At 34.8% G+C, this 60,948-nt stretch overlaps 2 protein-coding genes and 1 long non-coding RNA gene across 5 annotated transcripts; 1 reads left to right on the forward strand and 2 right to left on the reverse strand.

Annotated features, from left to right (window-relative positions):
* The first annotated feature begins 12,681 nt into the window (after nt 1-12,681).
* LOC121407113 (bactericidal permeability-increasing protein-like) lies at nt 12,682-33,836 on the forward strand. The gene is made up of 16 exons (XM_041598044.1): nt 12,682-12,927; nt 14,131-14,230; nt 18,866-18,982; nt 21,311-21,384; nt 22,236-22,329; nt 23,989-24,040; nt 24,856-24,919; nt 25,620-25,708; nt 26,849-27,028; nt 27,390-27,455; nt 28,670-28,837; nt 30,396-30,463; nt 31,449-31,491; nt 32,205-32,268; nt 33,056-33,132; nt 33,684-33,836. The coding sequence occupies exons 1-16, from the start codon at nt 12,753-12,755 to the stop codon at nt 33,741-33,743; spliced, it is 1,491 nt and encodes a 496-aa protein (XP_041453978.1). The 5' UTR covers nt 12,682-12,752; the 3' UTR covers nt 33,744-33,836.
* Nucleotides 33,837-42,469: 8,633 nt separating this feature from the next.
* Nucleotides 42,470-46,869, reverse strand: LOC121407114. Its single transcript, XR_005968870.1, has 3 exons — nt 46,785-46,869; nt 43,414-43,558; nt 42,470-42,578 (listed from the first exon to the last, which is right to left on the reverse strand). It is a non-coding gene; the product is annotated as an uncharacterized LOC121407114 (long non-coding RNA).
* Nucleotides 46,870-55,445: 8,576 nt separating this feature from the next.
* Nucleotides 55,446-59,497, reverse strand: LOC121407115 (LYR motif-containing protein 4-like). 3 transcript variants are annotated; one of them, XR_005968872.1, is made up of 4 exons: nt 59,303-59,497; nt 58,368-58,488; nt 57,022-57,143; nt 55,446-55,831 (listed from the first exon to the last, which is right to left on the reverse strand). XR_005968872.1 is itself a non-coding variant. In XM_041598045.1 (3 exons), the coding sequence occupies exons 1-3, from the start codon at nt 59,392-59,394 to the stop codon at nt 57,075-57,077; spliced, it is 282 nt and encodes a 93-aa protein (XP_041453979.1). In that variant the 5' UTR covers nt 59,395-59,496; the 3' UTR covers nt 56,516-57,074. The 3 variants fall into 3 exon arrangements, 1 of the variants encoding a protein (XP_041453979.1); XR_005968871.1 differs by lacking the exon at nt 55,446-55,831 and adding an exon at nt 55,915-56,337 and having other exon boundaries at nt 56,580-57,143; nt 59,303-59,496; XM_041598045.1 differs by lacking the exon at nt 55,446-55,831 and having other exon boundaries at nt 56,516-57,143; nt 59,303-59,496.
* Between the last annotated feature and the right edge of the window lie 1,451 nt (nt 59,498-60,948).

Raw genomic sequence — 60,948 nt, forward strand, 5'->3', positions numbered from 1 at the left:
TTACACTATATATATATATATATATATATATATATATATATATATATATATATATATATATATATATATATATATTACATTCAGTTTAAATGGGAAAAGGTGCATGCGACTGACGAAAAAGGTCTAAACAGTACTAAGTTGTCCGCGATACGGAAAATAGACACACGGAATAGGCATCTTAAAAAAATGAGATCTCTAGACTAGAATAATGCAAAAGGGTACAATTTTCTGGATGAATAGTAAGCCAAATTATTTTATCTTGATTATTTTTTTGTATCATTGTCTTATTGTCTCATTTAGATCTAGTTGACTTGTAGAATTTTGTAGGGAAGTTGATTGGCAAAATAATTCAGCCAACATTCAAGGGAAATTAAGTATATAGCTAATAGGTTACACATCTAATATCACATATTAACAAAATTTAGAACTTATGTGGTTTATTTTATATTTCAAATCACCGCTTCGTCACCGACGAGTCAAACTAAAAAGACAGGATATTGTCAAGATCCGCCACTTTGTCTTACCAACACCCTGTACAATGATTGAAAAATTCCTTTTCCAAATATTTTTTTAGATAGTTAAATAACTTATTACCGTATTCCATCATGATTAACCTGCATCGACGAAAATGAGTTAAAGGGAAATTATACATGGTACACAACTTGTTTCACAATCCAATTTCGCGACTACGCCCTCTCCTGATGATAAGAAGAAATACAAAATTTTGCTTGTTTTATAAAGAAATTGCGATTTCATTGATTTTACTTTATTTATGTGGGCGTCGTGGTCTAGTTGTTACAACTCTCGTTTTTCAACCAGAGGGACGTGGGTTCGGATCCAAGCCATGACGTGTTTTGCCCACACTGTGCTGCACTCAACCCTGGTGAGGTGAATGGGTACCCGGCAGGATTATTTTTTTTTAATGCACCAAGCGCCTTTTGCAGCTGGAGCTAAAGCCGGGCTAGTAATAGTGCGCCATTGAATAGGCAACAATTACAATATTGTACGTTACAACAATCATGTCATTATGTATCGGGTGAATTAAATACCGAGAAAAAGGTGAAATATTTCATATTTCATAGAACAGATTGCAATACAAAAGAAATGTGAGTGGGTGCATGCAGTTCCCCCATTTTGTGATGTGCATAATATAACTATTTTGTAATATTCAGCAAAAAATTTAAACGTTCATCACTTTCTTATTCCACACCCGGTTTTGATGACACTTTCAGCGTTATCTTTAGTATTCAAATCCAGTTATTGTTAAGATGTGCCTTGCATATATTATGCATTGTGGCTTACCAGTAAAGTAGCACAAAGAGGCAGGCGCGGATCAAGGATTTCGTAGGGAGGGGGGCCCAAATTTGACCTTATTTTGGCGCCCCTGTGTACTTTTCGGAAAAATGGCGGCCCTTCCCTCCCCCAGGCAACCATAAGTGTCTTAAATGCATGTTAAATTATCTTATTTCATAGGCACATGAATAAGGGGCGGATCCAGCCTTCGCCAATAAAGGGGCCCGGAATTTTTTCAGCCATATTTTCCCCGATCGGCAGCTCGAAGGTGTTTTTTTTTTTCGTTTGTTTCTTTGAACGGGGTAGTCCGAGAAGTCACTTCTTAGCTTTATTCTTTAAATCAACATAAATGTATAATATCATAATCCTTATTTTGTAATGTCTGCGCGAAGCGCGAGCAATTTTTTTTTAATTGTATGTATTTTTTCCTAAAATTTAAACATTCTGAAAAAAAGATGTGCCTGCAATAATTACTGCGAACGCGAAGCGCGAGTAGAAATTTTTTATAAACGTTGTGAACTGATCGGAAAGGTAGGCCTACCAGTCCTGTTAAAGACTGCATACAGATAGCCATGAAGACGTTATATTTTTCAACAATCAAATAATGCGAGCGCGAAGCGCGAGCTGAAATATTTTGACATTTCTACATAAATAATGGAAAAATTTTAATCAGTTTTTGTAATCATGAACAGGATAGCTATACAGTCCCAGGGGTAGGTAGGGGTGTGCCGCGGAGGAGACAAAAACGGGGGCCTTGGAGCGGGCTTATTGTAAAAAGGAGGGTCCTCGGAACTACAATTTTGTGAAAACGGGGGTCCTTGGAACGGATCGCCAGCGTGTGAGTACGTGCGTATGCACCCCTATCAGGAACGGGTATGCGTGCATGATGCAGCTCGCGCGGCCTCCGCCGGGTGCGCTCGCCCAGAGACGATGGTCGGACAGCGCTCGGCGGCCGCTTTTCACCAAAATTGCAGCAGATCAATCCGACCGGAGCGGCGTAACGAAAAATATGCGAAGCTTTGGAGCGGATTTCTTTCTTCTTTTTTCTCGATAAGAACAAAATGCTATGCCTTGGAGCGGCTTTCTTTTTTTTTCTCAATAAGACAAAAATGCTATGCCTTAGAACGGAAATTTGGGTGTAAAAATGGGGGTCCCCTCCGCGGCACATACCCACTATGCATTATATACTGAGCCCCCCCCCCCCCGGGTATACAGTATAACTAAACAATTGATGCGAGCGCGAAGTGCGAGCGGAAAATTCTAGTTTTAGACCTAGAACGGGACACTCTATTCATGTTTCCTAAATCATGAAAAAGATGAGTAAGAGGAGATCTTCCTACATGAATAATGCGAGTGACCAAGCATTCAGGGTGAACCAGCTGTTCGACGCAAAGTGAAGGCCCGCAACCAATCCAAAAGCATATCAGGAAGGCGAGCCGTTACAGAGGATCCCCGGGGGGCCACTTCCATTCACGAGTGGATACCATGCGCGACCATGGGGTCTCGAAAAGCACCCTAAACACGTAATTTCCATATTCTGAAAATGCACCCCTTAACAAGTATTGGCGTGTGAAACCCTACCCTTAAGTATTGGAAACAAAACGACACTCTTGGCAAATATTCCCTGAAATGAACCCCTAAACAAGTACAGGAATGTTTTATTGTTACGGGTCCTTCGGTCGTCGGCTTTTACCTTCTTTGGTTTAGTATTAGACCCCACCTTCTATACCTCACACAAATCGGACTCTAAACACGTAGTGTTGGGGCAAAAAGGACATCCTTTATAAAACATTTAATTTTGTTTTATCATCCCCGCAAATTCGACCCTAAACACGTAATTTTCCTAGCGAAATAGATACCCTTTTTTCATTATTTTTGTGTTTTTGACACCCTTATCACGTTACGTACGTAACGTGCCCTATCGTAAAAAAGACATCCTTTTTACGTGTTTTTTTGGTCGCGCATGGTATCCACTCGTCAATGTAAGTGCCCCCCCCCCCCCCCGGGAGAGGATCGTCGCACCAACCTTCCCAATGTCGAGCACGATATGAAGTCGCAGTCCAAAATCACAGGGTTCTTCGAGAAAGCCGTAAATTCTGAAGGAGAGGAAACATCCGAAGAAGAGAGAGAGAGCGGAAACGACTGTTCAGAGGAGAGAGATATCAGCACAAAAGTAGCGATAGCGAATTAGAAGTTATGCCGGAATCCCCGGAAATCGCAGCATCTTCTATCGCTAATGAAAGCAGAGAAAGCAGAAAAAGGAAAGAGAAAGTAAAGAACAAGCAGAAAAAGAAAAAGTAAAGATTCAGGACTATCTGGACTGGAAGTTGATGAATTCATCCCGCTTCCATGACTAAGAACATTAGACTACTGAGTTTAAATGTGCGTGGAATTAGAGAGTATACTTTTATAAAAGAAAAAAAGTTTTCAAGTTTTTGCATGATAAGAATGTCGATATTATATATTTACAAGAGACACATAGCACAGCTAATATAGAAGTGTTCTGGAAACAGCAAGTAAAAGGCAATCTCTTTTTTAGTCACGGAACGAATAACAGCCGTGGAGTACTGATATATTTCAAGGAAGGATTAGAGTATACAATTCAGAAAGAAATAATCGACAAAGATGGTAGATATATCATGATGGTAGTAGAAATAAATGGTAAGATGTTTTTATTAACGAATATTTATGCTCCAAACAACTTTCAGGAGCAAGTAACTTTTTGGTTAGAATTAAGAAATATCTGGGAAAATAATGCCGAACCCCAATATACATTATTAACAGGAGGAGATTTTAACGTGGTTATGAATCCAAAATTAGATAGGATGAATCAGTCAAAAAGTATATCCTACTCATATGTAAGTCATGTCAGCAGAGATAGTCTGGTATCGTTACTAAATGATTTCAACTTGTGTGATATAATATGGCGTTTAATATACCCAGATGAAAAACAATACTCTTGGAGAAAACTAGATTGTTCTTATCAGAGTAGATTAGATCATAGGTTTGTTCCTTTTGATCTTCAAGGTAATGTATCTAAGATAGCTTATGTACCATCGGTAGCAACTGATCATTCACCGATTTTATTAGAGCTAAAGTTCACCGAGTTAATTCCAGGAAAAGGTTATTGGAAATTCAATACATCTTTGTGTCAAGATGACGAATACTGTATCCGTACGGAGTTCAAAGTATGGTTGGAAGATTCTAAGGAATTTTCAGATCCCAGAGTTAGGTGAATTATATTAAATATCAAATTCTAAGATATACACAAAAGTATAGTAAAAATAAAGTTAGAGGATTAAAAGAAGAAAGAATACAATTAGAAAAAAAGGTACAAATTTTGCAATCGAAGTTATATTTGAATTCTGAACAAGTTATTAATTATCAACAAGCTAAACAGGAATTAGAAAAGTATTATGATAAAATTACACAAGGTATTATTATTCGCTCCAAGGCAAATTGGATCGAATACGGAGAAAAAAGTAATAAATATTTTCTTACACTAGAAAAACAACGTAAAGTTAATTCCACTATACGAAAACTTTCAAAAGAAGATGATATTATTGAAGACGAAAAAGAAATTCTACAAAACATTAAACACTTTTACAGACAACTGTATACAAAACAAAACGTTAACATAACAGATGAGAATGCAAATAATTTTTTGAAAATAAGAGGACACAAACTCTCTGAATTTTCCTCCAAATCACGTAAAGGACTCCTCACTGAACATGAGTGTAAGAAAGTATTGACGGATATGAAATGTGGAAAGTCCCCGGGGAATGATGGACTCTCCAAGGAATTTTATATTACTTTTTGGGACATTGTCAAGGATCCCTTACTTATTTCTTTAAATTTTTCTTTTCAAGAAAATGAATTATCAGCAAGTCAAAAGCAAAGTGTCATATCTTTAATTTGTAAACCAAATAAAGACAAACGTCTACTAAAGAGTTACAGACCTATATCGTTGATAAATGTGGACGCAAAAATATGTTCAAAAGCATTAGCCAATAGGATAATTAATGTTATAGATGAAATAATTGACAAATTGATAAATTGATAATTAATGTTTTAGATGAAATAATTGGCAAAATCATAAATCAATTTGCATTCCTACGTGGAAGAGCAATAGGGGAAGCTATCCGAAACGTACATGACGTATATCATTTTCTTAGGGCAGAACAGAAAGCAGGATTCATTGCTTCAGTAGATTTTTAAGACCACGACTATTTATTTGAATGTTTAGATTCGTTCGGTTTCGGCGCATTGTTTATTAAGTGGGTTAAAACCCTTTATAAAAATTTAGAAGGTTGTGTTCTGAAAAATGGTAAATCTACTGGATACTTTCAAATTACGAGAGGGGTAAGACAGGGGGATCCCCTCTCCCCCTATTTATTTATAATATCTCTAGAAACACTTGCTATACGTATTAGAAATTCAGTTGATATAAGAGGTATATCAGTTGGTACCAGTGAATTAAAACTGTCTTTATACGCAGACGATTTTTGCTCATTTTGTTCAGATGTAAATTCTCTTAACTCATTATTTGACATTATGCAACAGTTTGAGAAGTGTTCAAGTTTAACAGTTAATTTAAATAAGACAGAAATTTTAAAGATTGGTAATGTGTCGAATGCAGTTTTCAGACATAATTTCAATTTTGTAGATACTGTTAATGTGCTTGGTACTTTTGTGGGTACTGGATCAGATACTGCGCAAGTTAAAAAAGCAGAAGAAATACTATCATCAATGCAAGTTACTTTAAACATGAGGAAAATGAGAAGCCTAACTTTATTCGGTAAAATTCAAATAATTAAATCATTTGGAATATCCAAATTCATTTATTTAATTTCATCCACTCTTTTACCCGATTGGTTTCTTAAAAAGTTAGAGAGGGTGTTTTTCAGTTTTATTTGGAATGGACCCGACAAAATTAGAAGAAACGTCATGATCCAGGATCTATCAAACGGAGGAATTAAGATGGTAGATGTGTATTCGGCTGTTGAAGCCCAGCAGTTATTTTGGATAGAGAGAATTAAACATGCGGATAAACAAGGATGGTTTCAAATTCTTCAATATTACCTTAAAAATAACGGGGGATTGTTTGTATTCAAATGTAACTATGGTCTTAAAATGTTGAACTTTGATATTCCTCAGTTTTATAAAAATATTTTACAATGTTGGGATTCTCTTAATGTGAGAAACAGAGAGGATAATACGAAGTTCCAGATCATCTGGAATAATAAACAACTGAAAGTTACTCGAGATATAATCTTCTTTCGAAAATTGTTTTTAAAAAGAATTGTGTTTTTAATGACATCCTTACTGAAGGATGTACTTTAAGACGATTGGATGAAATGAAAAGGTTATTTGATTTAGATGCCAACGACTACTTTCGATTACAAGGAGTGTCATTATTCTGCTTTTTTAAAGACAAAATTTTCTAAAATATCATATACGGACTCATTTAAGAATGCAACTATATCAAATATCATCCTTCCTGTTGAGTTGGTACAGCTAAACAAAATAAAAAGTAAACATTTTTATGATCTATTAGTAGCAGAAAAATATGAGCGTCCTGTAAGTACGTTTAGACTTCAAAACAGATATCATGTTTTAGACAAAGAATTGGCATTAGCTCGTTCATCTCTTTTATTGAACACTATTGATGTGAATTACAGAGAATTTCAGTTCAAAGTATTGAACGATATTTTAAACTTGAACTATAAGTTGTATAAAATGAAAGTCATTGCTTCACATTTATGTTCTTTCTGTAATGCAGTAATTGAAACGATCGAACATTTATTTTGGAATTGCCCATTTACACAGTTATTTTGGAATCAGCTAGGAAAAGAACTCACTATGTTTGATTTTTCATTATTAACGGAAAAAAGTGTAATACTCGGTATTTTATCAAGAAAATGTCTTCTTTTTAATCATGTTTTAGTTATTGCAAAGAAATCAATTTATCTTAGTAGATGTAAATCATGTAAACCAACAGTTTCTGATTGCTTTGATTTGTTAACTAGATCATATAAATAGGAAAAGAATAACAAAAGGAGTGTCCACGAGACATGGTACAGTGGTTATCCACTTATGTTATGTAACTGTTATGTAATTTCTTATAATGTATCATTCGTATTTGTTCAACTGTATTGAATGAATGTACCTTGAAGTGACCAATAAAACATCATTTAAATACAAAAAAAAGTAATGCGAGCGCAAAGCGCGAGCAGAAAATGTTTATATACGTTTTGAACTGATCGAAAAGTGCCTTATAAGGACTGCTTGCATTTAGCCATGAAGACATTACATATTTCACAATCAAATTATGCGGGCGCGAAGCGCGAGCGTAAAAAATCGAGATTTCGACCTTGAACGGGATACTCTATTCATTTTTTGTAAATCATGAAAGGGATCTTCCTACAATAATAATACGAGCACAAAGGGCGAGCAGAATTTTTTGATATTGTGATCTGAAACTGGATAACTGAATGAAAATGCGCTCGCGTGTTCCAGATTCAGACCTAGAATCTAGGCATTCTAAACAATCTTTTATCATGAAAATAAAAGCGAGCGCGAAACGCGAGCTTAAAATATTTGATATTCCGATCTGATATTTCAAACACTTTGTAGGAAACTTGTAAGGGGGATATAAATCGCACTTGATAAAGAGCTGATATGTTTCATTATTACTTTAATTTTGAGACATAGGACCTTGACATCCTTAGGACATGTTATCATATGAATATGATGACTATATATCTTCCTATTCATCTTGCTAAGCGCGAGATAAAACAAAAGTGACAATATAATTATTAAATTGATATCTTAGTATTAATGCATAATGAGGGCACGGAATATGATGATATTATGGCCTGAACACTGAACATTTCAAGCACCTTTTATTATGAAAAGGATGCATCATTAATTAGTTGATATATTTTTAACCATTAAAGCGAGCGCAAATCGCGAGCCGAAATATTTGATAAACTGTCATGAAAAGGGGATTTTAAGTAGTTTGTTATACAATCAATATTGAGACATACATAACCCGCCAATCAAAAATGCAAGCATAGCAGCGCTAGCTGATGCGTTTTGACAATCAGACCTGAAAAGGGATATTTTGAAAACTTTATGGAATACATGAAAATAATAAGTACCTGATAAATCAAAATTCGCGAACGCACATCGCAATTGGAAAATGTTAATATTCAGACCATAAACTGACATTTTTACAGAGCACTTTTTAAAAATCAATATGTAAATCACAAAAATTAATGAAAGTTCGATTTCCAAGGAGAAATATGTTTTGTATACTGACTTCCAAACTTGATATTTAAGCTCCGTGTTGAACAAGATATGTGGATCACTTAACAGGTAGTGCAATTTTATATAATGACATAAAATATTTTTTCCAAGTCTTGCTCTCATCTTATTTTATTCATTCGTCTTCCTCCTTTTCTTTTTTCTCTTTTCTTTTCCTTCCTTTTTCTTTCTTTCCCCCTTTTTTGCTCTACCAATAGGGGGGTCCGGGCACCTCGGGTCCCAACCTGGATCCGCCTATGCATGAAGAAGAGGCAATTGAATAATGGTTTTATAATGATGTGTTCATGAATAAATGTAATATCACTTTAAAAAATAATCAATGCGAGCGGGAAACTCGAGCGATTTCTATTTTAACCATTTGATGCTTTCAATTTCGTTTAACTTCTCTTCAGAGTAGGCCCTGCTAGAATTATGTGAGCGGGAGCCAGGCGCGGATCCAGGATTTCTAGGGGGCCCTAATTTCAAGTCAAGTAATATTCGTGCCGAAATATTGACTCCCATTGCCGAATGGGTAATGTCTAGTTCAGTTACTTCTCACAGAAACCTCTCTTGCATTGTAGGCATTCTTCGTTCTTGTGGGTACTCCCATTATTTTTTCTTTTCTACTTTTTGCTTCAGGGGTTGAAAAATCTTACGGGGATGACGCCCCTGTATCGCCGCGTATGAAAACTGGTTGTGCAATAACTAAATTGCATATTCTGCATGAAAGAAAATTAATATTTTATTTTGGGTAAGATATTATTGAAAAGATATAAATTTACATGCTTTTTATCATATAGTTGAGGTAGACTCAGTAGTCAGCACTCAGCATTTACTAATTGGGAGTGCACTGCCTTCTTAGATCTTTTAGTTATTATATAATCTTTTGTTATTCGCTTGAAATCCATTCCAAACAATGAGTTGTCTTGTCAATCCTAATCAACAAACATTGGCTCTTCCGCTCTTGCAACAATCATATAAAGTATCAAGAGGTTATGTATCTTATAATCTTGCTCAAATTTTATATACTCCAAATAGATTTTCAAAATAAACAGAATACGTGTAAACGGTGTATATAAAAAGAATACAAGATAATACAGATAAATATACTGTAAAAATATACTTGATTGTCAGTGTCTTTATAAATATGAAAACAATGCTCTTAAGTTCGCATCATTTTGGACGATAAGTTCTTATCTCTCTCTTTCATACAATACTAGTGAAACATGAATTCCAAGGTCCCATGTATCTTGTATACATCAACTATTTCAAGATGTAACAATAAATGAAAAATGATAGCAACTGCAGTTTAGGCCTGAGTAAATCCACGTAATAGTTTCAGTGGAATTCATTTTTAAAAAATAAAACGTGATTTCCCACTGTAGATTGGAAACGAAAAGGTGTCGTATCATCAACTGTATATAGCTGTCTTTTACGCATTACTACATGAAACAAAAATATAGGAACGATGTAAACCATAGAGTTATTCCAGTTATTTGAGTATTTGATGATTCGTCAAAAAATAAAAGACGCATCCGAAACTTTCACCATTACAATGAAAGTTTCACTTAATCTTTTACATATTGCACACTAAGAAATAAAGATTCAAAATTGAACCCCGAAAGATTGATGCAAAGTCAGCACCCTATGGGTTAAAAATTGAACCCTGCGGTTGGGGTTCAATTTTTTAACCCATAGGGTGCTGATTTTGCATCAACCTTTCGGGGTTCAATTCTGATCATTTATTTCTTAGTGTGTGCAAGTAAACTTCAAAATTTCTGTAAATAATATATATCAATATACCCATCAGTGTTGTAGTCAAGGCTCAAACCTCCAAGGCCAAGGCTTTAATACCCGAGACCAAGGCTTCAATCCCCAAGGCCAAGGCATGGAAACCCAAGGCCTAAAAACCTCAAGGCCAAGGCATTTCAAACTTTCAATATATGGAACAATGAGCCAACAACAAGGCGGCAGTTCGAATATCAGTTCGGCGCCCCTACATGTATATAGGTCGATCATCAATTTGCCCCCCCCCGTTCGAACATTAATTCGGCCCCAGTTTGAACATTATTTTGGCATCCCTTCGAACTCAATTTGCCTTCCCTAGTTCGAATATCATTTCGCCCCCTAACTCGAGTATCAATTTTGCACCCCCCCCCAGTTTGAACATCAATTCGGCGCCCCCTAGTTTGAGTATCAATTTGGCGCCCCCCCTACCTCGAACATCGATTCGCCCCCCCCCCCCTCCCTAGTTCGAGTATAACTTTGACGCCCCCACTTCGAACATCATTTCGGCGCCTTCCTAGTTCGAATATTAATTTGGCGCCCCTACATGTAGGTCGATCATCAATTCGCCCCCCCCCCCTCCCCGTTCGAACATAAATTCGGCCCCCAGTTCTAACATCATTTTGGCATCCCTTCGAACTCAATTTGCCTTCCCTAGTTCGAATATCGTTCCCCCACCACCCCCCCCCCCCCCTAGCTCGAGTATCAATTTTGCGGCCCCCTAGCTCGAACATCGATTCAGTCCCCTCCCCAGTTCGAGTATTAATTTGGCGCCCCCAGTTCGAACATCATTTTAACATCCCTTCGAACATCATTTCGGCGCCCTCCTAGTTCGAATATCAATTCGGCGCCCCTACATGTAGGTCCAACATCAATTTGGCGCCCCTAGTTCGAATATCAATTCGGCGCCCCTACATGTAGGTCTCCCCTTTCTTTTCTTCTCTTCCTCCTTTTCTTTCCTCTTTCTCTCTCTCTCTCTCTTTCTTCTCTTCCTTTTCCCTTACCTTTTTCTTCTTTTCTTTCCCCCTTTCCTCTCTCTTTTTTCCCTCTTCTTCCTTCCCCCTCTTCCTCTCTCTTTTCTTCTCTTCTTTTCCCCCTCTCCTCTCTCTCTTTTCCTATTTTCTTTCCCCCCTTTTCCTCTCTTTTTTCTTCCCTTCTTCCTTTCTTCTTTTTCTTCTTTTCTTTCCCCTCTTCCCCTCTTTTTCTCTTTCTTTCCCCTCTCTTTTTTTAGCAGAAGGGGGGGGGCAAGACCCCCATGGATCCGCGCCTGCAAAGAGGAAAAGTTTTGATACAATTTGTCTCTCAACATTATTAGTAGCAAATTTATTTTGTTCTTACCACAAAACTAACCCGATATTTAAGATTTATTATAGATAATAACGAATCAAACTTGAAATAATTTACAACATTTTAAGCCTGATTAGCTAAATTCTAGAGTTGACTTATATAAGTTTTGGACTTCATATTAGTAGGTATTCTGTAATGGACCTATATATGTACTGAATTTCATATTGTTTAACTCCTATAAAATAAACTGAAGTTAGTTTCGGTTACAGTGTAAATCTTTTAAGAACAGCTGCAGTGACGCAATATGCGGTATCATAAAATTAATTTGAACTCTTATACTTAAGTTAGTTCCGCTTATAGTCTAAATTTTTATATTGAGACTCTTCATTTTTTTAAGGTAAGATAAAAATTAAATTAAATAAATGGACATGGTTTCATCTTCGATAAGGAGCTCTTGATTCAATAAAATGCAATGACGAAGGCCTAATGAGTTTTGAAATACGATCAATCAATCTTCGAATGCATCACCACGCCCCCAACTCCCACCCTCGCTCTTCTATCTTGTTCACCCTTCTTTTCCCAACCTTTTCTCTCACCGCCTTGTCTGTATGTATCTCTCCCCCTCTCTCTCTCCCTCTCTCTTTTTTCTCTCTCTCTTTCACTCATCTCTCTTCATAATATATCGGTCTCTCTAGCTGTCCGTTTTTCATTCACCCGTTACAAAAGGATAATAAAATATTTATTCTATGGGGATATATAATGTTTGCCCTGTTTTATGTTCAGATCCAATATTTTGCGTGCTAATTTTGTTATAGAGACTCACCAAATCCCCCACTCCCTCCTTCCACGCCTGGATTTGTCTTTTATTGAATCTTCCCAGGTTGATCATTGACTATGAAACTTTGACATAATCAATAATATGTCTTTCAATGCAAATCATGTTAGTTGCGAAACTGAAGTGTTGTATCTCAAAAGTCGAGAGCATTGCTTTTCCTTCCTCATTTGGTTCTTGAATCGGAGCAAGAGAGTCAGACGATTAATATTCTCCAAACTCCATCAAAATTAATCCTAAATTCGTTATGTCGACGACGAAGAAAATCGGTTCGAGGATCTTGATGGTCCTTGTAATGGGTTGGTCCCTCTTCCAGGTGACGGAGGGGTCCAAGGAAAGGTATTACCCGAAATGGAAGCTGGCTGGCTGGAACAAGCTCCCAGGATTCAAGGCAAGAATAACTCAGAAGGGTCTCGACTTCTGTGAGTATGCTAGTTGGGTATGACGTTTGAAATTTAAGTAAGGCAAGAAGAATAACTCAAGGGGTCTCTACTGATGTGAGTATGCTATTTGGGTATGACGTTTGACATTTAAGTAAGGCAAGAAGAATAACTCAAAGGGTCTCTACTAATGTGAGTATGCTATTTGGGTATGACATTTGAAATTTAAGTAAGGCAAGAATATCTCAAGGGGTCTCTACTTATGTGAGTATGCTATTTGGGTATGACGTTTGAAATTTAAGTAAGGCAAGAATATCTCAAGGGGTCTCTACTTATGTCATGTTATGTGAGTAGAGTTGTGCCTGTTGAGTTAGAGTAAAGTAAAGTACTGATATCTCAAAATTCTCTCATTTTCTCAGAGGTAAGGGCTATTTAGTTGAATCTGTTGATGACTGAAGTAATTCAAAATGGTTTCAACTCTTGTGAGTATATTTATAGAAATTGGTTGAATCTGTTGAGGGTTGAAGTTTAAGTAAGGCAAGAATAATTCAAAACGGTATCAATTTCGGTGAATCTGATGAATATGTTGATGATTGAATCATAAGTGCGGCAATAAGAAAAGTGTTCCAATTGCTGTGAGTATCAAATAAACGGTCTATTTGATAATAAAACCCAACGGGGCTCGATATCGTAGCTTTACATATTTGCTTGAGTCTATTGAGCTTTGAAATTTAAGCAGTTCATGAATAAATAACAAATGTAATGCATTCAAAGTACATTTTTGCCAAGCCGTACTGTTCTTTGAATTTTAGTACACTATTGTAAGAGAAGATTGTAAAATATAGCCCGGAAAACAACCTCTCTTTTCCTTTCCGAGTTTGAGCTCATAAACTTTTTCTAAGCCCACGGCCTCAAGAAAAGCTGAGCTGAAAATAGTTTTGGGGTCTTCAAGCTTAATTATTTTGAGAAAACCTCAATCAAATAAGATTTCATGAATATCCTTTTTAGACATCCAAATGTTTCCACTGTCTTTAAACCTGGGCCAGCGGTACCAGTGAGAGGCTGAGCAGACTGAGCCTCTCGCCCTCGATCCTTCCCACTGTCATTCCGTAAACCTGTACAGAAATATGAGATTTTTGGGCATGTTCACATCCCAAACTTAAAAAAACGTTGCACGATCCGTGTTTATGTATTCTTTAATGATTTTTATGCTATAAAACGTTCATGGGTTGAATTCTGTTACAGTCAAAGATGTCGGCATGAAGACACTTCAGGCAAAAATCGGAAAAATGCACATTCCAGATCAACATGGCTCGTCTGGTGCAATTGAATACTCTGCAACTAAGTAAGTTATTGTCGTTCATTCATTTAAAACATTCCGGATCCCTCCTACTCCCTCCAGAATGTAGATGGGAGGGCCCCGTTACCATGGTTACAACGTTAAGCAGCCTGTCAGAATCAACGATTCCATGGATGTTACCATTTTAGATGACAAAATTGCAACGGGGGCCTCGGGTCAACTACATGCTTAAAAAGTTGGGCAAAACTTGGTATTTGGGTCGTGTATCTTTAGTTGGATATTCTGAGCAATAATTACCAAAATTGAGCAAATTTATTAGTAAACCCAATTATTGTTTTTATTACCCAATTTGGATACTATTTTAACCAATAGTTGTGTGGACACTATGTTGCCAAGTGATGGTTAAAAATTTGGCCTTGTTTGTCCAACCTTTTTAAGAGCGTATACCATCCCCACTTCTAACTGAACGGGTGCTTTGCAGGGGGAGGGGGGCATGGGGCAAAGTTCGGCATAACATTTCGAAAAAAATTGTTTTGTGCTAGTACGATATAGGCCTAACATGCGTGTATTTCCAAAAATAGTGAGCTTTTTCATCTGCCACGCCTTCATGAAATAATGTATGTATAAATAAAGTAAAACGAGTAGAATTATAATCTTATATCAATTCAATTCAATTCAAATAAACATTTATTTTCCTCCATTTTACAAAGTTACATTCATTATTGTTCACAAGAATACACTTCAAATCAATTTCTATAAAGAATATAAATATAAACAACTTATGTGTAAAGAGGAAGGCGTATGTCCCTAGAAGCATAATGCTTGTGGCGGGATACGCCTGTGGACAAATATATACAATACACAAAATACAATACAAAGATAAGAAGGGCGAGGAAAGGAGAAGAGAAGTAGAAAAGAAAACGGGAAGAAAACGAGAGAGGGAGAAGTGAGCAGGAAGGCGGGCGGGCATGAGTTACCGAGTACCGAGCAAGTAGAGCGTACAACAATGTATGATGGAGAGAGGGAGAGATAAAAATAATAATGCCGCAACATTTGCACATTATTCATGTTAACTTAAGATCAAAAGGAATGTAAGGTATTATGATATTCAAGCATAGGATGATAAAATTGATTTTTTAATCTTAAATTTTAAGCTAGTTGCTGACAAGGATTTTTTTATGTAGTCTGGAAGATCATTCCATATTTTGGGGCCAGAATAACGGATGTTGTGTTGAAAGATAATCTTTTTGTGTTTAGGAATATATATTTGGTTATTTGTTCGGGTATCAAAATGATGTAAATTTGATACATGCGTAAAGAAATCACGAGAATTTTCTGGAATTTGAGAATTTAAACACCTGTACATAAAATTACATTGCTGAAGTTTATTGATGTCGTTAAATTTCAGCAGTTTCTGGGAATGAAATAAAGATTTCGTGTCTGTTGGTGGTATGATGTCGTTCACAGAAATTATACGCACAATTTTATTTTGAAGGGAACATAATTTTTTAAGATGGGTTTGGTATGTGTTAGCCCAGACCAAATTACAATAATAAAAATATGGCAAAATTAGAGAGCAATATAATGTACGTAGGACCGGTTTTGGAAGATAAAAGCTTAGGCGATACATAATTCCGATATTTTTCGCTACCTTGTTTTCAATTTCATTTATGTGATGTGACCATGTTAAATTACTGTCAATGATAATACCAAGAAATTTTGTATTTTCAACTCTGGGAATAATTTGATTATTAATGATGAGGAACACATACTTTATTTCGTTTTTAAAATATTTTTGTGTGGTATAGTTGGTAGCCCTATTTTTGTTACCTAGTTTTTCCAGCAATATTATTTTCAAAGTCGATTTTCAAAACTACATATTAGTAATAATGTCACGCTGTAGGTGTCCAAAGAGGACCACAAGCTGCGGTGTCAAAATAACACCATAGAGATTTAATATAACCAACAAGTGTAAAAGTAATAAACAAATGTGGTGTAAATATTAACAACCAGAGGTGTTGAATTAACACCAAAATATTAAATCGGAGTAACGCCCTAAATTTGAAATGTGAAACAGACATACACAGCAATATACCATCGATAAAAAATGACGGGTTGAGTTTGAAACGCAAAATGTACAGTTTCATATTTTTCGTTTTGCATTATTTCATACATGATGTAAAGCATTCTATCAGAATAGACTGCCACATTAACTATGTTGAAAACCTAAATACAGGTGTCCAGTTCTTTTTTCGTTATTGGTTTCCATCGCTTATTGTGGGGTACATTTTGACAATTTCACTATCCGGTGCTTGAGAAAGCCAATGTTGCTGTGTTGTGCATCATTATAATCCTGTTGTATTATATTTCGCGTTACTTTGTAATTTGATTGTTGAAAATTTAAAATGAAATTAATTCTTCATCAATCAATAAAAGAAATATAAAGCAGATCGAGTTTGTAATGATAATCTTAGTACACTTAGTTATGATTCATGCCAAAAAAGTTTTCAATATACTATGTTTGTTATGTTATGGAAAATGTATTATATACGAATGATGTGATTGCAGAAGTAAACAATAAAATCAAATCAAATTAAAAAAAAGTGGATTAAGTTCTTCAGCGCGAATTAGACAAGAAAATATGCCCAATATCAATTTACTTTTAAAACTTTAAACTGTTTCTAAAGCTCTTATTATTCTCCCCATTCCCGTCTCATCTTTCAAAGAGAAAGTTCGTTGTTTTTATTTCCTTGTATCGGACTTCTAAGAAAGTGTAAATAATTTGGGCTAATTTTAGCATAGGCCAATCATTAGAGAGTTCGCATGATGTTTTACATAATATTTAGCATTATGCGTGAAAATAAAAGGCGGGAGTAGGTTTACGATGCAAGGGGTTCAACTATACATTTGTTCAAGCTCACATCACCTTTATGCGGAGCCTTTATGAAGGTGCCATCGACTTGTCGACTTGGCGAGATACTTTTTCTTGCCATGTCGACATATAAAAATGTTATATGTCAACATAGCGAGATATTTGGACTCTCGCCGGGCCTTGGACACTTCATATCTTGCCATGTCGACATGTAATGTTTTATAAGTCGACTTGGCAAAATAAAATATCTCGCCATGTTGACATATAACGTTTTATAAGTCAACTTGGCAAGATACCGTATCTCGTCAAGTCGATGGCACTGTAAAGGCTCCGTACCTTTAAAAAGGTTTTCTTTTGTTTTGTTTTAAGTCAAACCCTGGGGTGGCGAAAAAGGACAACCAACTTCCATAAAATTCATAAGGTTCATATCAAATTGTCTTCAAAACGCATAAATTAATGAAATTAAATTATCAATTCTATTTATTTTAATATTTACAATTATAACAATGTACCATTCTTGAAGAGCCGATTATCTCATTGCCTATTCAACGGCACACTATACCGCGTCTTTAGCTCCAGCTGCTAAAGGCGCTTGGTACATTAAATGAATTCTGTCGGGTACCCTATCACTTCACCTGGGTTGAGTGCAGCACGATATGGATTTATTTCTTGCTGAAGGAAATTTTGTCATGTTAAAAAGGTTTTGCAAATTGAAAAAAAAATCGTGATGACGTACTCGAGTCCAGCAAGGATGAGTGATGAACAAGAACAGCTTAAGAGGGGGAACCTAAAGATAGATTAAGAAAAGGGAGTATTAAGGAGATTACCAAAATGAGTAATCCGAGTAGTTTGCAACTTTATATATTAAATCTGTTATTAATTTTTAATGACAACCCCCTCCCCCCACACACAAAAGGAAATCAAAATACTCTCACGCCACTACTGCTCGAACCTATACTGATGATCGATAATATACCTGGGCCCCATTTTGCAAAGAGTTACAATACTATTGATCCAATCAACCACAACTATAGAAAGCCAGCTACGTCAACATCTAAAATACATGTTCGTTCAAAATATTTTCTAGCTATGATGTTTATTAATACATTCACAGTTTTATTGACAAGTCGGTAGGCTTCTATTTGTTTTCAATGGACATTTAGCAAATTTCCCAAAGTAAAAATTATGACACTGGTGGACTTCCACATACTTGAAGCTGATCAGATCAATCATAACTATTTGTAATACGGGTCCCAGGTATTATTATGATTCTATACTTCCTTGTTGTTTGTAAACTACATTTACAGTTGCTCCCATTGTATGCCAGTATATGTGCAAGTTTCCCTTTCTATGTGGCATAAAATGGTTTAGATTATTTCAATGTGTAATAGCTCACTGAGATTTTGTTACCTTTTTATAGCTAAATTCATTGTGAACCTCGTTGTAAATACGTTTAGAAGTTTGGTTCCGAAACAATACACATCATCTCGAATCTCACATATTAATGACAAATAGGGAAAAACATTGGATGATGATACATGAATCATGGAGGAAATGAAAGTAGAGAATTCGTTATGTAAATACGCAATGTTATTCATAACCAATATACAAACCTCTCTTCTTTCAGTTAGTTTCATCGAAAATCAATCGATCTTCACCTTTTCGAGCTGTAAAATTGAGGATCTCCTTCCTCAAAAGGGAATCTAACCCAGATAAAACATTCCTTTAATAAAAAGACATAAAATGGTATCAAAATTGAAACTTGTTTAAAAAATCATTCGTTGTTGTTTACGTTGTTGTTTTCATAGTATCAAGATTGTATCCTTCGGTTTACCAGCCTCCATCACTCCTAATGGGGACGGGCTGAGGCTTCAAATGAATAAGGCTTCTTTCAACCTGCACGGGGATATCAGTTATACAGTCATGTAAGTATGTGCGTTTTGCCTTTTCCGGGACATATTATATATAGTCGCAATATTATGAGTTGCCACTACGACCAAACTACATCCAAACTGTTATCCAATTTCTAAGTATATAGAATTTATACAGGGAGTTGTTCCACGATATTGTGCGTAACTACTACGACCCTACAACTACCTAATTGCGATCCAATTTATTAATAACTTGTAATTCATAAATTTAGAAGCTTCTTAATCTCACGATCAAAGCGCCTTTTACTCTATGAACTTTGCAGTAGTTAAAACAACCATGCTCAATTTATTGAATATTGATTATTAATCATTTAACTTTGACATGTCAGATTGTTAACACTTTGCTTTATAAAATGCTAAACAACTACTATAAAATTCATACAGTATGCAACAATGTATGTATAAAAATAAACAGCGTTTTTACTATATAGTGCTTAATAAGCTCAGAATTTTTAAAATATTTTTCCAGCGTAAAATCATGTGTTTTTATGTAGTTTAAGATCGTTTAACTCTCACTTTACGTTAAACGTTTAATCAATTACTTTATATTGCTACTGGAAATAATATAGTGTTGTATACAGTGTATTAACTGAATGTGGAGATGTTCATAATTTCTAAATGCTCCCGTCGAACAGGACAGTGTGATTAAATTTTGCATTGTGCACCACACTGTGATCACACTGTGCAACACTTTTTTTCTAGCGGGGATATTCTTACTGTATTCGATTTTATACCACAGGAAAATTAGTATGTTCTTATTCTGGTAACATATATATTATTTCAATCCATATGTCTTTAAATATGGCTTCAAGTGATCAAAATGATGGTAATTTGACAAACTGTCTCGGTTTCTAGATGACACACTGTTGATAAAGTTGGTAAATTGGTAAATTGCCTATCGATATCACAACCTTACTTAGTCCTGTATTGTCAGGAAAATAATACAATGTGTGAATTAATATAGATTACTTGATGTATATAGGCTGTATTAAAATTTAATGTTAAAAGAGAAAGTGTCAAGCCCTCTTGATATGGAATATGCCAAAAATATATCACTGTTACACCCCAGTTCTCATTGTACTTAATTACTTTTTATGACTACTTCAATATGGTGTGTCTTTTATTTTTTTTTGAGGGACATAAGGGTTAATTATATTATCTCCTCTGGTAGGGTATGGTATGGTAATTTATTTCTGTCAATAAATTTCAGCAATACAAAATCAACTGATAAAAAGCATAAGTGTATACAAACAGCTAGAAAGCCTCGCTCAGCGAAAGTGACGTGATGGCACCTTTGTTTTACAGGAGGGTCCTATGTATTGAATTACAAATTAACGCTAATTATACAACAAAAATCAGGAACGAGGGGAAAAAAGAAAATAACAAATCACCTATGAAAATACCAAGTCAAATATAATGATGGCAACAAGTACTTTACTAAATGTGATGAGAACGCCATATCATATCATCGTAGCAGTAGTAGTAGTGGTAGTAGTAGTGGTAGTAGTAGTGGTGGTAGTGGTGGTAGTAGTAGTAGTAGTAGTAGTAGTAGTAGTAGTAGTAGTAGTAGTAGTAGTAGTAGTAGTAGTAGTAGTAGTAGTAGTAGTAGTAGTAGTAGTAGTAGTAGTAGTAGTAGTAGTAGTAGTAATAGTAGAAGTAGTAGTAGTAGTAGTAGTAGTAGTAGTAGTAGTAGTAGTAGTAGGAGTAGTAGGAGTAGTAGTAGTAGTAGTAGTAGTAGTAGTAGTAGTAGTAGTATAGTAGTAGTAGTAGTAGTAGTAGTAGTAGTAGTAGTAGTAGTAGTAGTAGTAGTAGTAGTAGTAGTAGTAGTAGTAGTAGTAGTAGTAGTAGTAGTAGTAGTAGTAGTAGTGGTGGTAGTGGTGGTAGTAGTAGTAGTGGTAGTAGTAGTAGTAGTAGTAGTAGTAGTAGTAGTAGGAGTAGTAGGAGTAGTAGGAGTAGTAGGAGTAGTAGGAGTAGTAGTAGTAGTAGTAGTAGTAGTAGTAGTAGTAGTAGTAGTAGTAGTAGTAGTAGTAGTAGTAGTAGTAGTAGTAGTAGTAGTAGTAGTAGTAGTAGTAGTAGTAGTAGTAGTAGTAGTAGTAGTAGTAGTAGTATAGTAATAGTAGAAGTAGTAGTAGTATAGTAGTAGTAGTAGTAGTAATCATGGTAATAGTATAAGTAGTAGTAGTGTATGGTAGTTTGTCGAAGGTGCTAAACAATAGTGAGGGGAACATGGGGAAGGAATGTTCGTGTGATCGCAGAATGGGAGCATTAGCTACAGCACGATAAAACTTGACTGTTTTCGCTTCTAATGTTGCTTTAATTTAGTAAAATTATCACTAAATCTGGATACTTTGACGGAAGACTGGCTGACATCTCTCTTGATGCTTCTATCCGTATAGGTATGCGATGATATTCTCATTTTAAGACCCCCCCCCCCCCTCAAAAAAGAGGGAGAGAGAGAAAAACACAAACTCCTCTTTCGTGGAATAAATCACATCACAATCAATATATTTATCAATTGATTCGTAAAGCAGGAAATGGGAAGCCTACACCATTGCCGGAACCACCATACGTGTATCCATGTATTCATAAACGGAAGTGGGGTGGGAGGGGGGGGGGTCTCCGAGGAAACACCGCCAAACCCTCCCGGTCCCTGCATGGGTACATCACTGGGTTACCCATCTCCGGACTTTGGGTGTGCCTCTGCATTAACATACACACTAAATTGTAAATACCAAATCATCACTACTTTTTCATTTTTGACTTAATTATTATTTTGATTGTTTGTTTGCATGGGTTAGTTGGGTGATTCTTTCCCTTTTCTGCGTATTGTTCAAATATTATGTTATTTTATTTAGGTCAGCCATGCATAAGGTAAATTTCTTTTAGGCCGCTACCCTTTCATTATGATACTTTATTTGTGTCCATGTCTGATATATTTCAGGTTTGTACTATTATATTGTTGTTTTCATACTGAGAAAAATAAATTGAATTGTATCGAAATCAATGATGAAATGAATAGATAAGTAAAAAAATGTACAAATTAATCAATCAATAAACAGAGATATAAGAGGCTGGAAGTAAGCGGAAATTGCAACTTTCAAATTAAAAAATAAAGGAGTCAGTAAGCCGGACGCACACAAAATATCTACGTAATGAGTACCCAAACTATGTAAGGATTACGAATTTTACGACGAATTGGAATATATGCCTTTCTTGTTAAATAATATTTTGAATGATTTCCATATAGGAGTGGACAATAATGGCAGACCATCAGCAAGTGCCAAAAATTGTAATTTCCATGTCGGGTTTGTAAAGGTAGAACTACACGCTGGATCGGCTTGGTACGTATGAATATAAATTTATCATTTTGTAATTATAGTGCTACTCTGTTTCACTGCATCTTCTCTATAATTTCCATGTCATGATTACAAAATTGACAGGGGGTGGGGTATTGGAATGAGAATGCTCTCTTTTCCGGGTAGGGGACAAGATGGATATTCACTATTCAGTGCATGTTATACTTGTTAAAATGAAATTTCAAGTCATTATCTGTTGAAAAATATACATTTTTTTAATGTCCCATAGTGAAGCATTCCCCCTCCCCTCATGTGCCGTAACAGGCGAGGGGCAGGTTGCCCCCTCTCCGGCGGATTTCTCCGGGGAAATAAAAAAAAAACGGGAGAAAGAGAAAAGTGAAAAAAAGAAACAAACTAAAAAAGAAAAAAAAACGAAAGGAAGGAAAGGGAGAAAAAGGGGGGAAAAGGAAAGGGAAAAGAGAAAGGAAATCTCAGTCAAATAGTAAAATGGGAAAACGTAATTAGGAACACTTAAAAAAAAGTTTACCCAATATTTGGTAAAACGGGAACATGCATGTTTGCTGGGTAAAATTATACCAAATACTTTGTAAAGCTTACGAAATGTTGCATTGAAATTTACCCATAAAACATGAATTTGCCCAATATTGGGAGAAAAAATACCCAGCAAACATGCATGTTCCCTTTTTACCAAATACTGTGTAAAATTTTACTCAATCTTTTTGAGAGTGAAAAAAGGATAGGAAGAAACGAAGAACATGTGGGAAAAAACAAATTATCCCAAAATATTAATAAATTAGCATGATTAGTAAGAGTAAAATAAATTAAAAGATGACAAAATAGCACGGAAAAAGTGATGGGAAAGGGAAAGGGAGAGAAAAGAGGCAAACACAAACGGGAAATAATGGTAGAATGGAATGAGCCAAAAGGTAAGTTGAAAATGGAAGAAAAGGGAAAGGAAAAACAAAGAAAATAACTGAATATCACGAAAATATTTGGTTTATTACACAACTGCGTTGAGTTAATGTGCTGTGTAAAAGCTATATAAACTTGTGATTTGATTAAGAATAGCAGCTATCTGTAAGATATTTAAAATGGCTTAGTATTTTAAGAGGTTCGGGGCGGAGCCCCCGGACCCCACTCACATAGTACTTGCGTAAGGCAATGGCCCCAAAAAGATCTACAACCAAGAATAAACAAGAAGAGGTAAAGTGTAAGATGTGATTATATTTTCAAAATCTATTTCAAAGTTAGATTCTCATGAAAATGTGATTTTTTTATCGCTCATCACTTCGCTCGCCTAGGACTTATATTAAAAAAGTTTTTATTTGCTCGATACGACATGTCTGGCCCCCTCAAATTTTTGGCTTATTACGCCACTGCCTGTACATACCATGATATGACCGGGATTTTTTTGTTCTTGCCCCCCCCCCCTCCTAAAACACAGCCATAAAAACATTTTTTTTAATAAATGTTGATTACTTCAGAATTTCAGATAAAAGCATTTTAATGCAATATGGCTCTTTCAGAATCTTTGGACCCTGTCTCCAGAGTCTGGTCATGGACTTATACATGGTCTTGTAAACAATCATGCATAAGCTGTCTTTAAAAAGTTTAGAATTAATCCATTTCCAAGTGGCACTTACCGTATTATTAACTTGGTCTTAATCCAATCTCTATGTACAGGAAGTATGATGAAGAAGTCGCTGCTCAACTGAAACAAACCTTGAATCATCAGGTAAATCGATGGGTATTTGTATTCATTAATTTATTCATTCTATGTCATTTTCACTTTACCAAAATTTACAATGTAAAAGCAAAATATCATATCCCGTTTTAGAAGATGGATTGGAAGGGGTTCTAAAATAACGGGATTATTACGTAAATTGAATATAGAGGAAAGAAAAGTCAAAGAGATAATAATAATAATGTTTTATTTACCCATAGTAGCCACTTCAACTTAGGAAACTGCGAAACCAGCGGGTCCTGCATAACATAATCATTTCGCCAATCTAAATGCTGAGCGCCTATAGCAAGAAGGCAGAAGGTTCCATTTTAATAAGTCCTTGGTACGACTCAGCCATGGGTCGAACCCACAACCTCCCATTCATGAGGCGGACGGTCTACCACTAGAGCTTCCATGCAAATAACTATTATTCATTTAGATAAAATAGGACAACTTCTTCATTATTCTCTTGATGACATGGACCGTTGAATTAGTGACTTTTAATATATCAATAAAAATGAAATAGAATGGAATAAGCAGTGAAATGAATGCATGATGATACACTTTGCAATTACAATAATATTGCATTTTCCTTATCCAATTTTGGATATTTCTTATCAGGGATTTCTTGAGGAACCTCTATCGGGGTTTCCAACACTCTAAATTTATGTCATGCATATTGTATGTTCCTGTGAGATTTTTATATCGGAAAACAAATGAAACAAATTTGTAAATGAATTGTTTTCTTGGCATACAATAAAAAGCAGTATAACTAGATAATTGGCATCAGTAAAGCATAGACAATATCAATTTTTACTTTGCTGCAGGTCTGCAGTAACGTTATCAAAGCTATCAACACTGATCTAGAAAACAAATTAAGAGCATTGAAAGGTAAAATTTTTGTTGCAATAATAATGATAATGATGATGATGAGGAGGAGGGATATGATGATAATGATGATGATGATGATGATGATGAATATGATGATGATGATGATGATGATGATGATGATAATAATGATAATAATACTACAACTAACAATAGCAATAATGATAATAATTAATGATAACATATGGATTTATATAGCCTACTTGCAAACAACGTCGTTTCACGACAGCGCTTTCAACAATGATATGGAACCTGAAATGATACTAATACATACATATAAATATTACTGATTAGAAAACAGAAATTTGAAATTTACTCGTTCCAGGATCTTGGGGCACATGTCTAAAAAGTGGTCAGCAGTGTCGGTATGTGTCCGTGGATGTTGCTTTAATAGAACACAAGTTACATATACAGCCTATTATGATGAGGAGTGAATTTAGCATTTCATGAAGTTGGCGCGCAGAATTCTGGAATAAAATGTGATTTTTTATATAAATCAAAAGGGTCCTTCACAAAAACATTGTACGCCATGAAATGGCTAGAGAGTGCCCCGGAGAGTGCTCACTCTGCCCCACTGGATCCGAATACACATGCTTGAAACATCCACAAAAATGAATCCAAACTATTATGTATTTTATAAGAAACGTGTAAAGTAAAACATTACGCTGCATGATTGTTATTTTTAAATTTTATTTACATATAGTGGCTATGCTCTACAAAGACAAGTTTAAGTTTGACTACTCTCTCGTAGAAAGCCCATCGTTCAACACATCAGTCGACACAGCGCACAAGGTAAGCTTCTATCGACGAGCGAGTCCTACATTCAAGAGTTACTCACAAACCATTTGCTAGATAAATCTGGTTTTACGTCATGACTATATAGCGTCTAGATCGTGCTCTAAACAGTTAACAAGTCTAAATCAATATCGATATCATCATCAGCAGCAACACAATTTTCACCACTACCACCATCATCATCATCAGTGCACCACCATCACCACCACTACCACCTTTACCATTATCATCATCACCACCACTACTACCACCATCGTCATCATCATAATCATCATCACAATCACCGCCAACACCACCAATATCATTATCATCGTCGTCGTCATCAACAACACCATCACCACCATTATTATCATCATCATCATCAACACGATAATCATTATCGTCGTTGTCGTCATCATCATCATCATCTTTTTCTTCTTCATCATCATCACCATCATCATCATCAAGACCATCACCACATCCACCATCATCATCGTTATCAGCATCGTTATCATCATCATCATCATTTTCAACACCATCAACATCATCATCGTCATTATAATCATCATCATTATGCACCACCATCAGCAATATCTTCATGAACAACGTCTTAAACGATTGCACTTTTTATGACTAAATTTCCCACTTAAATGTTCAATGTATAACAATCAAAGTTTTTAACTTAAATACATGGGAGCTGTTTCATAAAACTGTTCGTAAAATTTCGCATGACGCAACTTGTCCTTCGTGTTTTAACACAGTGGACCAGCTCGTAACAAATAATCAGTATAACATTCAAATGCTTGTTAAGAACAAACCCGGAGAACAAAAAAAAACCCTCTACAAACATAAATAAACTATATCATGTGAATTTAATCGATTGAAGACAGGGGTCCGTTGCAGAAAGAGTTGCGTTTAAACGAAAGTCAAAAAATCAATCGCAAGTCCCAAATGCGCGCTGTTGATTGGTTGAAAATCAAGTTGCGCGCGATTGTTAGAGTTGCGATTGATTGCAACTCTTTCTACAACGGGCCCCTGATTCGCACCAAAAAAATGTGCCACACTGTGTAAAGTCACGTGTAACTTTTATACAAATGTGTTGATTGCCAGTCAGCTTGAATACTGGATTACTTTCATCACTTTATTTTCATGACGCAGGGTGAAGCTTACCCGATCGGAAATGCGACCGAATGCCCCATACCTATACCAGTAGTGCCACAGGATCCGGATAAGACTTCAAAGATGTTGTTCCTGTGGGTAACCGACTACCTGCCAAACTCTGCCGGTTATGTCCTGCAGGAGACCGGTCAGCTCCACCATATACTGACTCCAGATAACGTGAGATATCACTGTGTTTCACAGATATTCAGTAGGTATACAATAACCACGTTTATACAAATAAGCGGTGACAATAGATCTCAATTTTCAATTCCCCTATCCCCGAGAAATTATGAATAGAATAAGCAAATAAATTTATTTGTTAATAAATGAATGAATAAATAAATGAACAAAATGCATACACAATCGTGAATTCTGTGCCAATGATACCGTACTTGTAACATGGAAAATTCATATCAAATCATCATCTGATCCAGGAACTTTCCAAAGATGAGAATGGCATCTCAAACTCTGGTCAGTACATAATCGAAAACGTAAATTAATTTTGTATTATTATTGTTGTTTATTCCTATTATGTAAGGTGCCTCCGGAACAGAAGAAATACCTCAACACGTCTAGTATGGCTGTAAAAATGCTCCTTCCACAGGTATACTCCCTAAATTTCTAAGTAAAGTACGAGGAAACATGCAAGAAACATAAAGCATAAACAAAAATTTGATATTTTCAGCTTCTCGTAATATTTAAGACCATGTTTGTCCTAAGTTAAACTTGACCTTAGAATATGGGTCAAGAATTGCAACATCTCCACTTCCTGAGGAACATCCTATATTCTGTAATATCTATATTTTATCACAATCGTTTATTATCTAAACAAACTATATTTTGATATTTTTTCTGAGGTATCGAGGACGACAAGGCCCGTAAAAGTTGAATGGTTGCAAAGCCTAAATTCACTTCAGATATTTTTTCAGATGCTATCTTTATTACCTTTTCATTGGTGTTTATCATTAAAAAAATGGCAATATTCAAGTTTTCTTGATGTATTTATTACACAAAAACACCGCTAACACCGGTATCTGCAATATATACTTTTTGAAAAGATCATTTAATTAAATTTGAGTATATCATAATCATAAGAACAACAGCATTTATGTATCACGTGTATAGTACATTAGAAGAGTGGTTATACACATAGGCGGCGGAAGCGGGGGGGACGTGTCCCCCCTAAATTTTAGTTGAGGGTTTTGATAACTTTTTTTTTTTTTGGTGGTCAACTTTTTTTCCTGCGCCCCCCCCCCCTAAAATCACGTGGAACACTTCCCTGAAACATGTGTTGTCCCCCCCTAAAATTTACGTTGATGACCTTTTCCTTTTTTTTTTTTTTTTTTTGCTTGTCAACTTGTTTTTTCCTGCGTCCCCCCTAAAATTACGTGGACCCCACCTGAAACGTGTGTTGTCCCCCCCTAAAATTTACGTTGATGACCTTTTTTTTTTTTTGCTTGTCAAAACATTTTGGGTTAGCAACTCATAAAATTTAGGTTTTTGGGGGCGCTTGTCAAATTTTTTACCTGTGTCCATCCCAAAAATTGAAGTTGGACACCCCCTAAATTTTCTGGCTTCCGCCGCCAATGGTTATACATGTATATAGGAAGACACTTAGGACAGAAAAGACAAAGGTTGGGATTCCCTGAATAAAAGAAGAAAGTTTTATAGGCCACATCTTGTGATGATATCAGAATAGCGTAAAGATGCAGTTTTTTTTTTCTTCGGTATTGTTTTTTTATATCTGTATTAATTGTCCAAAATGTTAAAGCAATAATCGATGACTTCTTACTTCCATGTTTATTTTTCCACTCACAGATCAGCAAACTCTACCCAAACATGGCAATGATGATTAGTCTGAACAGCACTCAAACTCCCACGGTCAAGATCACATCGGATGGCATCGAGGCTGTCTTGGTCGCCTACTGCTCCCCGTACGCTATCCTTCCAAACAAGACCAAAGCCTTCTTGTTCACACTGAGCGTGGTATATATATTACGATACACTCTTAAAGAATAAGGGGTTGTTCGGTATCTGAACCTTAAAATGTGCAACCCAGTGATAATAAGGTGCAATTTTGCACAATCCAGGGGAGCGTTTCATGAAAGAAAATAATTGTCGGACGTTTTATCAGACAGAGCCTACCCCTATATACGGTATAGTACCAGTGATTTTTGGCCTATCAAGTCGAAGCATAGCTGTCAGATCTTACAACTTGTCGGACGAATAATGTTGATAAAAATGATTCCCAGGGGGGGGGGTGTTCTGGAACTGGGATTTTGATTGATTTCTCCATGAAATAATGGGGGACTTACAGAGATATGACAGGGAAAAGACAATGTTCAAAATATTGATTATTTACAATCATAGCGGTGTCACATCTTTAGGAGAAATGACAAAACGTATATCAAAAGTTATGCTAGCTTTCAAGAATAGCACCCCAGGGTCCCGTAACAGAAAGTTTCGCTATTTTCATGATTGGTCAATACTCAATGTAATCAATCTTAGGAATTAGCCCCACAACCGCTGTATGCATGTTACGGGGTTAATATAAATATAATTATGAAGGCGAAAATTACCTTTGAAAGGTGAGGAGGCAATTTCATGAAAGTTGTCAGTATTCCAATTGTTTTCATTATCCGACAGTTACTATAGTAACAGTGTGTCTCAGCCAATCAAAATCAAGGGAAGTTGTAAGATATGACGACCACTGTTGATGAAATGCTCTTTGAATGATCCCAGCCCAAGCGGTTACACTTCGTAATTCCGAAGGTTCGTAATTCCGAAACACGTAAATTGCCTATATACCTCGATGTTCGTTAATCCGAAAACGTAAAAAGGTTCGTTAATCCGAACATTTGTGACGTTATTCCGAAGGTTCGTTATTCTGAAGGTTCGATAATCCGAAAACGAAATAAGGTTCGATGTTCCGAAGGTTCGTTAGTCCGAAAACGAAATAAGGTTCGTTGTTCCGAAGGTTTGTTAGTCCGAAAACGAAATAAGTTTCGTTAATCATTACGTTTTCGGACTAACGAACCTTCGGAATTACGAACCTCATTTCGTTTTCGGATTAACGAAACTTCGGAATTACGAACCTCACTTTGTTTTCGGACTAATGAACCTTCGGAATCACGAACCTCATTTCGTTTTCGGACTAACGAACCTTCGGAATTACGAACCTTCGGAATAACGAACCTTCGGAATATCCGAACCTTCTGAATAACGAAGCTTCGGAATTATGCGGCCCAAGCATGCCAATTGGGCATTTCTAAATGTGATATAACGTTTGACAATTTAATCACAATCTAGAGTTCGTAGCATTCATCATGAATCGCTTTGCTAAAGATTTATATTCCTAAAAATAACATTTCCTTTGTATGTCATGTATAGTATCTTTATGGACTTAATAATACAGCCTATTGTCAAAATATGAGGCCTATACTAACGATTTTATTTCAATTGTGGGAGAAGGAAAAGTGGAGGGGAAATTTTGTAAGGTTTGCCTTCATTAATCGCAGTTATCTTTCCATATTTAAAAATGCAGTCCATCATTGCAGACTTAAACGTCGGCCTGAAGGCGACCAACATAACATGGAATATTACGTCTTTCAGGTAATTTTTGTGTATAACCTTTTTCAAAACCCCTCTTTTTAAGGAAAAAAATACAATAAATTGAAAATACTTTAACTGTTACACGGAGACGCTACCAGTCGGTAAAGGTGGAAGAATACACAAGCCACAAAGGGGCGCAGAACGGTTTTAAAGTCCCCATCCCCCCCAACTCGGCTCCGCGGCCCCTGCTTCATAAATGGCAGATCGCGATTCGCTCCTCGGTCCTACCAACACTTTGTGAATCATGATCAGTTCGACATGTTCGGATAAGGATATTGATGATTTTCCCGATCTTAACATTTTTGCTTGAATGTAGTGTACCCATATTCAATTGTTAGTAGAGTTTACAAAGAACTTTAAATTGTCTAAGAATATAAAAGTAAATTGTAGCTCATTATCAATAAATCATTAAAAATAAAACGAAATTTGTATATGTCCAATGAGGATATTTGCCAGTTTCCCATACTTTTTGTTAATGTTTTGGTCAAATTCCGGGACATAAAAAAGATGGGCTCACAATCAAGCAACAGTATCACATGTAAAACTTAATTTGGTCAAGGAACGGTTTCGCTCTGAGTATGCTTAATTCTATTGCAGCAGCCCCTTAAACTCAAGATTCGATTAGGTTTAGGTTTATATCTTGGACTTGTAGTGGCAATGGGCAGATTAATATACTTGCTTGTTTATTCGTATTGCAATTCACTAATCTTGTAAAATGGTATATACGCGGATCAAGGGGGAGGAGCGGGCGTACACCGTAACACTCCCCCCCCCCCCCATACTACACAAAAAAAAAACATTTGGGTTATGACTTTTTTAAACTTTTTTTTTAACAAAATGCACCCCTTCAAAAAACTCCTTGATCCGTGGCTGATATTACTTCTTTGATTCTTTGTCGAGAAAATGTGCGTTCTACAAGATATCCTATAATACATCGTCATTCGTCTTGTTCTTTTTATCCTCAATCTTCATAAAAAATATATAGAACCGTTTTGAAAGAGGTTCGCTCTGAGGTGGGGCCGATTTCGGTGAGTATAATATCCATATTATAATATGTGTGGGGCAGTATCTTACTACTTCCTAAAAGGACTTTTTCTGATTTTTTTTCCATTTTAGCTGTCTCCGCTGTGTCAATAACAGGCCATGAAACATGCATACCCTTATTTTGCAGTCACTCCGACAAAAAAAAAAGATCAATAGACCGGTCTGGGTCCCGGATCAGATTACTCTGACAACCGGGTCTATTGGTGCCACACCCATTTATTGGTTTAAAAAAATAAATGATTGATAATAAATAAAACAAGGTCCCTACTAACATGACTAACAAAGAGCCAATTGCGATCGGATTCTATCAACAACAACTTCACTATAGAAATACAGCAACGCCAGTATCTACATAAATTAAGGAAAATTTCATGGCTACGACCAAGAAAAACAAAATTAGAAAAGTAAAGTAAGGAAAGTGGAATAGTAAAATTTATTATATTTCTCTTAATATGGTAAAAAAATCTATGCAAACATCAGGTTTTGTATTGATTTCTTTGTTGTTGTTTTTGTTTGTTTTTGTTTTTGCTCGATCGCATCTGTTTAGAACTTTTGCTCCATCCAACATAGACCGGCCCATGATATTTCAATATGAAGCCCCAAAAGAATTTGTTTTTTACCCATGCTCGGCGAGCAAGAAGTATTCCGTGTTGATTGGATTTATACTCAAACTGTCTTTACTCTTAACTTTCAACAGATCTCAAAACTTCAGAAAGCTGTTGACTTGGCTATTAAGACGTCAATACTTCCGAAGCTTAACAGTAAGATGGTCATCATTATTTTCGTCTGAAGTAGTACACTGTTAGAAAAAATAAAAGAAGTTCCTGCAGCAGAGTCTCGAGAACACCTGTAATCTTACCGAATTGCGTAATCTTACAGGAAATTGGTAAAAAAAACCCGTGATTTTACAGAAAATAAACAGAAGATTTTGTAGAAAGCAATAACAGAATCATTCTGTAAATTCATAAAACAAGAATTTTTCTGCAATTTAACAGAACAGGTCTGTTTAAAAAGGGGAAAAGGGTGTTTTATTCAAGGAAATTTGTAAGATTCCATACATCAAATACCAATTTCCTGTAAGATTACGCAATTCGGTAAGATTACAGGTGTTCTCGAGACTCTACTGCAGGAACTTCTTTTATTTTTTCTAACAGTGTATATACACATTGTATTTTCCATATCGCCACTGGAACGCTCCATCAGTTTGTTTTCATGGATTATTATGAAATAAAAATGTATTATAATTATTCTTTAATGAAATCGATTTTAGTCTTTAAAAAAATATTGGCAACTTAAATTACGACATTGAACTTATATGATATCGTCTCGTTTTCAATGTTTTATCTCTTTCCTTTATCATCGTCATTACCATGATTACTACCATTATCATAAACATCACAATTCTTCTGCCTCCTCCTCTTCTTCTTCACTTTCTTTTCTTCTTCTTCATCTTCCTCTTCTTCGACGCAAAATACAGACCAACAGAATAGTGAACTGAGTAAAAGAAATATAAAAGTAATACACTGAATAACTTTTTTATGTTGCCAGAAATGGGCATGGCTGGAGTTCCTCTTCCGAAACTGGATGGCTTTGAGATGATTAATTCATCCATCACACCGGGAAAGGTATAAATTCAATGAACACATTTCAAGGAATTAAGTTGGATATTTACTTTCTGTCAGTTCCCTGCAAATCACGTCAGTTATCACCTTTTCTTTGATTCCTTGAAATATCCAACTGTATAAGGACTATGTAAAAGAAAAGAAATTTAAAATTTTATTTGTTCACAATTTTTTCTCCTCTAGTAAAGTAGACACTGACTTTTATTTGCCCGAGTCCACAGCCAGAAGCAACACCATGCCTATATCTAATTCCTTGACAATGATAGTGAGTGAAGGCGCAGATGACTTATTTCCAGTTTAGTCTCTTCTGATAATTTCTTTGTTCGTATTATATATATATATATTTTTTACCTCTTTAGGGGCTGTAATATACAACAGTGTGTTTTTAGCGTCCCACTTTTTAAAACAATTTTCATAACTATATTACTCCAATTTGTACCGCAATGGTTGCATTTCTCCTCTGTTATTTCAGGATATACATATTCTATAATAGATGACTTTAGAACGAAAAGAAAAGTACTTCATAATTTTTTTTCATTTTTATTGTTTTACAGGGTTTTCTCAAGATTGGAACTGACCTCATTTACACCGATCAGTCGGCCGACGCCATATAAGAATATTACTAACGTTTTCAACGTTTTTTCTTTCAAATAGAATACACAACATCAACATTAATGTGTCAGATGGCAATCGTGCACTGATCAATGCAATGTTAAAAAAAACTTCATTCGAGCAAGCGAAACAAGAAATTTGATATTGACAGATTTGATAAACTTACAGAAATATTTTAAAAGACAAAAGGCTTGATGAAAATGTTATAGATATTATGGTCGACCAGAATCTGGAACAGTTTAAAAGACAAGGAAATAGTCATTGAACAGAATATTCAGTAACGTTTCCGTGTGATGAAATGTAAATATAAAATGATACTAGCTAGTTATATTAGGACACCTGTTGCTAATGGGCGTCATTATTTATCATTATTATTGTTGTTAATATCATTATTACTATAATATTATCATTATTATTATTATCATCTTTATTATTAAATTATTATCATTATCGCAACAAATTGATTATCTAAATCGAATGGGTTTTTTTTTTTTATATTGATGGCAGAGGGGCTCGTTTATTTGCTGTTCGGGATCATTTCCACCAAATTAAAAAAAAAAAGAACTTTTGTTTTGTTTGTCTTCACAAAATATAATTAATTGTTTCAAGAATAGAAGAAACTAAGAATGATCGATGGCTATCATAATCATGAATGATACATGATTGTTAAGCTTAGGTCGTCGTTGTTTATTTCATGTATCTGATGTAACATGTAAGATGAGTTCTAATCTGCACATTTTCTCTTTAAAATTAAAGATATCGCCAGCCAGATGTGCCATTAAACCACTCCCATTTAATTGATTTACATACTTATGCCTTACAAGATTTATTAATGTCTTGGCCATGAGGGAACTAGCCCCATAATCCCTGCACTCTAAAGAAAGGTTAACCCAATATTGGGTAAAATGGGAACGTGCATGTTGGTTGGGTAAAAAGATACCAAACATTTTGTAAATTTTACGCAAAGTTGCGTTGATATTCATCCTTAAAACATGATGTATTTTGCTCATTATGGGGTAAAAAAATACACAGCAATCATGCATGTTCTTTTTCTACCCAGTATTGGGTAACAATTTACTCAGTGTCTGTGAACACAATAATGCTTGTCATGCTAATGTAAAAGTCCACAAATTGCAATTTTCTCTGAAATTTGAAATTGACTTTACTATTCAAATTCGATTTTTTTTCTCGCTCGGTCGACACACGCTCTTTCGATGGAGGGGAAAAGTCTCGCTTAGATCCATTAATTGAGGTTATAGATGTATGTAAATGGATAATGCTATAGTTCACTCGCTTATTAAATGAAAATAAATTTTGCTCACATGTGCGCTATAAAAATAATCACTCCGATTGTCTTTAGTCATTATTCAGTCTGAGCAATTCTCATTGGAGAGAAACGAGTAATATTATGGGAGAACTGAAAGTACGAGAAAGAGAGGGATGGTAGGCATTAAAGAGGGGGGGGGGGGGGTGTTGCACCCACAAATGTAATAACGCCCACAAATGTAATAACGCCCACAAATGTAATAACACTTTACCCACAAATGTAATAACGCCCACAAATGTAATAACACTTTACCCACAAATGTAATAATTTCACCCACAAATGTAATAATGCACTTTACCCACAAATGTAATAATTTTTGATCGCCCACAAATGTAATAATGACTTTACCCACAAATGTAATAAATTTGAAGGGATTTTTGGCAAATCCGTTTTGAACTAAAATCGTATAGTAATGCGTTCATATAGCACACAAGTGCAAAGTCTCTTTTCCTGACCCGGTTAATTAACAAATTATAACATAATTCCAAAGTCTTTATTCCAGACCCGGTTGTTTCAAAAATTATAATATAAATCCAAAGTCTTTACTCCAGACCCGGTTGTTTCAAAAATTATAATACAAGTACAAAGTCTTTATTCCAGACCCGGTTATTTAAAAAATAATCATATGAGCCTAAAGTCTTTATTCCAGACCCGATTGTTTCAAAAATGATAATATAAGTCCAAAGTCTTTATTCCAGACCCAGTTCTTTCAAAAATTATAATATAAGTCCAAAGTCTTTTCTCCAGACCCGATTGTTTCAAAAATGATAATATAAGTTCAAAGTCTTTTCTCCAGACCCGGTTGTTTCAAAAATTATAATATAAATCCAAAGTCTTTTTCCAGACTTGGTTGTTTCAAAAATTATAATATAAATCCAAAGTCTTTATTCCAGACCCGGTTGTTTCAAAAATAATAACATGAGCCCAAAGTCTTTATTCCAGACCCGGTTGTTTAAAAATAATAATATGAGCCCAAAGTCTTTATTCCAGACCCGGTTGTTTAAAAAATTATGATATAAGTACAAAGTCTTTATTCCAGACCCGGTTGTTTTAAAAAATAATCATATGAGCCTAAAGTCTTTATTCCAGACCCGATTGTTTCAAAAATGATAATATAAGTCCAAAGTCTTTTCACCAGACCCGGTTGTTTCAAAAATTATAATATAAATCCAAAGTCTTTTTCCAGACCCTGTTGTTTCAAAAATTATAATAAAAATCCAAAGTCTTTATTCCAGACCCGGTTGTTTAAAAAATAATAACATGAGCCCAAAGTCTATATTCCAGACCCGGTTGTTTCAAAAATAATAATACGAGCCCAAAGTCTCTATTCCAGACCTGGTTGTTTCAAAAATTATGATATAAGTACAAAGTCTTTATTCCAGACCCGGTTGTTTAAAAAATAATCATATGAGCCTAAAGTCTTTATTCCAGACCCGATTGTTTCAAAAATGATAATATAAGTCCAAAGTCTTTTCACTAGACCCGGTTGTTTCAAAAATTATAATATAAATCCAAACTAAGATACGATAATGATGTTCCGGTGGAATAAAAATGAGAATCGAGCCTAGTCTTCTCTCCAGACCCAGTTAATTAAAACTGGTGGAATCAAAGTCTTTGTTGTTGTTTTAAATGATACTGAACGTATTGTAAATATACGCGCTATAAGTAAATTGAGAATCAAGCATAGTCTTTTCTCCAGACCCAGTTATTTAAAACTAAAAACTAAAACCCTATAGTTATGCCTTTATATAGTATGGCAACAGTTTTATATAGTATTTATTATAGTATACAGTTATTTCAAAAATTATAATATAAGTCCAAACTAAGATACCATAATGATATTCCAGTGGAAAAAAAGAAAATCGAGCTTAGCCTTTTCTCCAAACCCTGTTATTTAAAAATTGTAAATAACAATACAACAACAACAACAAAAGACCCCATAATCTTATTAATGCTGGATAACATGGATATATAGCGTAGTCATTCAGCCAGACCCAGTCATTTGTTTTTCAAAATAAGGCTAAGAGTAAAAATATAAATAACTCCAAATCTAACACCAAGCAATCCTTGAACCTAAGAACATGTTTTTAAAAAGAGGTTTAGAAAGTTGTCTTTATTCCAGACCTAATCATTATAAAAATTACGAAAAAAATCTTCTAACATAAGACCTTATCATATTCTCTTGGAATAACATGAGTTGTAAAACGTAAACCTCCAGACCAGGTTATCTAAGAAATGAATTAAAAAAGAAAATCAAATCTAAAACCAGTTTTCAAAAGTTACACCCAGTAAAAAATATGTCTGTACCCCACACCCACATTCTTTTGTATAACAATACTACAAAACATTGTAATTATGCATTTGCAAAGAAAACGTCCATTTTCCAGACTAAGTTATTATTTAAAAATAAAATTGTCTAAAACAAATACCCAATAATCTTACTACTGTGGAATAACATGGAGATCGATTGTAGACTTTCCTGCAGACACAATTATTTCAAGAATAAAAAAACAATAAAACCCAACCCCCAACAACGAATCTAAGAACCAACAATCCTCCAAATTAAGACCAAGTACAAAAGCACATGTTTAGAGCGTTGTCTCTATTCCAGACCCAGTCATTTAGAAATTAATTCAAACAATCTTAAAAACATAAGACTTTGTCATATTCTTATTCCTGTTAAATAACATTATTATTATGCTTAGACCTTCGTCTAGACCCAGCTATTTATAAGATAAACAAATATTGAAAAAAAAAATCAAAGCTAAGACCAATCTTTAAAATTAAACCCAGTTAAAATGCTTGGGTTTAGAGAGTTGTCTTTACCCCCACATCCAGTTCTCTTAAAATACAAATTAAGCAAAAGATTAATCTAAAAACTTAGACACCAGCATCTCCCAAAATATAAAACCCTGTGATAAGGCATACCACAAAAACGTCAAATTAATAAAAGGCGTCAATATTCAGATCTGAATGGTACGCGCCTTAAAAACCCAAAATAACAACAACAACAACCTTATTCTACATCAATGATATTGTGGCGTCTTTGTTAATATTGTGTGTCTGTTTTTATCGTTTCTAATAATTTCCTATTTTGAAATAACTGCATGGGTCTAGAGCAAAGACTCTACCATATTGGGCGTTGTGGCGTGCGCCTGTAATCCAAGCTATGTGGGGAAGTTACAAATTGATGCAGAGGTTCGAGCCCTGGTCACGTCTTTCGGATGGTGACGTTAAAGGTCGGTCCCAGACGTAAATAATCATATCTGATTGAGACACGTCTGACAAAACTCAAACACACACACGTTTGCCCCCTGGAAAGATTAAACCTCAAGATATTGATGGACCTGAATCCACCGACGGGACAGCCTAACTCCGTAACTATAGTACGGGTGTGGGAGGGGGCTCTTCTTTCTTTGCCTGTCTCTCTCTCAGTCATTTCAAATCAGTTTTTCCTATCTTATCACTTCTTGATCACATAAATCCTCTCTCTCTCTCTCTCTCTCTCTTTACTTATAACCCCAGAAAATATATCTTAGGCCACTGAGATTATTGGAATTGTAAGTAATAAAAAAAATGCTGAATATATTACAAATGGTGCTTGGGACACTGAAAATTTAAAGTACCGAAGAACTTGTTAAAACGATATCCCCTCTTGTTAGAATGATTTTCTTAATATAATATCTCATAGATCGTCGATCAACAACCTTATCGTTTACGGGAAGTAATCCCCATATTGTGTGCTGATATCTTATTCCTCAGTTTTTTGTTTTATATGTATTTAAAGGTTTTGTTTTTTTTTCATAAAAAAGGAATGAATATACAAGAAATAATAATAATAAACAAGTGGAATGCCTCTGACCATCTCACCTGCATCACACGATTCAACATAGCAGCAGTGCTGACTTTGAAAACTACTATAACTCGCACAAGATGTTAAGTGATACTTGGTTACTCTTATTTCCATGTTTTATGAAGTAGACCAATACACTTACTTATTTAGTGATACTTTATTACTCTTATGTCCAAGTTTCAAAAGTCAGATCAATAAACTTGCAAAGTTATGATGGTAATTCAACAGATACCCCCATTATGGCCAAAGTTTATTGACCTTTGACCTTGGTCATGTGACCTAAAATGCACAGAGGATGTTCAGTGATACTTGATTAACCTTATGTCTAAGTTTAATGAACCTGGGCCCTGTTGCATAAAAGTTTATGTATTGATTTATGTCATGATTTATGTCACGATTTACGTCATATAGCATAAATCATGACATAAACACAAATAATGACATAAATCCGTTGCATAAAGCTTTATGTCTGAAATCGCGACATAAAATCATGACATATATCCTTTTGAATGACATAAATTTATGTCGTGATTAAAATCAAGACATAAACGGCGGCTTTCTGCAATAAGTGACTTAAGGGTAATTTTACGATCATTTTCTATAATTATGCCCTCTGTAATTTGATGATATTTTGAGTTTTACTTGGACTTTCGAAATAATTTTTGTGTCATTGGATAGCATATGATGTATTCTTTCAATATTTGAAAAACGAACAATCATAAATCTTTCCCTTATTTTTATAAGCAAAACTAGGCCTAAGCATAATAGTTAATGTGTTTACTTCGTTGAGGATAGGACATTTTCCTTAGAATGATGACATAATTTATATCAACGCCACATATTTTTCAAGCACCACCCCTACCTCCCAAAATGATGATAATAACTCTGACTTTCAGTCTAGAATCGCCCCTTTTGTGCTTAATTCAAATGTGATTAAAAGGTTCGCGATCTGAATTAAAAAGGAAATTTGGTACATACATTGGGTGATTTCAAGTCCAGTGTTGGCGTTGGTATTGGAATTTGAATTGCTTCCCGTAGGTTTAAAATCTATTTTGTGTGTCAGAAATCATGTTGCCATGGTAACGGCATATTATATGACATTGGTAAAAAAATTGGTAAAAAAAACTTTCAGATTTAATTACTAGATCAATTTTCAACCAATTCTCATGAAATTTGGTTTACATATTGAGTTTGAGGTGAAGATGTGAGAGACACATATTTTGTGTGTGTCGGAAATCATGTTGCCATGGTTACCACATACTATTTGCCCTAAATTAGGTAAAAATATATTGGTTCCTGCTTCTTGGTTAGTTTAAACCAATTCTCATGAAATTTGGCTCACACATTGGTCTCGAGGTAAAAATGTGCAGGACATATTTTTTAATGTGTCGGAATCGTGTTGCCATGGTAACAATATATGTGTCAAAAATTAGGCAAAATCTTGCGGTTCAAACTACTTCATCAGTTATGCTCATGACTTGCTCGTGGAGGTCTTGGGTAAAGATGGGCAAGACATATTTTTTTCATAGTTTGAAACTGTTGCCATTGTAAGTTTGTAACGGCTAAGGGCAAGGGTATTTATCACCTTCATTGATAGTTCTAGTTTAATTTTCCTTCCCCGCAACAAAGTGCATATAGGACGTGCCTCGTTCATTTCATCATCCTTTTTAATATCGCCTTTTCTTTGTTAATTTTCTTTATTCAGGTTCATAGTCTAAAATGGTAGGCCTAGAGGAAATACGAATTGTAATTTAAAAGAGGAAAGAAAAAGGAAATATGAAAAGGTCATCAAAATTGATAATTTATAGGTCATCCCATTCTTTTCGAAAATCTCAGATGCAGCTTCCCGCTTGCATTATTCATCTAGTTCTTAGTTAATAGTCTCGTTGGAGAAAGAAAGGTAGCATTATCATGAAAAATTCGGTCTGACAAAAGAAAGGAAAAGAAAAAAGTGAAATATGATATATGCTATTTCATATCATATCAACATCTATCACAAAGTTAGATTTTGTATTACAAAGTTAAAATGTTTGCTCGCTCGCAGTTTTTATAAATTTCGTCCTTTATGCCATGTCTGCCCCATAACAATTTAGATTTCCAAAGCCCCTAATTGAAAGAAAACTCCTTCACAGAGAACAATATTTGTGTCAGTCATCCCCAAACCATGAACACCGATTGACAACCATGCATATATCCCTGTAATCAATGATTATTATTTTTTCTTTATAATTTCAATTTTGTTTTATATAAGCATGTCATGGAACCACCTTGCCAGTGCAGTTGCGGCGAGGGTTACAAACGTGGAAGCACAATGGGGAATTTCTTCAAGAAAATATTTGACATGAAAAAAACCCCCAAATAAACAAGCCTAAATAAAAAAGAAGAGACGGGGTTTAATCCGTGCCAAAAACTGGCCATTAGAAATGGGGCGATGGGGGGGGGGGGGTCCACTTTAGAATGTGCTCACTTATTGCCCAAATTCCAAGAGGAGTGCACATGAGGGGCCACTACTCATCACGGCTTTGTGCCTTAATTGGGACACGTTCATACCACCTGTATCCCTTAATCCATACCTCAGTCACCAATCATTTATATTTATTCATCTTTGAGCACCTGGCCATTTTCTTTCTATCTCTCTCTCATCAAATGTAACCCCCCCCAAAAAAATGCTTTATCCTTTTATCGCTTTCATTATCTCCCTCCCTCCGAGATTAGGCCACTATCATTCACAAAATGTTTAAACTTTTTCATTTCCCTTCTCCCATTCTAATTCACCTCGCCCCCGCTTTCTCACTTTTACTTATACAGTGTAATCTTTGCATCTCTACATAGATCTATCTCATTTTCATTTCTCGCCCTCAATCAATTACTTTCCAAATTTGACAATTCATGGGACAATATTTAGAGTTTATAAAAATAATCCTACAATTTTCTACAAATATTAATTACTATTTTTAGTAGGGAAACAAGTGTGTTCTGAGGGGCAAATCATATTTTGACCAGACCCACCCCCCCCCCCCCCCCGATTCAATAAAAGCAACAAAGAGATGAAGCAAAAAGAATGACATTTTATGTAAATTTATTACTTTAAAAATAAATACACACTAGAAATTTGTGAAACAATTTTATCTTGTCACCTGTCCTATGACTTTATAAACATGATTAAAAGTGGAACATGGATTTAAATAAAATGTATTTTTCATATCATTATATATTACATTATTCATAGATATTTCCACTTAAAAGAGATGAAGATTTCTGTAATATCATGAAGAGGAACTCACAGTGTTGTAATTTATTCTTCTCCTTTTCTCCTCTTCCACCCCTCTTCTTTTTCTTCTTCTCTTCCTCCCCTCTTCTTTTTCTTCTTCTCTTCCTCCTTGGTTGTCTTCTTTTCTACCTATTGTTCATTTGTATTATTATGACCTATCATCATTAACATTATAATAATTTTATGATAATCATAAAATATATCCACAATGTCAATATAATGATTATTATCTTTGAAAAAATGAAAATTAGTACTTTTCTTAATTTTCAAATTTCAAAACCGTTTTTAGGATACTTGAGGGTGAACAGTAATATAATTTAGTTCCCTTGCCAGGTGCTACCAGGTCCATGACGTCACCTCTTCAACAGTCTTGAGTCTTGAACAATCTGAAATAAGAAGAATCAGTGAAAACAACTTTAGCAACTCAACTTGATAACAGTAAAGTGTTCACATACATTTACATGTATGATGTATCTCTAAAAGATTATGAAAGAGCCTTTTGAGATTGCAATCACAGACATAATTGAAAAAAATATAGAATGTTAAATAAAACTTGGGTAAATAGCTTTCGAATATCATTTTTTATATACTTATAATTAAAGTCAGAATATATTTAATTTCAATCAAGTCATTTGTGAAAATTTTCATATGTGGTGTTACTTGAAAATGAAAATATACCCTTCTGCTACTACTATTTATTCTTAAATGCACTTAAATTGCGTTTATGCTTGTAAGCTCTCATTGTTAGCCTCTTTGTTGAGATTCTAATAAAAAATATAAATCAACTGAATCTGAATCTCTTGCAAAAGTTAAGTGGAAAATAATTGTTACAATAGTATGGATCCAATAGCCTTCCTAGATTTTGTTTTCACTTTGACGAGTTGCATTGTTGTTGCTCTTACATATTTTTGTGAATGCATTCCATAATAATATCATTAATTGAAATATTAAGAGGGCTCAGTTGCCAATTAAAACTTGAATTTTTATAAAAAATCACGAGATCGATATTATCCATTTTTGTGAGTAAAATTAAGATGTATTTATTACAAGATGTGGATGACTTTTAAGAGATTCATATTTGACAATTACTAGAACAGGACATCACATTTGCAACTGCTCTTAAGAATAATAAATTAGACAAGAATAAATATTACCGTACAGTAGTATACTTGTATTTACAAGTAGAATGTTCAATAAACACAACTTTATATAATGACTCACCTTCATACTAGAAGCTTGACCCCCTGGTCCAAAGAGAAATTTCTTATTCAATCGCAGACAGTGGTAGAGTGTCTGGACTTCCCTCTCCTTCCAGTTGCTGTGCCCCTTTCTCTCTTTACCTCTTCTCACCGTTTGTGTGGGTCACCTGTTAAAAAGTGAATACCAAATTTTTCATATAGTAACAGATGAGAATGAATTCATATTTACATTTTGTATAAACAACAACAACTGAAGTCCCTTCTTTAAAAAATATATTTTTATCATTACAGATTTTGTCAAATATATTTGACAGGGGTGTTGGTACAGTTATACAGAATATTTTATTTTAAGGCAAATGAGGTCTAGTCTTTCAAACTTGAAATGGTTTGATGAACATACTAAGAATCGGGATTCAAATTTGAACCTTACGGGTTGGTACAATAAGGGGTGCTAATGAGAGCAATTATACCCATTTGTGCACCTTTATGGGTGTATCATAAGTTATATTAATCATCATATAGGGCGCAGATTTGAACCATATAATTTGAACATCTTTAATCTTTAAGTATTATGCACCTTAAAAGGTTGAATGTTGCCCCTTTTATTGAGCAAACGAACTTTATGGGTGCAAACAATAACAAAGCAACTTTTTTTTAACCTTTTATCACTTACTAAGGAAAGTACAAGTGATTCATTTAGGCTTCATTTGTTTTATGTTAGAAAAATGATTTACACACTCAATGTATGAATACTTCTAGTGAAGATAGGTTTTGATAAGTAATTGTAGGCCCTATAATTCTATTATTCATACAATTAGGGATTTTCTTTACTTCAAATTGCCAGTTTTTGTTTTCTAAAAAAAGCACCCCTCTAGTAACTGATCTAAAAGAAATCCTCTTTACAGTAAATAGGTAAAAGGAATAGAATATACTATGAGGAGTTCTTAATAACAGTCATCAAGAGAATTTCATTTGTCATGGTTATTTTTATTCACAGATCAGAAACCAAATCCTGTAGTTACCAGTAACTGAAATGCCTTTTCTCCAAGCATATTATTTGTGCACTGATTTGAAAATTAATAGAAATTAATCCATCATAGATGTACATTAATATATTTATTAAATATTATTAACCGTATCAGACATCTGAGCAGGGCAACTTTGAAACATTGTTGCCTGCTTAACACTGGGATCGAATGGCCGGTCAATAAAATTCCAATTGTTTATCCACGGGCCCAATTTATTGCCCGCTCAAGAAAGTCAATGAGAAAATGCGTGGAAATGTGGCGGGCAATAAAAGGCAGCTCTAAATTTGGGTATTCTACGCGTTTTGTACGCGTCCTTGAACCGCGCAGTGCTATACGTCATAATGGTAATGAAGTTGAGACAACGCTGGATACTGCGTCCCTAGGCCAGGGACGCGTCATTTCAATTACGTCACAATGGTAAAGTTCAGAAGCCCAGTCTGCTCAACATGAGAAACTAGATTCTCATTCTAAAATTCAAAATATCTAAATTTTAACGATTTGGCTCTAGATGTCTGATTTGGTTAATAATAGCAATATTGACTGGCCTGGGGGCGAAAGGACATATATCGCCCTCACTAAATTGATATCACCCTCGTCTACGACTCGGGCGATATAAATCTAGTTTGGGCGATATATGTCGTATCGCCCCGAGGCCAGTCAATATTGCTTTATTAACATACAACATAGTCATCAGTTTTTCATGAAGTTACATGTCTTTTCAGTTCAGTGTTTAACTTAATTAGTTCAGTGTGTAATTCTTCCCCCCCCCCTTCTTTACCTTCCTGTTCAGTAGTCTCCATTCTTCATTAACACAGAGGGTGACCCAGGATTTTCTAAATTATTTTATCACCTTTATTACACACCAATCACTTTGTTGTTTTTTTCTGAACGAAGAGGGAACCCCCCCCCCCCCCTCGCTGCTAGGGTCTTATACTCTACACATGTTATTGAAGTGCACATCTACCAACTAATAAATCATCTAGGCCTCTACTCCTGGCACTAGAAACTAATATCATATTAGAGCTAGACACCCTATTCCATAGCTCTATCAAAAACCCAGGGGGCTCCATCACCGTAGCGTCGGCAGCGGAGGACTCGTCTCCCAAACTTGCCAAAGGTCTAAGTTATAACATATACATATACTAGATTGTATTTGAATTTTGATGTCAGAGTTAAAAAGTCAGGCTAAAGATTGGACATAGAATAGATCTAAAGTAACTTTTGTAGTTCTAGTAGATATATAATGTTACTTGTTTCATATAAATGATATATAGGCCCCACAAATGATTAGTTTGCTAATGATGTAAACACAATTTTGGGGCCCTGAGCTAGATCTATTCTAGATCTCTTGTATTGCTAAACTAGATTAGGTCTCGATTTTGATCTATTAATAAAAATATGAATGGAAGGAGCCCCAGTCAGACTCAGTCCAGGGGCAGGGCTGCACTACCTCATTCACTGGCCAGGACCAAGGCCCAAACCAGGGTAGGCCTAGACTAGATTCTAAACTAAATTGTAGGGCCAGCTCAGCTCACCTAAGTAACTAAGACAAGTTTAACTTAGATTTTTTAGAGCTAGACTAAGTCTAAATTAGACCCTAGACTTGATCTAGTCCTAGATAGAAAACTAGATAACAATAGATCTAGATCTAGACTAGCACTTAATAAAGGGGCCAAGCTTTTACTTGCTAGGGCCTGGCCCTGCATTGACACTGACAGTGACATGCCTAAATTTATTTTTTTTTAATCTCCGAACATAGGCTCAGCACAACTAATTATTTAGGCCTGGGCTAGGCCCTCACGGTGAGTGACAGAGCTATTTTGTATAGACTCTAGAGTGTCTAGTCTAGACTTCTAGTCTAATCTTAGACAGTTCGGCTCTAAGTCTAACGTTAGACTAGGCCTAACGAGTAATGTTAACATAGGCCTAGATCTTTCCAGGAAGAACAGTGATGCTCTTAAAAAACCTTTAATTTCAAATCAATGAATGAAAATGTCCAATAAAATGTCGTGAAGATTAATTAAAACTGTTTTCTGTCAGTGTTCATCCCATGAATTATTTGTGTTTATCCGACGCCGAACCTTAAAAATCAATGTTCAATGTCGTGAAGATTATTTAACACTGTTCTGTTGTTGTTGATTCCATGCATTATTTGTCTTTGTCAGACGCCGGAACCTCCGGCTAGCACTGCCGGCGTTGTACGGCTAAGAGCAGCCGGAGAGTATCCGAGCAATCATTACATAAAATTGACGGCGATAATGATTTATTTAAAACATCTCCTCATACTTAGAAACTTTTAATTTTGGTCAGAACGTGAGATATATCTATTATCTACGATATACAACAATGAAAATTTGATACATACCAAAATAGGCCTCTATCCCGTCCAAATAGAAAGCCGAAGACCCTTTTTCGCAAGAGCTTCCTGTGGCTGAAACATGACAACTTATGCCAAGTTTATGTCAACAGGCTCGTTCATGACTATTCAGTTTATGTAACGAGAATTAAATCGCGTCATAAGCTAAAACAATACATAAATATTTTTATGCAACGAAATTTATGTCAACGACATAAGCTATGCATGATTTTATGTCATGATCGAAATTTATGTCATTATGACATAAATTTTTATGCAACAGGGCCCAGGTCTATATATTTTCTAAGTTATGATATTTCAAAATCTTAACCTCAGGTTAAGATTTTGATGTTGATTCCCCCAAAATGGTCTAAGTTCATTGACCCTAAATGACCTTTGACCTTAGTCATGTGACATGAAACTCTAATATGATGTTAAGTAATACTTGCTTAACCTTATGGCTAAGTTTCATGAATTAGGTTCATATACTTTCTAAGTTATGATGTCATTTCAAAAACTTAACCTTAGGTTAAGATTTGATGTTGACGCCGCCGCCGTCAGAAAAGCGGCGCCTATAGTCTCACTCTGCTATGCAGGTGAGACAAAAAGAAGTAATAAAAATAATACTAAAAAAATTGCTACCCTACTTCTCATACAGTGGGTGGCAAAAATAGTCAATCATGACTTATTGCCAAACAAAAACATGGAATGGAATGGTTATCCCCTCTTGTTAGAATGTTTTTCTTTTATATAATATATCATAGATCGTCAATCAACAACTTTATCGTTTTCGGGAAGTAATCCCCCTATTGTTTACTGATATCTTATTTCTCAGGGTTTTTTTCATATGTATTTAAATGTTTTGTTATTTAGGTTTTTTCATAGAAAAAAGGAAGGAATATACAAGAAATTATTTTTTTAAAGGACAAGTCCACCCCAACAAAAACTTGATATGAATAAAAAGAGAAAAATTCAACAAGCATAACACTGAAATTTTCATCAAAATCGGATGTAAAATAAGAAAGTTATGGCATTTTAATGTTTCGCTTCATTTCACAAAACAGTTATATGCACATCTCGGTCGGTATGCAAATGCGGAACTGATGACATCACTCACTCACTATTTCTTTTGTATTTTCTTAAATGAAATATGAAATATTTTTATTTTCTCGTCATTGTCATGTGAAATGAAGTTTCATTCCTCCCTGCAACACGTGGAAATTTATTGTTTTAACATTTTGTGCTTTAGGCAAGGAGGTCCTAATCGTCAAATTCGTAAAAATTGAAATAATGTATAATTCAAACAATTAAAACCAAAAGAAATAGTGAGTGACATCATCGACTCTCTCATTTGGATGTAGCTGGCTCGTTCATATAAATATTTTGTTAAAATAAGTGAAACTTTGAAATTTTACATCCGATTTTGATGAAATTTTCAGCATTGTGCTTGTCTGATTTTTCTCTATTGATTCAAATCAACATTTTCTGAAGAGGACTTGACCTTTAATGGTTGCTGGGTCTTTGTTTTGTTGTTGTTGTTGTGTTTTAATGACTTTTATAACTGGGTCTGACAGAAAGACTACGCTACATTTCCATGTTATTCAACATAAATAGGATCGTGGGTCTTTGTTTTTTATAATTATTATAATTTTTTAAATAAATGGGTCTGGAAAAAAGATTTCGCATTTTTGTGCTATATAAACACATTACTATAAAGTTCCAGCTTTTAGTTACCGGGTCTGGAGCAAAGACTATGCTTGATTTTCAATTTACAATTTGCGTCTGGAGAAAAGACTAAGCTCGATTCTCATTTTTATTCCACTGGAATATCATTAATGTATCTCATTTGGGACTAAAATTATAATCTTTTAAATAACCGGGTCTGGAAAAAAGATTTTGGATTTATATCATGATTTTTTTTAAACAACCGGGTCTGGAAAAAAGATTTTGGATTCATATCATGATTTTTGAAACAACAGGGTCTGGATAAAGACTTTGGACTTGCATTATTATTTTTGAAACAACCGGGTCTGAAATAAAGACTTTGGACTTATATTATCATTTTCTAAACAACCGGGTCTGGAATAAAGACTTTTGATTTATATCATAATTTTTTAAACAACCGGGTCTGGAATAAAGACTTTGGGCTCATATTATTATTTTTGAAACAACCGGGTCTGGAATAAAGACTTTGGGCTCATATTATTATTTTCGAAACAACCGGGTCTGGAATAAAGACTTTGGATTTATATTATAATTTTTGAAACAACCGGGTCTGGAATAAAGACTTTGGGCTCATATTATCATTTTCTAAACAACCGGGTCTGGAATAAAGACTTTGGATTTATATAATGATTTTTTTAAACAACCGGGTCTGGAAAAAAGATTTTGGATTCATATCATGATTTTTGAAACAACAGGGTCTGGAAAAAGACTTTGGACTTGCATTATTATTTTTCAAACAACCGGGTCTGGAATAAAGACTTTGGACTTATATTATCATGTTTGAAACAATCGGGTCTGGAATAAAGACTTTGGACTTATGTTATTATTTTTTAAACGACCGGGTCTGGAATAAAGACTTTTGATTTATATTACAATTTTTGAAACAACAGGGTCTGGAAAAAGACTTTGGACTTACATTATCATTTTTGAAACAATCGGGTCTGGAATAAAGACTTTTGGATCATATGATTATTTTCTAAACAACCGGGTCTGGAATAAAGACTTTGGATTTATATTATTTTTTTTAACAACCGGGTCTGGAGAAAAGACTTTGGACTTATATTTTCATTTTTGAAACAATCGGGTCTGGAATAAAGACTTTTGGATCAGATGATTATTTTCTAAACAACCGGATCTGGAATAAAGACTTTGGACTTATATTATTGTTTTCTAAACAATCGGGTCTGGAATAAAGACTTTTGATTTATATTATAATTTTTGAAACAACAGGGTCTGGAAAAAGACTTTGGACTTATATTGTCATTTTTGAAACAATCGGGTCTGGAATAAAGACTTTTGAATCATATGATTATTTTCTAAACAACCGGGTCTGGAATAAAGACTTTGGATTTATATTATTATTTTCTAAACAACCGGGTCTGGAATAAAGACTTTGGGCTCATATTATTATTTTTGAAACAACCGGGTCTGGAATAAAGACTTTGGGCTCATATTATTATTTTCGAAACAACCGGGTCTGGAATAAAGACTTTGGATTTATATTATAATTTTTGAAACAACCGGGTCTGGAATAAAGACTTTGGGCTCAGATTATTATTTTTGAAACAACCGGGTCTGGAATAAAGACTTTGGACTCATATTATGATTTGTTAATTAACCGGGTCAGGAAATTAGACTTTGCACTTTTGTGCTAAATGAACGCATTGCTATACGATTTTAGCTTAGAACGGATTCGCCAAAAATCCCTTCAAATTTATTACATTTGTGGGTAAAGTCATTATTACATTTGTGGGCGATCAAAAATTATTACATTTGTGGGTAAAGTGCATTATTACATTTGTGGGTGAAATTATTACATTTGTGGGTAAAGTGTTATTACATTTGTGGGCGTTATTACATTTGTGGGTAAAGTGTTATTACATTTGTGGGCGTTATTACATTTGTGGGCGATTATTACATTTGTGGGTGTAACAGGGGGTGGGGCAGGAGAACTTGGAAGAGACAGAGGCCAACAAACGAACAGATAAAGGAAGACAGACGGCGGCGGCACGCAGTGTGCACAAAGAGCTATATAGTACTATTATGGGGGAAATATTATTTACATCAATACATTTCCTTCATTTCATTACTTATTTAAAAATAAATCTACAGATTTGTCTATGGATACATCTGATAACCAAAACGAATATGAAAAAGGCAAGTATATCTAGATAATTCTATGGCAATTTTTTGTTAATCTTGTGATTTGTTTTATTCAATTGAAAATGAAAAATGGGAAAAAATCTACGATTCATTTTAAAGGATAAGTCCACCCAAACTAAATGTTGGTTTGAACCATGGGCGGAAATCCCAGGGGGGACGTGTCCCCCCTTCTCAAAATAGTAGGGGGACACAATATCAAATGTCCCCCCTACTATTTTGGGTCTTTGGTGATGCTAAGAAATATATCACTCAAAATGTGGGAATAAAACGTGCGTTTTGGGACGAGATGATTTTTTTTTTTTTTTTTTTTGCTTGTCAAATATATTTTCGTCGAAATGACCTCAAATTTTAGGTAATAGCCTTTTTTTTTCCTTGTCAAATTTTCCAGACCCTTGTCCCCCCTACCTTTTGGGAGAGATTTCCGCCCCTGGTTTGAACAATAATAAAAACTTGATTCACATCCTGGTCGGTATGCAAATGAGGAGACCGATGTCCGATGACATCATCCACTCAATGTTTCTTTTGTATATCATACATGAAATATGAAATGTTTTAATTTTCTCTTCCTGAACATGTGGGATTACCATTGTTTCAACATGTTGTGGTTCAGACAATGACAGTCCTTATCAATCTGTAAAAATAATTTTAAAGATTTATAATTAAAACAAAAAACAAAAGAAATGGTGATTGGGGAACACAATCGAATCTCCCGTTTTCATATCGCTGACTTAAGTGCATATAAATGCTTTGTGAAAAATAAGCGAAATTATGAAATGTCATAAATTTCTTATTTTACATTACATCCGATTTTTATGAAAATTTCAGTAATATGCTTCTTTGATTTTCTCTATTGAATAAAATCGACTTTTTTTTCTCTGGTAGACTTGACCTTAAAAAATAATTATATTGATTGCATGTATCATTTTTTTCTTGAAATATAGATTGAGGTCTCCTCCAAATAAATGTTTTTAAAAAGCTTTAGAAAAAAATCGACATAAGCCTCATAAAGCTTTAGCGACTTCTTTTTTTTTTACCGTGGTCATTACAATTGTTGATACTGAGATTCATCAAACTTCACCGAGGACAAGACTGGAATTGTGCAATCAAAGCTCTCCTTTCATAAGCTCAAAAGAGTTAGACATTTCAACATAAAAATTGTCTGACAAGCAAAAAAAAGTGACTATCACTCCGAAAGACTAGGAGGGGCATTTTCATGAAAGAAAGGGCAAAATACAATTTTGGCTCAAAGTTTGGGCAAGCACCTCAATGACAACCTATACCAAAATCCAATCAATCTTAACGCTTGATTGGCCAATACCAAGTTTGTCACAGAAAATTGTTCAGAGTCCCGTAACACAAGGCTTAGCAAATGATAATAGCGTACAATGTTCATTTTTTCGTACTCCACTCAATTGATCATTATTTGCAATAAAAAGACAAATCCACACAACGATCAATCCCAAATCTTTGATTTCTGTGTTTCAGGCCCCATTTTATTTTTACAGATATGTGTATTAGAAGGAAATTCAATCCGATAGCCTTTTTATACAACAGCAGGGGGTGAAAGTTTGAATTCAGATGAACAATAAAAAAGATATGTTTTAGTTTCTTTAAAATTTCATCAATTCAATTATATACACATGTACACACACTGTGTGGGTGTTTCTCTACTTGATCAAAATATGGCAATGTCATTGTCATGTTATTGAAATTCACTTTAAAATGACTAAAATATCATTTTACTGAGGGATTTTTATTCTAAGGATATAATATTACATCAATATAATCAGTATTTGCCTGGAGTGAAAAAAAACACCATACAACTTGAAAAACAAAATAGCAAAGAAAAAAGTTGTCGACCTACCAAATTAATTGCCAGTGTCAGCTTTGCTTGGATTTTTAGGGATCTCATTTTCCAAAGCAAACAATCAGGATTTCATATCTGTTCCTGGATTATCGATCAAACTTTCACCATTACGTTTATCATACTTTCCTGCTTTCAAATTCATCATTTATTATCAAGGCTAGATAACCACAGTAATATGGACACAAAATTATCTTTACCTATTTTTAATTTTCATTTTATTCCCATATCAATTTGCAACATTTACTTGCTTAACAACAAGTAACATCTTCCCACAAAAATATATAGAATATAGAAAGTATTCAAAATTTTACAGCTTTTCATTACAATATACCAGATAAGTTGAGAAAACTAGAGCCAAAATACAATTGGAAAGGGTCAAAGTGTGAACACATATTCCTGGTGGCAAATTTCCTTTTACTTTCACTTTTATCAGCAATCAATGTTCAAAATTAATTTATCTTTGGATACCCAGATGGCATTAAGAAGGACAAACTATTTTCTTATGCTTGTGATTTGTGAAATTGTTTAGATATGACAGAGTGGGGTGCGAAACAATACTGAGTGATTTTTCCAAGTGTTAAAGGCAGTACATAAACCATGGGCCTGTTTCATAAAACTTGGTATAACAAATTATCCAAATTGAAAGGTAATGCATCATTATAAGACAGGCCCCACCTTACAAGGATTTATGATTGATTGTATCAATCGTAACTCTATGGAAATCCACCACTGTCATAATTTGTCTACAGGAAATTTGCACAATGTCCTTTGTAAAGAGAAGCAAAGTGAATTTTCAAGAAAACAATGAATGAATGCATAAACATACATCATAGTTAGAAAACATTTTGAATGAACATCCGCTATGGATGTTGATGTTGCTTGCCGTCCATAGTTGTGATTGATTGGATCAATCGCAACTCTTTGTAAGACGGGCCCCTGAAGACAATATTCGATGGAAAGCAGGCAACTCCCCGAAACATCAACAAATAAGGGCCACACAACATAAAGCTTAGCAATCGATTGCATTGACCACAATTGAGAATGATCATGAAAATCAATCGTACGATAAACCAATCAGCTCTGTGTAACTGTGTTACTGGACCCATGTAAGCAATAGAAGGACCTTTACAACTCCTAACTTCATGCAAAGTCAGTGAACACATAGTCAGGTTTCACAAATCACACTGCCTATAAGGAATAATCTACCATTTTGCATAATATGCATTCACTCCTTGGCTCTTTCTTATGTAAACTTTGACTTCTTAGTTTATCAAGATTTGAGGTAAGGGTACAATTCCAAGGAATATGAAATACAACGAGTCTTTGGAAATGTACACCAACTCATATTACCCTGTACATATGCTGCAACTGAAACAATCATGCTCACTTCAATTTTTACTACTGTATCAATAAAAGATTAATTTTGATCATAATTTTTTATGTACACATACTTTCTTACACTGAACCACTAAAACCAGTGTAATAAAACAAAACAAAAAATAGACTTTGGATTGGGAAGTACAAATAAGGTGGCAAATTTGTGTCAAAAGACACAAGAATTGCATCAATGACAGCTTTGGACCTCCCTGCTTGGGAAATAAATGAAATATGCATAGTATACTGGCCAGTTCAGCAATGCAATGTATTTTCAAACCTACAAAGGAAAACTCAGTCAATTGTGTATCTTCTACGTATGCCTACATTTTTACCATTCATTACTTTACAAAAAAAAAGAAGTAGGTGTGTAATGATCGCTCAATCATTCAATTTCAATTTTCCACGTGCAAAACCACAAAGGGTATAAACATTATTTGCATCTAACTTCTTTGATTTTCTAGCAAATTAATTGAATCACATTTTACTTTATCTCTGTATTATAATTTCTTTTCTTTTACAAACAACCTCTTTTAATCAGGAATGGGCACGTCAAAGAGGATAAATTGAAAAAAAAGGAAAAATACACTGTACATACAAAATATGATAAAAAAATAAACATGTATTCATTTGACAACTTTTGACTCGTTTGATTCATTTGCACGCAAACTATTCAGAATCAGTGAAACAAACCAAAAACTTCATCCCCCTCAATATTTTTTACTAAAAAACAATGTGGCTTACAAAGACCATCCAACAACTTGCTGTATGTTTGCTTGCTTGTTTGGTTTTTAAAAAAGGTATAGAGTATATAATAGCAACAGCTAAATTTAACACTATCACTATAGATCCTGAATATTATGCCCTGTAATATCCTTTTTATCACATTATCATGAATTTTCATGCTAGTATACATTGAATTATTGTGATTTAATTGCTGATGTATTTCTGCTAGAAGAAACTTCTTCCACATACACTGTAAATTGCAGGTTTAAAGAGTGTTCTGTCTGCTAACAACTACATGTAGTTAAAATAGCTTATTGTGGTAATGCGGAGAACAGTCCTTGCTGCGGATTTTGTTAGTTTCTCATAGTGGCTTTCACCGTATTAACTCTAAATAGCATATGTTCTAAATATAACTCATTAATAAGACAACATGACTTCCAAAAGCAATTCATTCCTTGAATAAACCATTACAATAATATGTTCACGATGGTAAAAAATTGACTTCATCAACTTCATCACTATATTCATAAAGGTTTGATATATGGGGGAGATATTCTGGTAGTTCAAGGATCATATAATTTTACAGCAAGAAGATTGACATTAATTCAAGAACACCTTTATATTTTACACATGCCTATAATATTTCATCTTTATCATTTGTCATCATTACGTGTATGTCTAGAGGACGCTACATCACATCTTCTTTGGTGTTCACATTGACTTCTGTATTTTGTGTTGAATACTTGAAATTGGATTGTGAATTTTTAATTGAATAAATAAATTCATGGAATATTGGGTACTATTTTTGCGCTTTGAAAGCATTACATTAAAGAGGGAGATGTTTGAAATACGCAAGCAATGCAGGAGGGACCAGCTGCCCACTGACACAAATGTTATAATGGTTACGCAGATGCCATCTTCCGAATGCCCTTATGCTCAGTTCGCGTACACTCTAGCTGCTGTTCAAAGATCTTGGCAGGTTAGTTCTTGCCTCCTTCTGCTGTGTGAAGTGAGGTCAGAAGATATTTGGACCAATGCCGGTGTAGCCAAATGCAGCATAGCGTATGTGTACTGTGTGCATGTGCTGCGCGACTGGCTGGTCATTGACAGCTGCATGCAAAATTTTGTTGATGATCTTCATAATGAAGATGGCGGTGAGTACACATTTTGTCCAACAGCGCCAGGATCTTGCACCTTTAAACTGATATCATGAATCAAAAATAATACATCAAAAATCTGATACAACACTCAACACACACTCAGTGTGACCAATTGTGGGACGATGTTGATCCTCCCACATTCAAGTCTCGACACTGCCACTTTTCTGCATAATTTGACCATGTAGGTTCAAAGTTTGAAATAGGAATTATAGTTTAAATCTGATGAAGTGCATGCCAAAACAAGATCAGGCTATATGACTTCATTCACGAAGGATTGAATCTCCATTGTTCAAGTGAATTTTAGCTACCTAGAATCTTCAAAATAATTATCCAAATACACTAATTCCAGCATTTCATGATTTTGTTTTGAAAGGATTCTTAATTCTATATTATGACCATAGACAAATGCTTAGCTGCTTAAATACAGCCATATACTGAAACATTTGCCTTTAGAAAAAAGTAAAATCTTGAGTAAAGATATTTTTTGACAATACATTCCACTTTCACCTATTTTAATGTTCTCAAAGTTTAAACAATAAACAAGTACCTATCTAATACTAAATAGGTTCATTATTGCGGATTGAAATAATCGCTAGAGGGTATTCATTTGTCAAGAGTTGCAGCGGCACTCGAAAGCTCGTGAACTTGTAAGCTAGTGAACACTTTTTGCGAGAGTGATCACGAATTTCCTAGAAAGCCAGTGAACACTTTTTGCGAGAGTGATCACGAATTTCCTTGTTGACCATAGTAGATTGCGAGACAAATGTATACCCTCTAGCGATTAAGTACCTATCTAGTGGCAAATCTGGGAAAAACAGCATCTGGGTCAAATGACAACCTTTTCATTTTTACTTTTGATGACAAGTGTCATTTCAAAATTTTGATGTTCATCATCAAAAATCCTTTGAATATTTTTTTTCTATTCACTTACCTTGTTTTGAACCACCCCCCTTTTAAATGATATGCCAGCATGTTATAAATTGATGGCATGTAACATGCACATGACACATGTACACATTATGAGCTTAGGAACAAGCACACCTCAAACTAAAAATTCATAAAATATTTGTCTCCATCTCATTCTATTCCATAGCTGCAATGATGCAATCATTCTTTCATCTGGTATCCTCTCCCTCTGATTAAAATAGGAAACAAGTTCTTCATCAGAAGAGACATGTAAAATCTGGGAAACAAGAGTTTGCTTCCCAAATCCTCAGATACAGTCACTTACATCATCCTTCTTATTTGCATAGGAAACTGTCCATAAGTTGACACTTTCTTTGGTTAGCTTGTCTTCACTGAATCACTTTCAATAACCAGCTTAGGTTCCCTGTAAAGTTGGCTGATGGTGGCCTGTAAGGATAAGTGAAAGTTAACATTACCGGTATATACTTGACTTCAAGTTAAAATTGACACTATTTCTACTACTACAGTCTTTGCTAATGCTTCTACTACTACTGCTACTGATATTACTTCTTCTACTACTATTACTTCATGTACAGTGCATCCAAGAAGAAACGAAACCGAGATTTATCGATGATTTATCATAACTTAATCACAAATACAATAGACAAATGACCTACCAATGTAAAGCTGAGAATCTCCTCTTGTATCTGATATTACTTAGATACCTCATTAACAGGAAATGGTCAAGAAATAACAAAGTTCTGGTTATTCGAAATAAGGCTTTTATTTCCATAATTTCATCAAATAAACATGTTTTCACCGGTTTCCTTCAGAAGCTATCGCATGGTGAACAAAAGACTTAATGCCTGGCTAATCGTCAACAAAACCAAGTGTCAAGTGAGTTTGTACGCTAGCCTCGAGAACCTCTTCATTTTATGAAATTATTGAAATTCAAGCCTTATTTCAAATAACCAGAACTTTGTTATTTCTTGACCATTTTCTGTGATTGAGGTATCAAATTAAAGAGCAGATATTGAACTTTTAAAAATTGTGGTTTTCTTTTTGAAACCCAGATACAGCCTGCCAAATGATTTTTTTGGTATCCCCTCTTCAAATTGTTTTTGCTCACTCATGCGTGAATGAGAAATAATATAAGTAGTTTCAGATGAAAGTGGTGATTCTAAGCTTTACAATGGTAGGTCATTTGTCTATTGTATTTGTGACTGAGTTATGATAAATCATTGATAAATCTTGGTTTCGTTTTTTTTGTGGGACGCACTGTACAGTAAGCTCCACCAATTGTGACAGGATTAGTCAGTCTGTGTTCAGAGACCCTTCTTTAATATGTTTTTTTTAATTAACTTTATGACAACAAAAATCTATATATTCAGGGCAAAACATCCATCATATGGCTGTTTGTAGCACAATTTAGTTTGTTAGCCTCCAGATGTACATTGATTGATTGTGATTTACAATGAAAAAAATAGATATAGAAAAAAATAAAGAACAAAAAGAGTATCAAAATGACAAGTATGGGTCATGTTACTCTATAAATAGACTTCCCCTTTGGGTTGTCCTGTTGCTTGCCTCCCCTCTCCCACCCCCTTCTCCTCCATATCAAAATACACTGGCACTACCCCTGGGTCTGAATACAGTGTATGTCTGTATTACCTGTCTTCTGATAATGTTCAAATTATCCTCAGCCTTCTTGATGTATCCTTCTATAAGCTCTGGATTTGTTTCTGCCTTGTGTTCTTGAAAGGCATCTCGTATCCTCCTCACTGCATACGTCCTGACAATAAAAAGAAATGAAAAAGAAAAACAGATCAGAACAATTAATAGATAGATAAGATAGATAGATAGATGGATGCCAAAAATTGCAGAGCACAGTAATTTAACTCACAACAATTTTGTTTAAAATGACATCAGTTCCCTGAAGATACCTCATCATTCATCTAAAATAAAAACCTACAAAGGTCTAGATAAATAGCAATGATTTATACATTTACTTGCAGGTGCATAGATACTGTATGAAGTAGCTCTTTATGCTAAACAATTACAATTTACATCCATAACGTGTATGTCTCTCACAGTCTCAGGCTGAGCTGAGGAAAGGAAAAGTTTCTGTTTTCATCATTAAAATAAAACAAAATTAAGAGTTACACATCATATGCAGAGTTGGTTTAATTAGTACTTGTGTTATGCAAAGTAAAACTTGGTTTATTCATTAGGCCAGGCCCAAGGGTCAAAATCTACTTTTATATGGTAACATTTAGTAACATTATTTTTTTGCTGATGTGATGAATTTCAATGAAATTAGTCAGATCCGATGAGTGATTTTTATCAATATCAGAATCATTCTACTTTCCAGCTCCATCAATTGACCAAAATAGAGCACCTATGCTTCCAAGTGATCAGTAATTTACAATATGAAATTAACTTAGATTTAACTGTTGTGAGTGTTGAGTAGTTCGTAAAAATGAATACAAATGAAAGGTGTTACATAATGAATATCATTACCATACGTCGTTTCGAGTACATGGGACTTAAAACAGGTCATACATCCAAAAGCGTGCATTATTATAGAATGAAATTTCCACTCTAACCTGTAATTATATCCAGTGAATTTCTGTGCTTCCCGTAGCATTTCTCTGTACAGGCTCAATATTTTCATCCTGTTAACTTGAGCAGCGGCCATTTATCCGTAAAATTATTTCTACAGGAGGCTTCGCGTTCGTTCAGCGAGAAGTAGATGATCAATGCGACTTGATCGTGATCGTGTCTGACTCTAAATAAAATAATGTGATTACTTTGTGTGATAACTCATTCTAAGTGCGCGGTACACAGTGACACTGATCATTACACTTCAGTGGCGATACAGGGGAAGTAAATGCACTATTTTTTCATATACCTCTATGAATGAATGATTTTGTATTAGGGGTGCTGGTTTAAGTTCGACAAGCAAAAAAATAGGGGGCGCCGGTCGCTACAAAATAATGGTGATTTTGGTACTAGGGAAAATTAGACCCCCCCGGTGACCAGATTTCACAAAATGAAATACGGGACAATCGACAAAAAGGATCAACAAAGATACACAGTGCTAGACTTGTGAAAAATATAAGAATTGAAAGGGAGGGTACACGAAAGAATGAAGGAGAGAAAGAAAAGACAAAAGAAAAGAGATGAATTGAAAAGAAAGAAAGAAAAGAGGAACTGAAGAGAAAAAATTAAAGAAAGTAAGAATATGAATAAATGTGTGTAAGACAAGAGAAAGGAGAAAATAAAATAAGAAAAAGGGGTGGAAAGAAAGAATTGAAGGAAAGAAAAAAAATGCTTCCTTCATTCCTTGGAAGAAAGAAAGAAACAAACAAAGAAGAAAACAGGAAGGGAAAGAAATTATAAGGGAAAGAATTAGAAGGAAATATAAAATAAATAATGAAAGAATGAAAGAAAGAGAAAATAATGGAAGGAGAGAAAGGTAGAAGGAAGCAAAGAAAAGTTTAAGGAAAGAAAGAATGAATGCTGGAAATAAAAAATGGAAATTTAATAAAGGAAGTAACAGAAAGAAGGAAAGAAAGATAAGTGAACAGAGAGAGAGAGAAGGTTCAGGAAAAAAGATCGGAAATAAAGATAAACAAAAAAGGGCAAGCAGGAAGGATATAGAGATGAACAAAGAATGATAAAAAAAAAAGAAAGAGGAACATTTCAAACTTCAAGCAAACAAAAATTCCAGTCATCTATCAAAAATCATAATGATATTTTGTGCTTTTTTGGCATTTTAGGAATTTTGAAAAACTAAAATGTTTTAGATAATAGAATTTCAAAGTGAAACATTGTCAAACTTAAAAATTAGATGAAACATAGCGGCATCATAGTACACAAGACTCAAATCGAAAGCTGAAACAAGATCTAGTTATGAAAACTCACTGTAATTTGTTCCACCGATTACATCTCCAAATTAGTTTCATTGTTATCTCTGCTTCGTCATCTGTTGGTTATTTGATGAAAATTCATCACTTTTAACTGTATTAACTACATTTTGTTCAATATTCTTAAATATGGGACAAAATAATAGGCGTCCCGGGAAGGGTTTGTCGGGACGCCGGGACAAAGGGGCAAAATACGGGACAATCCCGGGAAATACGGGACGTCTGGTCACCCTGCCCCCCCCCAAAAAAAGTATTTTGGTTAATGTATGCACTATGTATAGGACCACTCGAGTCCGAGTTGCCATGACCGGTGGCCTCGGGGG

Source organism: Lytechinus variegatus, chromosome 2 (genome assembly GCF_018143015.1).
Source record: "Lytechinus variegatus isolate NC3 chromosome 2, Lvar_3.0, whole genome shotgun sequence".
Classification (NCBI taxonomy): Eukaryota; Metazoa; Echinodermata; class Echinoidea; order Temnopleuroida; family Toxopneustidae; genus Lytechinus; species Lytechinus variegatus.

Coding starts and splice junctions, on each gene's coding strand:
- LOC121407115 (XM_041598045.1), bottom strand. CDS start 59,394: ATGGCCGCTGCTCAAGTTAACAGGATGAAAATATTGAGCCTGTACAGA. Junction 58,489..59,302: donor TTCACTGGATATAATTACAG/GTTAGAGTGGAA, acceptor TTTTATTGTCAG/GACGTATGCAGTGAGGAGGA. Junction 57,144..58,367: donor TGAACATTATCAGAAGACAG/GTAATACAGACA, acceptor TTATCCTTACAG/GCCACCATCAGCCAACTTTA.
- LOC121407113 (XM_041598044.1), top strand. CDS start 12,753: ATGTCGACGACGAAGAAAATCGGTTCGAGGATCTTGATGGTCCTTGTA. Junction 14,231..18,865: donor ATTGAATACTCTGCAACTAA/GTAAGTTATTGT, acceptor TTGTTTTCATAG/TATCAAGATTGTATCCTTCG. Junction 24,041..24,855: donor AACAAACCTTGAATCATCAG/GTAAATCGATGG, acceptor ACTTTGCTGCAG/GTCTGCAGTAACGTTATCAA.